Raw genomic sequence first — 62,878 nt, 5'->3', positions numbered from 1 at the left:
AACACCCTCGAGTTTCATCAATGAAAAGTAAATTTCAAGTGCAAGATTTTAATATTGGGTTGTGAGAATACATATTAAGCATGGTGTGTTGCATGGATTATTATCTGATCACGTCTTGAACCGACATAGTTAGCCTTCATTCTGCCAAGGAGTCCAGGGCATACCGTATTTTTCGCTCTATAACACGCAGATTTTTTCTCCTAAAAAGGAAGGGGAAATGTCTGTGCGTGTTATGCAGCGAATGTGTGGTCCCTGGAGCCGAAAAATGAGGCAAAAATCAAACCGCGCTTCAGGGAGAAGGGAGCTCCGTGAGAGAGGAAGTGGCAGCTTTCCTGCATTCTGCCTCAGGGTCTTCCTGCCCACCCTCTCTGTTTCGTTACTGTGTTTGCTCAAACGGAACAAAGAGCAGGGAAAGCCCCTCCCCTCCAGGCAAGAAGAGAGGAAAGGAAAGGAGCGTCCTTCCTTCTATCCTCTCCCTGCTCCGGAGGGAACAATGTTTGTGAAGGGAAGAGAGATTACAGGTTCGGCTTAAAATTCTGATTTGACTTCCTGCTTTTTGTTTTTGGAGACACACAGCATTCAAATATGCTTTCTTCCATTTAAAAGGATGAAATCCTTAAACAGTGTTTTGCCTGTAAATTCATGCGATCTGGAAGATTACAGTGTCTGTACCTCTTAAGGGATGGCAAAGCTTAGGTTTCGCTGCTAAATAGTTCTTAATGCAGTTAAAATGCTTTCTTCTGTCATGCTGGTGGGAGGGAGAGGGAGGGAGGGAGGGAGAGAGAGAGAGAGAGAGAGAGAGAGAGAGAGAGAGAGAGAGAGCACTGGCTGGCTTGGGTGGGTGGGTGGGGGGAAACTTTTGCCTTCCTTTCCTCACGTTATAGCCCTCTCCTGCATTCTTAGCCTTCTGTGTTTTTCCTTCCCTCCCCACTTAAAATGTGGTTACAAAGCATGGATCCACATGGATCCTCAGGATCTTTGCATTGGGTCACCCCAAATTCACCATCAGAGCACACAGCATGTCCATGGCTACAGCCTGCCCCCCCAAAATCACACACCCACTGTTGCCTGGGGCTGCAATGGTGCAAAAACGTGGTTACAAAGCATGGATCCACATGGATCCTCAGGATCTTTGCATTGGGTCAGCCAAAATTCACCATCAGAGCACATAGCATGTCCATGGCTACAGCCTGTCCCCCCCCCAAAAAAAAATCACGCACCCACTGTTGCCTGGGGCTGCAATGGTGCAAAAACGTGGTTACAGAGCATGGATCCACATGGATCCTCAGGATCTTTGCATTGGGTCAGCCAAAATTCACCATCAGAGCACATAGCATGTCCATGGCTACAGCCTGCCCCCCCCCAAAAAAAATCACGCACCCACTGTTGCCTGGGGCTGCAATGGTGCAAAAACGTAGTTAAAAAGTATGGGTCCACATGGATCCTCAGGATCTTTGCATTGGGTCAGCCAAAATTCACCATCAGAGCACATAGCATGTCCATGGCTACAGCCTGCCCCCCCCAAAAAATCACGCACCCACTGTTGCCTGGGGCTGCAATGGTGCAAAAATGTGGTTACAAAGCATGGATCCACAGGGATTCTCAGGATTTTTGCATTGGGTCACCCCAAATTCACCATCAGATCACATGTCTGTGGCCACAGCATGAAGCACAAAAATGATACATCCACTGTTTCATTCAGAATATTTTTTCCCTTGTTTTCCTCCTCTAAAAATGATGTGCGTGTTATGGTCAGGTGCGTGTTATAGAGCGAAAAATACGGTATGTTTTTCTTCACGGTCAGATGTATAATCAGAGAACTCTTTGGATATGGCAAGTTTGCCAGAGACCCCTTTTTTCCTAAGCGATTGCATTAATGGACTGTAAGTGAAAGATACGTTATGGGTCACATAAAAATTTGATGGCTCTCTATACATCAACAATGCCAGGAATATTTAGACCAACTCTTTGCCCAAACTCCAGAAACCATATCATTTGATAATAATAATAATAATAATAATAATAATAATAATAATAATAATTTATTTATATCCTGCTCTCCCCAGCCAAAGCCAGGCTCAGGGTGGCTACCAACAATAAAATAATACAACATTCTAAGATCATTTAATTATAAAATTAATTCGAATCAAATTGATGGCAACCATTGGGCTAGAGTTCTGTGAAGATTGCCAAAGGAGGGAATCAGGCTGTGCCCCGGCCAAAGGCTTGATGGAACAGCTCTGTCTTGCAGGCCCTGCGGAAAGATGTCAGGTCCCGCAGGGCCGTAGTCTCTTGTGACAGAGCGTTCCACCAGATCGGAGCCACAGCTGAAAAAGCCCTGGCTCTGGCTGAGGCCAGCCTAACCTTTCTGTGGACTGGGACTTCCAATATGTTTTTGTTTGAAGATCGTAAGTTCCTCCGTGGGACATACCAGGAGAGGCAGTCCCATAGGTACGAGGGTCCTAGGCGGTATAGGGCTTTAAAGGTTAAAACCAGCACCTTAAACCTGATCCTGTACTCCACCGGGAGCCAGTGCATTACAAATTAATCATTTTAGGGGAAGGGGAAGGGGAGACATTTAAAACAAAAGTCTTAATGTAGGACATCCCTACTTAGAACTTTGGGGAGCCTTCCAAATGACAACAAACTGGTTGACTTTCAGAAATATGTTAACTATCCAGCCATATCTAATGTTCCCTGCTGTAATCTCTTGAGGGAAAGCCTCAAGAGATTACAGTCATTCACTGACAGGGTCTATCCCAAGTCACAGTGCAGCTTTAGAGCTCAGAGGTCATCAATAGTCGGCATGATTTTTTCACTGTGTCAGCTGCAGGAGAAATACTGAGAGCAGAAGACACCCTTGTACATCACTTTCATAGACCTGACAAAGTCCTTTGACCTCGTCAGTCGAAAAGGGCTCTTCAAACTGCTCAGCGAGATGGGACCTAAAGTGTAGTCTGTTATCATACCACTGGGTGTCACTCTAAAGCAAAGAAAGGTGCTCAGATCACATTTTGAATATGAGCACTATCATCTGTCCAAAGGTAGATTAAAATGTCTAAAACAAGTGCCAGAGGGATGCTCAGAAGCCTGTGCATGCATTCTTTGCCATTAGGATAGCCAACCTCCTTTTCAGGAGGCCAAGGAGTTTTATACACAGAACTCCTGACTCGTGTACCAACGTATGTTATAGATGGACACTGCAAAAAACCAAGAGGAAGGCTAGAGGTCCCCTCATCACTTTACTTTTGGAGTTGATCTGAGCAGTAGAAAGAAATCAATTTATCTTATTCATGCAAACATTTTAGGAATGAAGCCACTAGCAAAATGCAAAAAAATCTGTGGAAATGTATATAACATTGATGTGTAACTTTTACAAACGTACACATGCAGGGGATCATTTTTAAAGCATGTTGGTTGAATGCCAGTTATATATAACATCAGGCCTTTTATAAAGGTAAAACTGCTCTGGGCTCAGAAACTGTCTTCAGGGCAAGGGGGGGAGGGAAAAATGAAGGAACCTTGCCAGGACTGTTTATCTGCAGGTGTAATTAGCTGCTATCATGCCGACTTCCTTGGCTCCCTTTAATTTGATTTGCATCTTCTTTTTGTTTCTGCCAGACCTTGAAGCATATAGAAAAATGTTTCATATTGAAGAATGTGGAACAGCAGCTTGCAGTTGATCTGGAACAGAGCTTGGCATAAGGAATGAAAAGTGTTGTCTCAGCTTTTGCTTTTTCTGATGTGCAGAACAAAATCCTGTGTGTCTTCTTTTTAAAAAAATAACAAAATCAGGTTGCCACAGTTAGTCTAATGTGACATTTTCCCTCCTGTTGTAGGACTCCTCCAGATTTACTGAGCATTCATTATGCATTTATTTTATGGCAGGGAGGGTCTACTGTGTTTATGTCTTGCTGCTAATCATTTATTCACTGCACACCTTTCAGTGTATTTCCCCATCTCTTTACAAACCACAAGAATATGTATGGCATCGTTGTTTTTTCAAAAGGATTTGTTGTGCCAAGCTAACAGAGAGTTTTAAAAAAGGTGAAGGACCCCTGACAGTTGTCCAGTGGTGAACAACTCTGGGGTTGCAGCGCTCATCTCGCTTTACTGGCTGAGGGAGCTGACAGTTTTTCTGGGTCATGTGGCCAGCGTGACTAAGCTGCTTCTGGTGAAATCAGAGCAGTGCACAGAAACGCCGTTTGCCTTCCCGCCGGAGTGGTACCTATTTATCTACTTGCACTTTGAAGTGCTTTCGAACTGCTAGGTGGGCAGGAGCTGGGACTGAGCAACAGGAGCTCACACCATTGCAGGGATTCAGACCACCGACCTTCCAATCAGCAAGCCCTAGGCTCAGTGGTTTAGACCACAGCGCCACCGCGTCCCATTTAAACAGAGAGTTTTAATCCACTTTAATTGCACAAACCTGCATTTCTGATATGTACCTGAATCTCTTCCACAAAATACTGATGTCTTGGTGGTGACTAGTGATATGTTTGATTTGTAGAATCAGCTGTGTTCTGAAGGTCCACTGTTGAAACCTCACTTCAGTCTCACCTGGCCATGGGACCATCTCATGTTTTGTTATCCTTGCTGAAAAAGATTGGCCCATTAGGAGAAGTGCTAAAATAAATACTGAATCCTATTTTGTTGTGTTTAGAAAGATCATTGCATATGCCAATTAAATCAAAGTGTGATGTCTTAATGTGCCTTGACCACTGATATCACCTATGAATTCCAGCTTCCTTTTTTATTTAACCAGAGAGAGGAAACACAACCTTGTGCTCCTGGTTGGTTTAGAAGCACTATAATGTGTCTCTCATTGATGACTGGAAGCTGGCCATCTTTGAAGTTACCTTGTAATCTAATCAAGTTTATTGTTATAATATTTTAGTTTTTTAAGGAGAATGTCTGATGTGCCACAGCATGACTGAACTGGATTAGGCCTTCTGCCTGCTTATAACAAACCCTAAAGAGAGGATTATAAAGAATAAAGGCCATCAGATCCATTCTGCAATATCTGATTAGTCCCCTCCAGTCTAAGGTGGTTCCCCCCCCCCCCCGATGTTTTCTGCAACATCTCCTGGATCAATACTGAGTGGAATTCCATGACAGGAGGGCAGTATGTTCTCGGCTGCCTCAGCCCTATACAGTGGTACCTCTGGTTAAGAACTTAATTCATTCTGGAGGTCTGTTCTTAGCCTGAAACTGTTCTTAACCTGAGGTACCACTTTAGCTAATGGAGCCTCCCATTGCTGCCGCGCCGCCGCCACACGATTTCTGTTCTCATCCTGAAGCATAGTTCTTAACCCAAGGTACTATTTCTGGGTTAGCGAAGTCTGTAACCTGAAGCGTATGTAACCTGAAGCATCTGTAACCTGAGGCACCACTGTACAGCATTGAGTAAGGTGGTCGGGGAGGGGGCGGAGAGAGAGAGAGAGAGAGAGAGAGAGAGAGAGAGAGAAGTACAACATCAGAAAAAGAAAGAAAGCAGTTCTGTTTCCACTACAATATGCAGATGGATAAGATTATCCTGATTTCCAGCCAGGAAAGGCTTAAATACAAAATGCATATTATCAAGTCATCAGGGTAAACCCAGCATGTACAACTGTGGCTGAGAAAGAATTATGCAAGGTTTCCACAAGAATCTACTTGCTGACAAGAATTGCTCTGCACTTCAATTTGTTTTTGCAAAAGCTCCATTATGACAAGATCCTTCAGACATGCATATTTTTGCAAGTGTGTCCATGTCTGCTCTTAATCTTCACTTTTGATACTTAGTACAACAGCATCATTGTGTAAGAACTGAAATATCCACCTAAGCAGGTCCCACCTAAGCAGGGAGTAAGGCCAACTGAAGGAAATGGACTTACTTCTGACTCAGAGTAAACATATTTAAGTTCAAGCTCATCATTGCGGGGAGGGGAACAAAAAAAAAAAAACCCAACAACACCAAGCTGATAGTTGGGCTAGAGAAACAGAGAGATAGTGAGATAGGCAGATAGATATTAAGCCCCTGAAACACTGACCTTGGAGCAGAGTAAATTTCCATGCTATCTTTTGGATGGATTAGCAGATAATAACAAAAAAATGGACTTCTGACATCTGTGGTGTTCATCTTTTACATTTCCTGTGAGAGTAAAATAGCTAAGGGAAAGGTGTGGTCATTTGCTTGGAATGAGGAGAAAATATTTGCAGAGACATTCTCCTAGGGATGATGAAGATGAATTAATACCTGCTATGGGGGCAACAGGACAGAACTTCCTCTGACAAGTGGGTTGGCTACTCAGTTTTCAAGCTGTGTGTATCATTTGAGATTACAAATAGGCCATACTCCATAGTTCATGAATCATTTTTATTAATTTGTTCTTTTAGGGATTGATAACTTATTCTTCAATAGCATTTCCAAGGCAGCTTCACAAAAATTCAAAGCACAATAAAACAAATTTCATACATACATTATATATATATATATAGATCCAAAGGCTCCCTTGCAGTGGTCTGCACATGCACTGGGCCCATATCCTGCCCTTTGTGTCCCCTAAAATTGGCTGAGAAAGGTCAGGGAGCTTCTGGAGCAGCATTCAGTGCAGCACTAGGGCTGCAGCTGGAAGAGGAAAGTGTCTGTGTCCCAATATACATGCGGAAGGAGTGGGAGCAGGTGGCACTATGGTCTAAACCAATGAGTCTCTTGGGCTTGATGATCAAAAGTTTGGCGGTTTGAATCCGTGTGATGGGGTGAGCTCCCATTGCTGTTTCCCAGCTCCTGCCAACCTAGTCATTCGAAAGCACACCAGTGCAAGTAGATAAATAGACACCACTGTGATGGGAAAGTAAACGGCATTTCCATGTGCTCTGGTACTTGTTATGGTGTCACGTTGAGCCAGAAGCGGTTTAGTCATGCTGGCCACATGACCCAGAAAGCTGTCTGCGGACAAACGCCAGCTCCCTGGGCCTGAAGCGAGATGAACACCGCAACCCCATAGTCAAGTTTGACTTTACTTAACCGTCCACGGGTCCTTTACTTACTTTCGTGTGCTGAAGTGCTTTGTGTTATTTGCACAAACCTCTTTGGATCCCAGCAGTGACCCTCTTCAGATGTTACTTGTGCAAAGGGGGGAAAGCATGGGCAAAAGTGGCAGCAGGGTGATGAGCTTATCCCTGCTTGACAAAACCATGCAGCTTGTTTTGCACCTGCTATTGCCATGTTAGGGCATAGCCTTTGAAGCAAGGACCCTGAATTACATGAAAAGAATTCCCAGGCTGCCCAGGGATCTATATTGCACATGGAGCCGTCACACATGGAGCCGTTCCACCCACATTCAGAATTTATGCATGATTGGTGCAGAGAGAATCACAAGATATTGGGGCTGTGGCTAAATGTGCATCCCCACTGCCCCTTTCACCATACTCATCCTCTTCCCTTAACACCTGAAAAGGGCTTACTTTTTTAAAAAACAAAAAGGGAAAGGAAAATAGCACCCCCCCCTTTTTTTTTTGCGCCAACAAGTTGTTTGAACATTTTGCAAGCTCCCAAAGGATTAGGTTCCTCCTCGGGCATAAATGTTCAAAGAAAACATTAAATAATTAGCTAAATGAATTAATATCTTATAATCTCACTTTAAACATTATCCCAGTGATGTGGGAAGTCATTTATCTATGGGCAAGTTCCTGTGTGGCTGGGAGGGGAGTACTTTTAAATGGCACACAGAGAACATGGGTCTTTCCCAGCAGTGTCTTTGTGAAAGACCCACTTGATCTGGGCCTGCCCATTGAGTTCAGTTATTTAACTGTTCTCCCAACCACTGAGAAGCTGCTGATGGATGTGGCTCCCGCTCAGATGGTGAATTCTTTTAATGTAATTATAAAAAGTGTGCCATAATCTCCAGATGACAGCACACGTCAGACAGTAAGCAAAACAACCAAGTCAATAGCTCAGATGATGTTCAAATTAACATGTAATGGTACTTTACAAAAAGCTGTTGATAGACTTTATTTCCTTCAGATGTCTTCCCTCCTGCCTTCTAAGCACCTTTAAGCAAAAATGATTTACAATTCCTCTGTCTGTCAGTAATCAGGGCTTCTCATCTGCAAAGTAAAATGCCTTCATCTTTAATCTGATTGAGATGATGCCACAACTGAGGTGAGGAAATCCAAAGTCATTAACCTAAGGCACTCAACATGCTTCACCTTCTGTTTAATTTGTGTTTTGTTCTGCCACATATCCTGGGGGCAAAAAGGATGAAATCAATGACTTTTCTGGGGAAATGGGCATTACAGAATCATAGAATTATAGAGTTGGAAGGTATCCCAAGGGTTATCTATTGCAACCCTCTGCAATGCAGGAATCTCAACTAAATCATATATGACATGTGGCCATCCAACCTCTACTTAAAAACCGCCAAGGAAGGAAAGTCCACCACCTCCCAAGGGAGTCCGTTCCACTGTCCAACAGTTCTTACCATCAGAAAGTTCTTCCTAATGTTTAGTCAGAATCTCCTTGCTTCTGACTTTTCTCCAGAGCAGAAGAAAACAAGCTTGCTCCATCTTCCAGCTGACAGCTCTTTAGACATTTGAAGATGGTCATCATATCTCCTCTCAGACTCCTCTTCCCCTCAACTCCCTCAACCATTCCTCATATTTCAATGTCTAAAAGCATTGATTCATCTAAACCAGCCTTTCTCAACCTGTGGGTCCCCAGACGTTGTTGGACTACAACTCCCATCACCCCTAGCTAGCAAGACCAGAACTCAAGGATGATGGGAGTTGTAATCCAACAACATCTGTGGACCCACAGGTTGAGAGCCGCTGAAACATTGCAAGCCACTCAAATCGCTTTGCAATCATTGTAATGGAGTTTGTGTGGGGCAGCCATTGGAAATGGTCCAGAAATTTCCATTAGCTCAAAATTTCTCCACTCAACTGTGTTTTGGCAGGCTGGCTGGAGCATATTCCTCCAGTTCTATTTCATCTTTACTGGTCAGCCATTCATTTCCAGGATCAATCCAAGGTACTGGTTTTTACCTTTAAAGGCCTAACCAGTTTGGAGCTTTAATGGGGACCCTTTGTCTATATACTTCCTCTTGTTTGTTGTGGTCCAATAGCATCAAAGTCCTGCTCTGGACTCTCCTGCCAACTGATGTAGTGGGTAAGAGGCAGTAATAATGCAACAATAATACATTAAATAACAAGCCATTTGATGCCCTTTCACAAAGCCCCAGGTCAACTGCCTGAGGCAGCCACCTCACTCTACCTAATAGTAGGGCCAGCTCTGTGCCAGAGACCATGAGAGGAGAAAGCAGGTGCATTCTCACATTGTGCCAGAACTTGCTGAAATCAAGAGTGTGCCTCACCGCAAAGAGAGTGTCGTTCTCTCTGGCCTCTGAGTTGCACGGCAAATGTCTGTCTTTACCAACCGCTAGTACTGACCATGTTTATATCAATTATGCTTCTGCTGTTTGGGGAGTGTGGAGTGGTGGGCTGTAGAGGTGTTAGATTATTTATTTCATCAGCAACCATAAACAAACTTTCCTGGGAATGAACCCCATTGGACCCTGTGAGGTTTACTTCTGAGTGAGTGTGTGCAGGCTTAAGAACATAAGGAGAGCCTGTTGGATCTGGCTAATGGTCAATCTAGTCTAGCCACCTGCTCTCACAGTGGTCAACCAGATGGCTGTGGGAAACCTGAAAGCAGGGCTTGCACCCAACAATACTCTTCCCACTTGTGATTCCCAGCATTGAGAGGCATCCTGCTTCTGACTGTCATGGGCCACAATTCAGCGTCACCTGCTGAACAGCAGCCTGAAGGGGGAGAAGGCGGAGTGACTCAACCTGCAGCTGTTCAGCCTTCAAGGACACAGAGGAGAAGGCACTGATGAGAACCAGTTGGCTTCAGTCTTCTTAAGCTCAGCTCTTAGCAGCAGTCAGATGCTGGAAACAATGCCTGTGGTTCCTGGCCCTACCTTGCTGCTTCCTGCTCTCCATCTTTTGGCTCTCTGATCATCTAGATTCCCTAACCTCTGGACTGTCTGACTTCATATGGGGATTCTGCTCTCAGGCAAGAGTTCCTTGGAGACTCCTAGCCCCTGCTCGCTTGGCAACAGGACTCGGATGGGGCTACAACACCAATGAAGGTACTGTTTATATCCCTTCCATCTCTGTGGTTTGGTTATTCTTTTGACCCAGCAAAGGTGGCAATGTTTTCAGTGCAGGATGGAAGCGAAGTCAATTCCTAGGGGAAAGTACATTATTAAAGTCAGATTGAACACTTCAGCAAATAAAAGCCTCTCTGCATATTTCAAGGACATTTGGAGCAGGTACTAGTGAGCAACAAGCTGTGCGACATCATAGAGCACATTGTGTTACTAATAGCTCTTCACTTGGTTAAATAATATTCAACATGTCTAACAATGCATAAATGCACCTCATTCTTACACTCTAATGGTGTTACAAAGAGAGAGATTGAGATATTAAGGCGGGTCTAAATTGAGCAGTTAATATGCATAACATTTTGCCTCATGGAGAATGTGTACACCCATCCATGAAAAGGGAAGTGTGCACATTTCCTGGTCAATATAAATAATGTGCTTATCTCAACAGAATTTTGTACCTTCTCTGGGCAATATGCACATTTTCCAGACAGTATGCAGTCTCCAATAAAGAAGTCTCTCTTCCCCCCCCCCATCTCTAGTTCAGAAGTGTGTAGCCTACACACAGCCACATCCAGGCTGCTTCAGGTCCACAGTTTAATCTTACATGGCCCACAATATGTCCTCCCACTGATAAACCAAGCAGCAGGAATAAGGGCTGGAGAGCCAGGAAAACCTTTTCTGCAGCCCACGCACCCTGAGTCACCTGAGCAGCACAAGGGGAATTGCCGGGAGAGGAAAGTTTTAAGGTTCAAATCTTCATTCGGCCAGTCACTGCCTCTCAGCCTATCCTACCTCATAGGGTTCTTGTGGGAATTAAATGAGGGGAACCGTGTGTGCCACATTGAGCTCCTTAAATGAAAAAGTGGGATGTAATAAATAAAAAACCTTACATTTTCATTCTGCACACCCTTACAATATATTCACCAAACTCTGTGGTCAGGTTCCCCCCCCCACACACACACACACACATTAACCACTCGGCTTACATTTCCCTTCATATATATATTTGTTTCTCAGCTTGAAAGCCTCTGTTGGTAATAGACACACTGTGCTGCACTGGCCACCATGGTTTTTATTGATTCACTGGTTCAATAAGAGCAGAAAATCCATGCTAAGTAGCACATGAATATCTTTCTGCATTAAGATAGCAATAGCTCAAACACTCTCTAATGAATGTTTTCAGATCTTTAGGAGGAATGCCAAAAACAACCCCTTCTGACCTCCCAGCCACCCACATCTCATCAAGCCAAGCAATATAATGTGCCATGATATTGATCACAAAATGTAAATGAAAAAAAGGAGATGCCATTAAGCAAACAAGCATACTTTCAAACATAAGTAATAAGAAAATCAACATTTAAATCTACAAGGGCAACATTTATTTAAAAGCTCAGTTCTTTAGCTGGCTAAACCTACTGCATTTCTATCTTCAGTAGGCAAAGGAAAATATTCAGATATATCTACACTTGCAATGGGCCGTATTATAAACAAATGTGCAATGCTTTGTTCCCCATGTGTGCACAGCACTGTTGTCTGCTGTTTGCACACTTGCTGTTTTTCTACTGGGAATAGGGGGGGGCATTCCACATTTTTCTGGCTCCTTCATTCTTCTTGGATTTTACCAGGTCTTTCCTTTCTGCATGTTCTATTCCCAAATCCACCAAATGGATTTAATGTGGTTCATATTTGCCTTTATATCACTTGATTACTTAGCACTTGATAACTTATGGGTTAAAATGTGAACTAGATGTATTGAAAAGTGCGTCATTTGAGGGCGTTCAAGGTGATATGTAAGTTTTCTTTCTGATGTTTGATCTGTGGTTGTTCAGCCATGAGTTATTATTTATTTGACTTAGGAATTGCTTCCCCTGGGGCATCCTGAAGCAATCATGAATATAATGCAATTACAACAGTTTAAACAATTGCATATAAATAACAGCAATTTTAAAAATATTATAGATATAAAAACAGATGAAGACAACAGCATGTACATGAAACCAATTAAAATCCAAGACAGATACCAGTTGGAATTAAGGTATTCAAAGGCTTGTTGAAAGAGGAACATGCAAGTTTTTATTCTATCCAGCAGTCACTGAGGCTGTGTTCAGATTCCTGTTTACTGTGTCCTCACTGCACTTCCAGGGCTAGGTTTTTAATCCATGTTCACACACAACGTTATGCAAAATGTATGGGCTTCCAGGGCTTTATTATAAAATACAGCTTTTTGAGGTGTTCACACCCATTGGCTTCCAGAAACCATTCATAATTCATCTTTAACCAAGGTGTAAACACCTTTTAAAGACATCCTGGGTTGACAGAAAAAAACGCTCCCTTATTGATGGATAGGCAAGTAGGAACCAGCACTTCCATTATTATTTGTATTGATTTATTTTTGGATTGTTGAAATCCTGCCCTCCCTGCAGAAACTCAGGGCAGGTAACAGAACTATTAAAAACAATATAGTCAAACTATAAAACACTAATAAACAAACCCCAATAACACATTAGAGCAGTGCATTTTTCTGGGGGTACGCCGGGGTACACATACCCCTAAACATTTTGTGAATCTTTGTACTTTCGTCCATTTACTGTACATTGGTACCTCAGGTTACAGATGCTCCAGGTTACAGACGCTTCAGGTTACAGACTCCGCTAACCCAGAAATAGTACCTCAGGTTAAGAACTTTGCTTCAGGATGAGAACAGAAATCATGCGACAGCAGCAGGAGGAGGCCCCATTAGCTAAAGTGGTACCTCAGGTTATGAACGGACCTCCAGAACGAATTAAGTTCTTAACCCGAGGTACCACTGTATTTATTTTTCCCTGATTTGAACTATCCCATGGTGATTCTCTTGAGTCAAAATGAGAGTACCCCTAAACATTTTTTAAGGGGAAAAACAAAAGCACTCCATTAGAGTATAAAAGCAGAAATCAGGAGCTAGCAGACCTGGGTAGGTGCATTCCTTAAACCATCTTGAGTAAATAGAAAAGAATGCAGTTGACATTTGAAAGCTATCGGGATGGTTTAATGATAATAATACACATTAAACAGGAAACGTGTTAGATCCAAGTTAGACCCGGGTTTTGTTAAATGCTTCTATTTAATGTTGTTATACAACCAAAAACCAGTAAAATCTTTCAACTCCTCCTTTACTATGATATTTTAAAAAAACCCACCAGGTCTTGTTTTGAAGTAATGTTTCTGATTACTGCTACTGCTTCTCAGATGCATGTTTACATTGCAGTGGTGGAGGGGAAAGGTTAAAAGGAATACTGTCAGGCTAACTAAATCACAGCTGCATTGGAAACCTCTCCCATATGTTTGTTCTGCAAGAAAATGATCAAACTGTAGCCCTGTGAAAAATAAACTGAAAATGTCAGAAAAGCAGATGGGCATCCTTCTAATCCCCACCAGTCAAGGGGAGGATTTTGCTCATGTTTTTAGAAGAGTCTTCTGTCCAAATACTCTTATCGAGTAAAATATGTTTTCCTAACAGAAGCTAGAGCTGTGTCAACTATTTGCGGATTTCCTTATTTCTTGTCCATGATTATACCATATAAGCTTTGCTCAAAACATCCCCTTTGCAGCTTCAGGGGACATTCAGAATGAGAGTGCATGTTATTCCCTTATCTCTAGCTGGGAGGAAGTATGCGAGGCCCCAGACTTTCAAAGGAAGGGCTTTAAAATGCTTTCATTGCATCACAAAGTGATTTGCATGCAAGAGGTACATCACTTTTGCACATAGTCAGGCATTTCCCCTTGTGGCGGAACATTTGCTTCAGTGATCTATTTGTATATTACTGAAGCCGTGACATTCAGTCATCGGGAGAAACATGACCCACCCGCCTCCAAGCTGCAGCTTGTGGCAGTTGTTCTTTGGCAGGTGGTCAGGATCTGCTTAACAGACTGGATGACCCAGGGCTCTTTCAGAGAGCGATAAGGCAGAAGAGAAAGTGTTATCAGGGCAGCTAATTCAGCATCCTGAGGAGTGTGAAACCTCCTAGGCAAATTTCCAAGGGTCACATGTCAGTTGTGGTTGGAGCAACAGAGGCAATTGTGTCAGGAGCTCAGCCTACGCTCGAGTAGGACCCTGGTAGAGACACATGCCCGACTGGCATGTTCCCTCCCTCCTGGTCGATCATTCAGGAGCTTCAAAACCTTTCTTCAGCCCGAATATCACAGCGACCAGTGCCAACAGACACCGGCACACTTAGGGATCTGCAGAGTTTACGCATCTTGCGTGACAGACCTCAGCAACTCAGCATTTTGGCTAATCTGCTTTATTTACATATAAACACACACGGAGCACTGCAACATGGCTCCCTCTCTCTCTAGCATCAGGCAGCAAAGAGAAAAAGAACAAAGGACAATAGTCCCACTTCACGGAACAAGGTAACATAAACATCCTGTCTCTGTCACATCCCACTCTGTGGAGTGAAAACATATACTGTCATGTGACAGACAACAATCCCATGACTGCAATCACAGAGCAGGAATTGCTATTTCATACATTTCTTTTTTTCTTTTTCTTTTGTGTAACTTTTTTTCAAGTTTTTCTAGACTCAAAAGAATTAAAAATTAATTAAGGGCCACGATGTCTCAAGACAGGTTGTCCGCACTGAGCATTCTGTACATTGACAGTGACAAACATAGACAAACAAATTTAGTTGAAGTTTTCTGATGTCCTTTAGAGGAGAAATTGCAGCATTTTAAATACCCGTCATCATCCTTGGCTTCACTCAATTTTGTTTATTACACTCTTCCATTTTCTTCTAGGAGATTGGGAGGGGCCTCACAAGTGGAGTAGCCTAGGGCCTCTCTTCATCTAAATCCAGCCCTGCATAAATCCCTGCATATTTTATATAAACTAAACTATTCAGTATTCCATTATCACATCCATCAAAACTTATTTACACTGTTGAATTTATCTTAATTCTGCCAACATTTTCAAATATACACAATTGTCCTCCATATTTTCAACAAGCGTTTTCCAATCTTCTCTAAATGTACGTTCTTCTTGTTCTCTTATTCTAAATGTGCAAAGCTGCACATATTCCATCAGTTTTAGTTGCCATTCTTCTTTAGTTGGGACTTAGCTCGTTTTCCATTTTGGGGCTAACAAAACATGAGCCGCAGTAGTGACATACATAACCACATTTTAACCAATTTCTATGCACACCCACATATCCCCCTGTGTGCGCCATCCAGGCAAACAAGAAATGTTAATCAGAGTTTGAGGACAAATTCTAGCCAGGCAGAAATACCTGGGAGTGGTAAGCAGGACCACCAAGGGGTGTGGCTTGTGAATAGGGGTGTGGCCTGTGGAGAGGGGTGTGGCTTGTGAAAAGTTCCAAGGGCCAGAAAGAGGCTTAAAGAGCATTTGCCCCCCTCAAGGGGGCTAGGGCTCTCCATCCATGGTGTAAGCAAGTGACTTAAGGGCAAACAGCATCACCTATCATGGTCATAGCTGATGACACCTATGGCCCATACCAGATGCTGCTGTCTACCCAACATCACAGCACTGAAATAACAGCCCCAGCGCCTCCACCACTGCCAGAATGGGCACTGGGTTCCATTCAGAGGCACTCAGAAGTGGAAGTTGGAAACTGACCAGCCAACCACAGCATGCGCCACCACTAACATGAGGCATACGCACATATCTAGCATGTCCGCTGCTATTGTGCTGTGTGCAGCACCAGGATTGCAAAACTCTTTCTGAATAGTGGCTATTCAGAAAGCAGCACTTTTATTCTTGGGAATAGGATGCTATTCTGACATCTCAGGACAAACGAGAAGAATTTTCAAGCTATTTCCATTGCACAATGCAGGCGCAAAGCCATGGAACCGAAACTGCAATTGAGTGCTCAAAAGAAACGATGTCTATCCACATTTATTCAAATTGGCATTTTTTTCATAAGCTGCTTAAGTCTGCAAGCTCTGTTGTGAACCCAGCAGTATTCAAGCATTTGCAGAATCTGGAACACATGCATGAACGTACAGATCAGCTTGACAACAACTTGAAACTTGCTTTTTCGTTTGGTCCTATGCTTGTTTCAAGGTCATTTTTATTTTTGCACCGGACACAGTACATTTAACAGCGGTGTATAGATGGACGCTTGTCATCTTTGCATCAGTGACTTTTTCTAATAGCCCATTCCTTTATATTTATTACCTAAAGAAGCACCATCTACATTTTTCTCCTTGGAATTCCTTTCTACAGCTTAAAATCATCCCAGTTGACCTAATAACTATATAAAGCCCTGTATTTGAAAATGCACAGGCTGATAAAACTACAGTGGTACCTCGGGTTACATACGCTTCAGGTTACATACGCTTCAGGTTACAGACTCCGCTAACCCAGAAATAGTACCTCAGGTTAAGAACTTTGCTTCAGGATGAGAACAGAAATCGTGCTCCGGCAGCACAGCAGCAGCAGGAGGCCCCATTAGCTAAAGTGGTACTTCAGGTTAAGAACAGTTTAAGGTTACAGTGGTACCTCACAAGACGAATGCCTCGCAAGACGGAAAACTCACTAGACGAAAGGGTTTTTGGTTTTTTTAGTTGCTTCGCAAAACGATTTTCCCTATGGGCTTGCTTCGCAAGACGGAAACGTCTTGCAAGTTTGTTTCCTTTTTCTTAAAACCGTTAATACAGTTGCGACTTGACTTCGAGGAGCAACTCATAGCACGCGGTGTGGTAGCCTTTTTTGAGGTTTTTGAAGACTTTGGTGATTTTTGAAGCTTTTCCAAAACTTTTCCGACACCATGCTTTGCAAGACGAAAAAAATTGCAAGACGACAAAACTCGCAGAACGAATTAATTTCGTCTTGCGAGGCACCACTGTATGAACGGACCTCCGGAACGAATTAAGTACTTAACCCGAAGTACCACTGGAGAGATCTGATAAACGCCATCACATCCAGTCCCTTACTGGAAAATATTCTATACCCAAACAGTCAAAGGAAAGAAAATTATATGCAATATATAATTATGTTTACGGTATATAGCAAAGAAAATGTAGCAAAACCTGCCCAGAAGCCTCTGGCATATCCCTGTGGAAGGAAACTTATCATCCAACACCAATTTTGGCAACCAGTAGATCATGAGCCTGTTTTACTAACTAAAGTAAACACTAGGGAAATATACTACATGCCTGCTTGGGGTTGGAGACAATGGTTAAGCTACACTGCAGGGCAGAGATGATGGACATGTGTACAGTAATGTAGACAGGTCTATGAGATGTATTAACATAATGTACAGTATTTTTGTTGTTGCTATACGCAAACCTTAGAGCTTATTATACATCTGTTTCATTAAGTCTTGCTCACTTTCTAAACAGCATCTGTGCTGGTTGTTGCTCACATCCATAGTCCTCATTAATTCATTCACCTGCTGCTGTTTCCAGGTCTGTTAATTGAAATAGTATTTGACACCTTTATTAGTAAGAGGTATTTTGGTTGAGAAGCATGCAGATAGGTCTGAGGTGGGAGTAGGGATTGGAAGAAGGGTTGCTGATGTCACAAAGAAACTAGTAACTCCCTAGATGAGTGGTTCCCAAATGGTTCGTGGACCCCAGGGGATCCACAGAACCCACCCGGGGGGGGGGTGTCTGTCTGTGGCACCATTCACGTAACAAAAACTATTATAGATATCAATATTTTCAAAAGTAGGGAGTCCATGGCTTGGCTTCTGAAAAACAAGGGTTCCACAGTACTTAAATAATTGGGAACCACTGTCCTAAATGATGGGAGATTAGTACTATTGGGGGATTCTTTCAAAGATGAAAATTTGAAGACTCTCCAAACTTTGTCCATTACCTCCCTACTGGTGCCTGCATTAGCAGAACAGAGAGTCATGGGAAGGTCCACAGAGACACGTTTAAAACACATTCAGTGCACAATTAAGGCACATGATTTCCTGCAAAGAATCCTGGGAATTGTTTATGGGTATTGATAATTGTTAGAAGACCCCTGTACCCACCATCCTCAGAGTGGTTAAACAATCAATCCCTCTTCCCAGAGGATTCTGGGAGTTATAATTCTGTGAGGGGAATAGAGGTCTCCTAACAACTCCCAGCAACCAAACTACAAATTACAGTTCACAGGGTTCTTTGGCGGAAGCCATGCCTGTTTAAAGTGGTATGACGCTGCTTTAAAGGTATAGTGTAGAAGAGGCCATATTATGCTTTTATTTAAATTACAGCAATCATTTCTCAGTATGCCACGAGCCCTGTGGAGATGTCCTGGATGAGGTGGCCAGATCAGGAGCAAGGGTGGGAAAAGATTGAAAAGCTAGAGCAGGGGTCAGCAAACTTTTTCAGCAGGGGGCCGGTCCACTGTCCCTCAGACCTTGGGGGGGGGCAGGACTATATTTTTTGGGGGGGAGAGAATGAATGAATTCCTATGCCCCACAAATAACCCAGAGATGCATTTTAAATAAAAGGATGCATTCTACTCATGTAAAAGCATGCTGATTCCAGGACCATCCGCAGGTCGGATTTAGAAGGTGATTGCGCTGGATCTGGCCCCTGGGCCTTAGTTTGCCTATCCATGAGCTAGAGTCTCATGATTCCAAGGGGAGTCCCAGCAGGTTGGAACAGACCTTAGCCAGTCCCCAGGAGGTCTGGAAGTTAGCGGAGGAAACTATAGGCACAGAGTCAGATATGGAGAGGGACCAAGCATGTTTTCTGGGGAAGAAACCTATCCTCATGTGACTTCCTAACTTGTTTCAATCACCAGCTCTCAGCCTAACCTACCACACATGGCTATTGTGAAGATATAGAAGAAGGCATAAAATAGGACTTGGTGTTTGTATCATTAGCATCCAGTTTTGGTTCCCAACTCCTAAGCACGGGGTAAGAGAGAAGGTTAATTTACATGCATGTTTGATGTCTAGCCCTGTATTGTGATGAGGCTGTTTCAGCAGTTCACTCCAAAATTATATTCTTTAACCCAGCTTGAGCAAAACCATAGTCTCCCTTGGACTTGATTTTTTTTTTCTTGGATTATAACTGTTGTTAAATAAAAATGACTCACTGATTCTACTGCTGTGCTTTATGTTAGTGTTTCATTTTAAGCTGCTCTCCAGATTCTCATCCCAGAAAATATTGGCTTATCTAAAAAGCTGCAACCATCAAATTGAAAACATATGAAGCTCATAGATCACTGGCTCTCCCTCCCTGATTTCCCCCACTGCTTCCGTACTGCAGGCTTTTACTGTATTTTAAATGAAAACTCCCTGAGATTAAAGCTGCTGTGAAGCCTCCTGTAATCACTTTTTCTGCTGGATTTATTCAGCCTAGACATGTTCCTTTTGTGGAAAAGCAATAAACTTTCTCCCTCCCCCCCCTCCCCTCCAGGAGATGGGGAAAGAAAAGGAGATTGGTTAAGGCTGCCAGATCAACATTTCAGAAGGAAGAGACACTGGAGTGCTCATCTTCTGGAGAGCTGTGTAAGGTTGGCTGCAATGCTTTCAGCATAGCTTTGGGGTTTGGAGGTGGGTGAAACAAATCAGTGGCAGAAGCCTGTAAACTCTTTTATTAGGAAGAATCCTTACTTAGAGGCTGCAGTATCAAGGCTTCATTTGCTTGTGCAAAAGAGCAGTCCATCACCTTAGACCAGGGATGAGGAATCTATGACCCTCCAGATATTATTGAACTCCAACTCCTATCAGTCCAAACCTACATGGCCAATGGACCAGCAATATCTAGAGGAAGTGTGGAGAACCTTGGGTCCTCCAGATGTTGCTGAACTACAATTCCCATCATCCCCAGCTATCGGCCATGCTTGCTTTGGCTGACAGAAGTTGTAGTTCAGCAACATCAAGAGGACCAAAGGTTCCCCAGCACTCATCTAGAGGGACATAGGTTCCTCATCCTTGCCCAGACTGAGCCAGAGCCATCTTTCCTATTGGGCTTACTGGCACATTGTGCCAGGGCGCTGGCCTCTCAGGGGCACCCCAGTGAGTGGGGGAGCTGTGTGGCTCTGCCGGTGGCCTCCCCTTTCCCTGCACGCCCACCAGCTGTGCCCCATCAACCATATGGCTGGCGGTCCTGCAGCTTCCTTCCCAAGACTCTGGGGGGATCACTGGGAAACGGGGGGGGGCGCGCTGGAGGGATCTTGATACGCCTGATATGCTTAATATGGCCCTGGACTGAGCTTTCCTATTACTGCAGCTTAAACATATATTTTTCAATGGAATCAATTCACACATTCCATTGCAAGTCTTCAGTTGATAAATCAAGTGATTCCTATTTACGTGTGAATCCTTCCTCAGCCTAAGAGCCACCTCATGTAAAATACTTCCTTTATTAAAGTTGTTTCAGTGTGGGAAATTACTCGAATTATGCTTGTACATAAGGGAAAACAGAATCATACATTCAACACATATGGAAGAGATTTCATTGGTGTAGGAAATGTCTTGTGCGAGCTCAAGTTCTCATCTTGACATATGTGGCATTCAGAAGACCTATTTAGTTGGTTAAATTCTAATCCCTTGTTCAAAAGTTGACTTTCAGTGATTTCACCAAAATCCAAAATGCCTTGATTCTTGCTGTCTTTCTGCTGGGTGAGGGAGATCAAGACATTGGGATTTACTTCTGAGCCAGTTGTATGGTGACAACCTTACACATTTTTTAACTTTCAGAAATCCCGTTTTTCAGCTACAGCTTCCCACCCACCCCTGTCTCTGAGACAGATCTAGATTAGAGATTGAAAAATGCCACACTGTCTCACCCCTGCAAATTTCATCCTTGCTCAGTAATGTCTGTGTGTGAGAGGGAGGGATTAAGGCCACACTATTACTCAACTACCCTAATTTGTTTGTTTATTTTTTAAAAAGTCTGCTCTTTAAAAAAAGAGCACAATTTTAAAGGAGAGCACTGTGCCATATTTCAAAAAGTAAAATTTCTAACACCCACAAAGTTGTTGAGCATTTTTTAAAGAAAATTATTGACATTTGGGGGGAGACCTCCCCTAAAAATAGTGGTTTTAAGCTTTTGGAACTGTTTCCACTGCTTTTTCCATCGCGTTGCCATACACCTGGGTTTTCCCTGACATTTTGCCAATTCGGCAAAGGTAAAAAAGGTAAGGTAAAGGACCCCTGGACAGTAAAGTCCAATCAAAGATGATTATGGGGCTGTGGCGCTCATCTTGCTTTCAGGCCGAGGGAGCTGGCATTTGTCCACAGACAGCTTTCCTGGTCCTGTGCCCAGCATGACGAAACCGCTTCTGGCACAACAGGACACCGCGATGGAAACCAGAGTGCATGGAAACACCGTTTACCGTCCTGCCACAGCAGTACCTATTTATCTACTTGCATTGGCATGCTTTCGGACTGCTAGGTTGGCAGGAGCTGGGACAGAACAACGGGAGCTCACTCTGTCATGGGGATTCGAACCGCCAACCTTCCGATTGGCAAGCCCAAGAGGCTCAGTGGTTTAGACCACAGTGCCACTTGCAATTATCACCCCGATGCCATTTTTACACTCGAAAACCAGGACAGGTCAGGAATTTTCCTGACCTATGGCAAGCCTGAGCATGCCTACACGGAAGGAAGCCCCCACGGAGTCCAGCAACGCATCCTTCCTAGCAGGTGTCATTGACTCAGGATCGCACCACGGCCACGTGGTGGTGGTGGGGCGGGAGGAAAAATTGCGCGTGCATGCCCATGCTTGGGGAAAGCGGCGATCCACATTCTAGACCCCAGGTTGAACCTTCCCAGGCTGGGGGGCGGGGCTTGCGGGAGGGAATGAATGAGCTCGAGCCGCGATTGGCTGCTCCGTCGGCTCGGCTCGCTCGGCGTTGGCTCTGCGTCTGCCCCGCGCCGGGGAGGGCGCTGAACTGCAGCTTGGCCGCGCGCGCCCCCCTCGGCCGCCGCAGCGCCTGCTCGGCTGCATTCGCTTGGCTGGCGGCGGAGGGAGAGGTTAGCGCCTGCCTGGGCTCCGCCTCGCTCGATCCGGCGTGGCCTGTGGCTCGGACGGCGTCGGAAGATGCTCCTAGGGAGGCCAGCGCAGCAGCAGCAGCGGCCGGGCGGCTGGGACCGCTGCCGGGTAGGCGAGAGGCTGCAAGCCGCCCTGGCCGGCCTCCAGGAGCTGCAGGTGCTGCGGGAGAAGCAGCGGGCGCTGGTGAGCGGGGCGCTGGCCGAGCAGCCGACCGCCGACGGCAGGCAGGCGCGCAGCAAGGAGCGGCGCCTCGAAGCCACCCTGAGCGCCCTGAAGGAGCAACTGGTAAGGGGTCTCCCGCCGGCGAGGGGGCTGGCCGCTGCGCCACAACTGCGGCGGGGGGCCAGGGGAGAGCGGGGATTCCTTGATGGATCCAGGCGCCGGGGATCCTCCAGGGGTCCCTCCTTTGCATGCAGAAGCGCCCCGCTCCTCCTCTTTCCAGGTAGGACCGGGACAGAATCCTGCCTGGAACTGCGGAGAGCTTCTGCCAGTCAGAGTAAGCCGTGCTAGGTTAGAATCCTAAAAGCTGGAAGGGACCTCGAGGATCATCTAATGCCGTGGTTCCCAACGAGGGGCGATTTGATTTTTAAGGGGGGCAATTCGGGAATGAGTTATGAACAGTGACTGGCCATTTAGGCATCCTCCATGTGAATCGGAGTTCACTTTTTGAATAATAAGAATTATACGTCGTGGGAGGGGGGCATCAGCATTTTAGAGATGCTATGGGGCATGGCCAAAAAAAAAAAAGGGGGTTGGATCCACTGATCCAGTCCAGCCGCCTGCAATGCAGCTGGCTCATGTAGGGAATCGAACCTGCGACCTTGGCATTATCAGCATCATGCTCTAACCAACTGAACTATGAACCACGTTAATTGGACCGGTGCTCTGGCCAGGCCCCCACTCAGGTTACCAGACTCAGATTTATTCTATTTAAATCCTTGGTGAGTGAATTTATTCTCACTAAATGGTTCCATTGCAGTTATAGAGCCATCAACAAGTCTATTATTTGCTGGCTGCATGATAGCAGAATTATTTCATTCACGCTTAGGCAAACTGTGCTTTAGGGGCTTTTTAGGGACAGCCTACATTGGCAAAGTAAATCTGTCCTGGAGCAGAGCCTCATTATGATCTGCCTTCCCCCAACTATACACACACCCTAGTTGCACAATTTTAGAGCTGATCCCATAATTTAGGTTTTATCTATTTAATCTTTCGTTTCCACTAGAGAATCTATGGAGGATGGTGGTTTGAAGGGTGATGACTGAGAGTGCACAAGTTAATTGAAAAGATCCATAAAAAAGGTTCAAAGACTGTTGGGTACATCGTAAAATAGTAATGAATAGTTTGGTTTTTTAAAATGCAACATTCAGGGCTGTGTTGTTGCAAGGTCTGAGAAAGGGTATGTAAGCGTTTCATGTAAAGAATAACCGTTCTATGAAACAGGGATGTATGATAAGGAATAATTACTTAATTAAGGAATCAATCTCTTAAAATTACGGAATTAACAACCCTGAACCAGTCCGTGTTATCTTCTGCCTTAAATCTAAGAGGTGTTTCAGATACTGCACTTTCCCCGTTACATTTGTAACATTTGTATTGACACAGTCTCCATAGGCAATTGTCACATTTGACAAACTTTCTTCCTTTTCGGATGTAACAGCTGAAGCTGCTCTAATAATACATTTCCATTAGTGGCTACATGTTTTGACTAGGCTCTTGTTGTCAGTGAGAAACTTCTTATGGGTAAGTGCACTTGGAGGCTGAATTGCCTTTGATCTGCTCCACCCCTTACCTGATGTCTTATTATTTTGTTTTTTAAGCCTCAGCCTCTCAATCCATGGAAGTAAGTCCTATTGACTTATTTTATTGGAACTTCTGAGTAAGCACACTTCAGATCATCCTACACAGTCCTAAAAAACAATATTTTGCCATATCAGTTGCAAGGTCTCAATGAATAAATTCACTGAAATGTCAGGGAATCTGTGAAGAACTTAAATTTCTGGTATAGTGCACTAAATTTCTGGAGGGTGGGAATTTTGTTTTGATGTCATTCTTTAAACAAGGCTGAAATAATAAATGTGTGTGACCCTGTGTATATAAAATACCATTGACTTGGGGACTTTGGGTTTTTGGGTTTGGCTTGGTTTTTTTAAAAAAAATAAAGCATATTCCTGAGTGTCTTAAGATTGGTATTTGAATAAATTCAAGAACTTGTTTTACTATTAACTGGAAATGTAGAGAGAAATTCACATCATACTGAAATAGCAGATCTGGAATGCCTGTGAATGGCATCTTTCATCTTACCTTTGCAAGAAAAGGGGTGCAAAAACTTTGCCACTAGAAGTATCATTTGACAGGCTGATTGGATGCTGCTCATTTAATATATTTCAGTCCACTTGGAAATATTACAAAATAATAAAAAGGCAGCCATGATTTGCAAAGAGCAGGAAGGGGATTAGTAGCGATCTGGACCAACTTCCTAGATTGTAGATGGAATAATATATGGGGAACCTTTGTCCCTCCAGATGTTGCTAAACTACAGTTCTCATCATCCGAGGGCAGGCTTATTGGAGCTCAGGAAGTTGTAACAAGTTTAGCAACATCTGGAGGAACTAAGGTTCTCCACACCTGATCTAGGGCCCATCCTTCTATACCATTGGGTATGCTGGCTGGGAATGTTAGAGTTGGAGTCCAACAACATCCAGAGGACCACACATTCTGCGTCCCAGGCACACGATGACCAACTCATTCAAAGGAAGAAGCAAAAACAACACAAAGCAATTGCTATTTACTTTTCCTTCAGTTTAAGCAATGCACATTTCAATTGTGCTGTCATAACGGGGAACAGTGCAGAGAGAGTGGATATATATGATTTTTATCTTTCAAACGTTTGTTGGCAGTAAGCTCAGGAGAGACAAGCACAAATGTACTTCTTCACTCAATGTGTAATTACTTCATGGAATTGACTGTCACAAGATGTGGTGATGGCCATTGGCTTAGAGATGACTTTCAAAACCCATCACCTGTTCTGATTACAACTAGCACAAACAACCGGTGTTGTAATAGCAAAGACTAGAACAGCTCAGGAAATTTCTTCAGCATGATGATTCAGTGAAATATAGTGGCTAGAGCAGACTTTGGCAGTCAGGTGCCCTCAGCTGTTTTGAACCATAACTCCCATCCAAAATACCCTACGGATGCCAGATTGGTGGAGGCTGGGGCAGAGTGTTGAGTTTAGATGCAGGCAACCCAACTTTTCTCTCTGGTCTGCATCACACATTGTTTTGATACAGGTTTATGCCTAGGTACAGCAAAAGTGTACACCAAAAATTGTAAATGGTGGATATGGCAAAATCTGTTGCAAACTAGGCACCACACAAGTACATTTGTTGAAGAGTTGTAATCGACTGCAGTCAAGTAAACACCCAGTGGTAAATCTAGGTCTGTGTTTGCAGCCATTTGAGAATTTTGATCAAAGTATCTTATTTCTCAGCCTTATTCTGAGACAGAAAAAGCCTTGGAAAGGACAGAATACAAATGTAGCACAGATAAGTAAAACAATATGATACACATTATGAAGGCCCCCCCCCTGCCAAAAAAAAAGTTCCACCCATTTACAAGAGGACTTTCAAGTTTACTAGCTCATGTATGGTTCCTAGCTTTTTGCTGAAGTTTACTAGCTCATGTATGGTTCCTTAGCTTTTTGCTGAAGTCACACCTGCATAACTGGGCTTAACATGCTGCAGACCCCTTGCTGAAAAAGCTGACCCCTGCTACATTTCTGGAAGAAAAATTGTCATGCTGCAGTTTGCATGGCTGCCAACAGGTGGCCAAACCAACTACGGCCTGAAAACAGAACAGCAAGCTGCCTAGGCAAGCTGCTGAGGACAGAATACTGTTTGAAGGAGGACAGGAGGCACTTTTCTGAAGCCTCACCCCCCCCCCTTCCATTAAATATCACTGGAGCAGCGTTCAAAGGAGGCTGGCAAGTGCTTCAGAGAGTGGTTTGGCAAAGCTGCTCTCTAAAGTGCCTCCCCCATCGAGCATCACTGTTTAAAGGAGGGAGGGAGGAGCTTTAGAGAGCCTTTAGGTATATGTATTCTGTATGAAATACTTTTCTGTGTTAGAAAACTTCCAGCAGTCATGTGGGTCCTTTGGGTAAGCCACAAGTTAACACCTTGTAATTTATTTGCTAGAAACCAGTCTGAATGACTGCTGGAAGAGTCTCCATGTTTTTCACTACTCATGCAAAAAAGGTCTTATGTTGCACCAAAACATGGCCGAACCTTAATTGTCTGCAAAACACCTCCTCCATGCCACCATAAATTATTACAAAGTGCACACGTGGTTCACTGCCCCCCAGATCATCTGTTTCTCTTCCCCCACACCTTGCACTTTGTTTTGCTTTGGTTTTGCTCAATATCCAGCTTGATGCATTGTTCTTCTTAATAAGTCCAAAGCTTGCTGCCTTCTTTGTGACTTTTCAGTCAGCCCTAATAAAACTGGCATGTTGCTGTTATTCCATATAGCAATGTTTATTTTTGCATCCGTTGCCCTCCAAATTAAAACAAGCATGTGAGGGGGAAATTTTTTTGCAACTCCTACATCCAGTGTTGAAATAGATGGCATGATCAAAAGAGGAAAGTGATTGAATTTGTGTGACATCAACTTCTTTTTTTAAACCCCTGTGCATTTTTTGTGTGAGTGTATGGATTGGCAAATATATATTAGGACTGGAATTCGTTTCTGGGGTGGGGGAATAATGCAATCAAAATGTTATAGACTTTAATCTCTCCAGTACTGGCAATTACACACTTCAGTAAACTCTGAGTTAATTCTGATCTCCCCTGCCCCCTCCTCCTTATTGGTGTTAGACTTGGCCATCAGTTATCAATCAGGTGTGAAAACACAAAGGGTATTCACTAACTGTAGGCAGCTTTATCAGAAGGCATCTCAGAGTGAAAATTGGCTTTAACCTTCAGGGGCTGCTTAAGCCCCACTTGTGAAACATTGCAGCAAGCATATCTTGATTAGAGTCAAAATGGCAGCACAAGTCTACTGCCAACCACTTGATTACCTGTCATTGATAATGTTAACTAATGACTCCACTTTATTTTATGGAAGCCCAAAGAGAATATGATTTAAAACATTTATGGCTTGCTGAAGGCCAGCAGGTTAATAGGAACACCCAGTGACCTCTGACCAAAGCAATCCATTCCTATTTGACACCCGTGCTTTGTGCTGTAAGAGCTCATTTGTATGTGTGTTTTGTTCCCAGTAAGACTTGAAAATGGAGGATTAGCTTATCAAGATATGGCAGACACTTGACCGGGGTTTAAAACAGGGTAAAAAAGAGAGTTCATGGTGTTCCCCTTTTATTAGGAGAGACAGAGCTTTCTCTCCATTGGTCATAAGGAATGGGTTGAGTCATTTTATCATAGGAATGGTAGCATGTGGTGTTTGGGGAGGAAACTGCTGCATTCTTGGCTATCCAAACCAATTTTGACATAGCTAGCAACATCTGGAACTCTGGATGTATAAATGGTATCTTTTCACTAATGTGCATTCAGCCCATCCAGAGTGTTTGTTTACTCAGAAGTAAGTTCTACTAAGCTCAGAGGCACTTGCTTCAACAGGATCTAGAGCAGGCATCCAAAAACTTGGCCCTCCAGCTGTTTTGGGACTACAATTCCCATCATCCCTGACTACTGGTCCTAGGGATGATGGGAGTGGTAGTTCCAAAACAGCTGGCCGCCCGAGTTTGGGTACTCTAGATCAGGCATCCCCAATCTCCATATCACTTATCACTTCCTGTTCTGCCCTAGCCTGGATATCTCTGTTGGTTATAGCCTAGTGCTGATAATGCCAAGGCTGTACATGACAGAAGCAAATAGGCAACCAGCACATTTATCTCAGAAATAGGTGCTACATTATTCTTCCCAGTTGTGCCTCTCAGCAATTTTGCAGCTGCATTCTGCATTAGTTGAAGCTTCTGAACAACCTTTGAGGGAAGCCCCACATACGGCATGTTACCCCATGATGGAAGGTTACCAGAATGTAGATCGTGGTGACCAAGTCTTCTCTTTCCAGGAAGGGCTGTAGGTAGCAAACCAGCTGCAGCTGGAAAGAGGCACTCCTTGCCACTGAGGCCACCTAGGCTGGACCAAGCTGGATCAAGGAGCCTGAGTTGAGGGCCTGCCCTTTCAAAGGGAGTGTGACCTTGTCCAAGTCAGGCCATCTCCTCACCTCCCAGACTTGAAAACTTAATGCATGCAATGCCTCCCATCTTTTTATGGGTTCTGTTTCGGTTTATTGGCCCTCGTCCGATTCCAGCCCACTGCTGCCTCCAAGTATTTGTCAAGATCCTGAGCAGCCTCTGCTGATTCAGATGGAAAGCAGAGCTAAAGCTGGGGTCATCAGTGTACTGATGACACCCCACTTCAAATCCCCTGATGACAGCTCCCAACTGCACACAGGGTCTCACTACAGATCACCAGGAACTCATCTGCTTCCTCAATGGCATAATGGAGATAGTCTTCATCTTTTTTTCTCTTTGCTGCCCTGCAAAGCATTCTAGGACCAATCCACTTCATCCTCCGCCCCAAGCTGCAAAACATAGTCATGCCATAAGATTTTATCTATGGTATCATCAGTATACTGATTACACCCCACTCCAAATGCCCAGGTGACAACTCCCAGCAGGTTAATATAGATGTTCAATAACAGGGGTGACAAAATGGAGTCCCATGGGCTGCTGTGTTTCCACTCCTACTGCAGGGCAGATCCCAGCAGGTGACAATGGAAGGCTACTGTTAAGCACCATGGGAACTGACCTTGCAGTGTCACACAGGAATCCATCCCCAATGCATGCTTGACCCATGGAGCTGATGCAGAAGGATAACATGACTAATAGTATCAAAAGCTGTTGCTGTGTGGTAGAGGTGAATCAACAGAGTCACACTTCTCCTGCCTATCTTTTGGCAGAGGTCATCATGTGTCTGAGGTCAGGGAAACCAAGTCATTTTCACTTCCATATCCAGGTATGATGCTGGAGCGAAATGACAACCCCAGTGTTAGAAACTGAGATATGAAAGCTAGGAGCTTAAATGGCACCATAAACCTAGGTTATGGATGCAACAACAGAATGTCTAGGTGAGCTTTTTCATGACAAGAATTGTTGTTATTTAGTCATGTCCGACTCTTCATGACCCCATGGAATTCCTCCCATTGATCTGTGGTGATTCCCTTATGGCAGGCATGTCCAACTCCCAAGAGACTGTGATCTACTCCCACTATAAAAAAACTGGCAGTGGTCTACTCTTCGGATTGACCAAAGTTGTTGTACTTTTGGGGGGAGCCTTCATCAAAGTTGAGTTTTTTGGGGGAAGCCAAAGTTGTTGAGCCATTATTATCATCATCATCATCATCACCATCATCATTATTGGGCGATCAATCTGGATCATAGGATCGAGCAGGGATGCCCCACGATTGACCAGTAGATCTCAATCAATCGGTTGAACATGCCCACCTTATGGGATTTCCAAAATATTTGATCAGTTCCTCTGATATTGGCCTACATGTTGCGTAAGAGTCCCACAGATTTCGCACTTTGACTGTTTAAGTGTACCAGCTAATGCGATTTGCACAAATTTCTCCTTAGCAAAATTCCACTGGGGGCTAGCAGACTCCAGGATCATCGTAAAGAATATCAAAGACCCAGATGAGTGATTGTAAGCAAACTTTAGTCTTTAGCAGTTGGGAGTTAATGGGAAGTGTTGAGTCTCCCAGCAACATGAGACCCACCTCACTCCCCATAGTAGGAGACAATGGGAAAAGAGGAAAGGGTTAACCAGGCAAATATAAATCATTTTCTGTTGGTTAAAGTGCTGTAAAATTACAAACAGATCCTGGAGGTGCAATAAATTATCTTTGAATACCTGAGAGCCTTGTTGAACGCTTTGTGGCCTCTCTGCCATTAATCAGAAACCACAAAGGGAGGGATTGGCTGGCAAAACATTAATCATTAAGCAATTAATTCCAGCCATGAAAACAAAACTCTCTGACTTCCTGAACGGGTGAGGCTAAGGGAAGCATAAAGTGTTTCCTCCACCACCCTCCATGCAGGAAATTCAGAAAGGTAATGCGCAAGTATTAAATTGGCATCTTTCTATTTCAAATGTGAATGATAACTGTCCCGTGTTTGAAATTTAATGAATCCGAACATTTTTGGAACAAGTTTTGTAGTGGACACAATACCTTGTAGTAAGGACACTTTGGGAAGCTGTGCCTTGTGTACAACTGTCTGTGGGTGCTGAGAGAAGTATAGCATAACTTCATATTATATTGGTAAAACTAAGATTGAAGTCCACCAGATGTGTGGCAAAGTCCTCTTTGCTTCTTGTGGTTTGGGACAGATGACCAAACCAATGGGGCCTCTCCCTGAGGGATGGGATCTCAAGCTCTGTACAGATGCTACCACCATGTGAAGTTGGGCTGCTTTCACTGGACTCTCCTCCAAGATCCCCGTCCATGCTGACTCCCCTATCAGGCCTTCTGGTGTGGGCTCACACCAACCAGCACAATGATGGGGCTTCACATCACTCCTTCTCCTTTTCATCAGCTGGTTTGTATGGGGAGGGGGAGATGTGCATCCATTGCACTGGTGGATGGTCTAGGGCAGGCATGGCCAAACTTGGCCCTCCAGATGTTTTGGGACTACAACTCCCATCATCCCTAGCTAACAGGACCAGTGGTCAGGGATGATGGGAATTGTATCCCAAAACATCTGGAGGGCCAAGTTTGGACATGCCTGGTCTAGGACGTAGGAAGAGAGATTGCAGCCTTTCTTATCAGCACCACCTCAGTAATTTGTTATTTTTTAATTGCTGCTACAACAGCCAAATTGCTGGGGTTCACCAGAAAACACTTGAGGGAGGATGGGGCCCATAGCCTTTAAGTTAGCTGTCTCCACCAACACACGCACACTAGGTCTTAGTCATAAGAATGGAAACATAAGGGCCAGTGACCCATCTAGTCCAGTATCCTGTTCTCACAGTGGCCAACTAGATGCCTGTGGAAGGCTCACAAGCGGGATCTGAGCACAGCAGGCTCTATGGGATAGCAGCGTACTACTGAAATGGCAACGCTTTTAACAGTTCTATTCTGGAACTGTAAATCAAGAATGTGTCCATGTTTGAATGTACTTTGGGTGTCAAGAGATGCTTGAAAACATATTTGTTTTTCGAGAAGTCAATACGTGGACAGTGTCATTTTGTGTTGCGAAGTCTTTTATCTAGAAATTTATTAAGTCAGTGCAACTGGACGTAATGCCATTTTGGCCCATTGGCTTTATGAGCCTGCTCTATACCTCTTTTGAAGTCACTGAAATTCACCCCGTTGCATTTTGCTGGGAATTAAAAGGGCTCCAAGGTGTTCAGATGAGGAAAAGACAAGTTAATCCATGGGTCTGAAATTAACAGAATGTTTAGTGAGGCAAATAATAGGTTGCTGGTTTTTGCACATACTGTGCTTTAGGCTCACTCTCTCTGGCCTAAGCTGAGATCCAAAATACTTGTTAGTAATGCAGCCAGGACTTTGCTCTTCCCCTTTCAAACCCCCAGCCTTTTATGCTGCCCCAGACGTTGTTGCCTGAGTTTCTGGAGTGGCTAGATAGGGGGCCCTCCAGATGTAACATGGGATGGGATGCTTCACAGGAACATAGGAAGCTGCCATATACTGTCAGAGTCAGACCAATGGTCCCTCTAGCTCAGTATTGTCTGCACTGACTGACAGCAGCTCTCCTGGGTTTCAGCCAGGGAGTCTTTCCCATCCCTACTAGGGATTAAACTGGATGCTTCCTGTAGGCATCTGTGGAGTTTGCATGATAGTTTCTCCCCAGGCACCTGGCACCTTCCACACTGCGTATCTGTAGGCACCAGGCTTCTCTATAACCAGACCTTTGGCTAGTTCAACAATATATGAACTTTTAGGTGTTTGTAGGAAGGGAGTTTATTGGTTTGTTATTTTTTGGTATATATTTTGTGCTCTCATTTTGTATTTTTATATTGCGAACTGCCCTGGGTTCTTCAGATGAAGGAAAGTGTGCACAGTTAATGACTAAATAAAACAAATAAGTAGTTTGACTTATAACATGATGTCATAGGGTGGAGAGCAGGAGTGGTGGGACTGATCCATTTTTGGTGGAAGTCACATAAAATCTAATTTGGAATTCAGAAGCCCCCTGTGCACATGTAGAAGCTGCTCTTAGAGTGTTCTGGGAGCTCACACCAGACCAGTGTTTTCAAAGTGATCTTTTAGAGGAAATTTGGGACATGCATTCAATGGCCAGAATTTAAACAAATAACAGTGCAATCACTGTGTTTAAAAGTAAGTTTCTTCGAGTTCCGTGAGACTTATTCTCAGGAAAGTGCATGTAGAATTGAAGCCTAATGTTTTAATGGATGGTTGTATTTTTTAAAATAATGCTTTTGTTTCTACCAGTTTTAAAATATCACTTACCCCAAAATCTTTGCAATATGATGGAATACGACTTTAAATAGTATACATTTACATAAATATATAAAATACAATTTGCTTCCATATCTGCAAAGATTATGCAGTTCTTTCAACCAAGTTGGTTTCTCGCTCCATTCACACGTGTTCTAATCCTTTCATTCTAGTATGATTACCTTTGCATTGCTTACTCTAGTGCAGGTGTAGCCAATGTTCTGCTCTCCAGATGTTGATGAACTGCAGCTCTCACCATCCCTGATCATTAGCCTGGGTTGTTGGGAGTTGCTGTCCAACAGCATGTGGAAAGCAGCACATTGGCTTTCCTTACTCTAGTGTAGTGCTTCCAAAACTTGGGTCCCCAGCTGTTTCTGGACTACAGTTCCCTTAATCCATGACCACTGGTCCTGCTAGCTAGGGATGATGGGAGTTGTAGTCCAAAAACAGTGGGAGACCCAAGTTTCAGAAACACTGCTCTAGCGTGTCTAGTTTGTTTGGGGTATGAGATCTTCCATGTGGCCATTCTGTGTGTATTGTTCCTCTGAAGGAGGGCTTAACCCTGAAAGATGACACAATTTGGTCTGGTCCCTTAGAACTTGTCTGAAAGTGTTCTTTTTCACTCTCCCATTGCTAACAGTCACGTCTGAGGAGACAAGATGTTGGGTTGAAAGGCCACCTGGATCAGCTGGACCAACAAATTAGTGAACTGAAGTTGGATGTTGGCAAGACCTCCATTGAGTATCTTGACAGTGACAGCAGACCCAGCTCAGGTAATGTGAGAATTGACAGCTCAGGTAATGTGAGAATTGAAGGACATCTATGTAGTTATTATTTAAACAACACTCTAGATTTTCCACAGAAGACTGACCCTTCTGTAAAAAGAAAACATGGGAGTGCTTCATTTGGGTTCAGGGTCATGCTGTACATGTGTTCTCTGTAATCCAGAAAATGTCCTCTTTATCTCCTCACAGGTTTTTATGATCTGAGTGATGGTGGCTCCTGCTCCCTGTCCAATTCCTGTACATCAGTCTTCAGTGAATCCGTCTCTTCTTCTCATGCCAGCCTCTTGCCAAGTTCCCAGCACCCCAAGACCCGTCTCAGCATCTTTGATTACCGCCCCAAATCTGCAGATGAAACCACAGTACACAACCAGTTCCAACAGCAGGGAGCCTACATCAGTGATGAATGCCGAATCAAAGCTTGCCCTGATGTTTCAGGAACTCCTACCAGGTCCAGGCCAAGGCCTGTTTCCACAGGTAACTACACACACATCCCATTAAAGCTTTCATATCACCTTGCATCTCCTCAGGCTTGATGGTGCTTTCCAGTTCAGTTGCATCACACATTTATATGGGAGGCATCAAGAGTTAATAGGACAAGTAATGTAAAGCATGAGTGAAACCATCCCTTAGCTGGTCTAAATTATTTTAACCCATCTTAATCATTCCTGTAGAATAATGAAAGCTCATTTTCCAGTGTGTGTGTGTGTACATGTGTACACACACACACATAGAGGAAGAGAGAGAGATGGAAGTCTAATATTGTGTTTCATTTTTTTCTGAAAGAACTTATTTGTGAGGACCATAATGGTGGGTGTAAGATGTAATGAGCTCTTGGGCATGTGTATCTTTCTACCAGTGGGGTGCCTGAGGCCCTATTTAGATGTTTTATTAAGGACTCAGGAATCAGCTTTATAGCAAAGGAAGTGTTCAAGAAGCGAAATAAAGTTCAGCACTGCCAAGTTTGGGTGCAATAAGATTTTGAGAGCTCCTCTCATTGCCCAGTAAAAATACTCAAGAAAAAAATGAGAAGAGGTTTTAGTCTTTGGTGTCTTGAGACAGACTTTCATTCTTACGTTGTTGACTACCTTTTTATAATTCTGTCCTCTTACCAGGTGACCTTGAAAGACTCACCTTGGCAGATGCAGGATATCCTAAAGTAACTGACCCCAAATCCTTTCCTCTGCTTTCCCCCGGAGGGGAAATCCAGTTCTTCTGTGTGGACCCCAAATACCAGAGTGACTTGGTCTCCAAAAGCGGGAATGAAGTGTATCCTTACCCTAGCCCTCTTCACGCTGTGGCTTTACAAAGTCCACTTTTTTCCCTGGCTGGGCCCCCGTCAGAAAAAGAGGCTCACCCCTTGCCGAACAAAGTTGCCCCTCACGCTGTTGGGCCCAGTTTGATTAGGACACTGCCCGTTGCGGAGTCCAGGCCAGGAGGTTACATCAACAAACTGCTCCAGCTGACACGCTTGAGAGGAAACAATCAGGCGGACGCCGGTGAGAGGTGTCCAACAAAGAGCCAGCCATTCACAATGCTCCAGAGGCTCATTATAATCCCCAGCCCTGGCGGAGTGAAAATTAACAGCAGTGGCAGCCAGATGGAAAAACAAGGGAGCTCTCTGCATGGTAACAAAGTGGAGGGGAAGCTGCGGAGGGGAATGCCTGAAGGGGAATGTGCCAAACAGCAGGGGACTCAGCACAGTGCAAATGTTGAGCAGGCAGCTGCCCCGGCCCATGCAGAGTCTCCGCTGGCTGCGAATGGCTGCTACTCTGCCAGTTCGTCAGCAAGGGATTCTCCTCTGACCGAAGCCGGAGAAAGCAGCCTGGAACGCAGCTCTTCCAGCTCCCAGCTCGGAACAGAGGATTCTAGCCTGAGCCCCGCAAACACCAATGTCGCCCCAACCAAGAAATCTCACAAGAAACCTGTCAAGGCAGGAGGCCATGACCTGGTGCCTCAGGGTGGCTTTGTTCATGCCAAGTTTGTCCCCGCAGAATCCCACCAAGTCAGGGTCAGGTTTGCCAACTCTAAAACGAAGCCTGTGAAGGTGAAGAGGAGAAGCAGCGAGAAGGTGCCGAGGCCTGGGAAGCAGGCTTTCTTTGTGGAGAAGCCAAGGGGACTCCACCATGTTGCTGCCAGGCTGCCCGTTGAGTGGAGTTTGCCTCAGAGGCAGCTGAGAGGAAGGAACCTCATGAGGAGGCCTACTTTTGCTGGGGAAGCTACAGGGAGGTCTTGCTCGGAGTCCAGCCTGTACCCTGTGCCATTCAGACTCCCTCAAGTACCCTCTGGCCCTGAACTCTACCAGGCCAATGCCTTGTATTCTCTTGAAGCGGCCTACATAGACACCAACAAGAAAAAGCAGCGTAAGTGGCAGTCTACGGTGGAAATCTCGACGAAAACCCAAGTGGCCAGCCTTTCGAGCGGCTTTGCCTTGGGGCCACCAAGGCAGGCAGCGCGGAGAGCGGGGATTACACGCTCTGTCACAATGAGGGCCCGGTCCAAGAACCGCCACCCCTTTCGCCCTGGTGCATATGCCAGAAGTGAGTCCGATCACTCTGAATACTCTGCAGAGTGTGCCTCCCTTTTCCACTCCACCATTGCGGAGACCAGTGAAGGGGAAGTCAGTGACTATACAGCCAACCGCTTTGGGGACAGCGAGTCCAGCGAAAGTGATTCAGAGGGCAGCAGCAACGGCAGCAGCCTGACTCTTGACTACGACGATGAGCATGAACTGGTCTGGCCAGATTCTTCTCCCAGGCAGCCAGCAGCTGTTCCGACTTCGTCCAAGTCTCTTCCGCCAATGCCCAAACTCTGTCGCATCAAAGCTTCAAAGGCCCTCAAGAAGAAGATTAGGAGATTCCAACCGGCCTCTCTGAAAGTGATGACCATGGTTTGAAGTGAGAGGGAGCATCTGTTTTGGCAGCTGCCTCTGTTTGCAAAACAAAGGAGGGGATTGAGACTTAAAAGGATTCTGTTAAATGAAATGTGATGAAATCCCTAGATCGCTGGGCAAAGGACCTTTTCTTATGTGCTAATGCCTTTATGGATGACACTGCTACTCTTTACCTCTTTCTGGTTTTTTTCTTTTGTGTGCGTGCGTATGTGACTTGATAGCCCGCCCCATTCTGATAGAGATGAAGGGTTTAGATGAGATGCCCCCCTCAAACGAATCCTGTCTGATAGATATTTTGGGAACTAGATGTGCCACCTGCAACACATGGAAGATTTCCCAAAGTTGCCAGCGGAGAAGGGGAGAGAGCATTACAGTGGTACCTCTAGTTATGAACTTAATTTGTTCCGGAGGTCTGTTCTTAACTAGAGGCGTGCTTTTGCTAATGGGGCTTCTTGCTGCTGCTGTGCCACCAGCACACAATTTCAGTTCTCATCCTGAGGTAAAGTTCTCAACTTGAGGTAACTCTTACAGGTTAGCGGAGTTTGTAACCTGAAGCGTTTGTAACCTGAGCCGTTTGTAACTTGAGGTACCACTGTATTAGTAAAGATGGCACAGCAGCTTCCTCTTCTTTTTGCTGAAGATAACTTTTATTTTCAAGGGGATCTCCTAACAGTTCAGAAGCACTCACTATACTGGCCTTCCCCAGCCTTGGATGCCCACCAGATGTTTCAAACTTCAACTCCCAGCATCCCTTATCATTGGCCATGCTTACTTCGGCTTGATGGGAGTTGTAGTCCAAAACATCAGGAGGGCAACAGGTTGGGGAAGTCTGCATTACATGGTCACAGCTCTTTCCCCATAGCCATCCATTGCTAATATTGCTTACCCAGTACCTCATCCATTTTTCTTTAAGATATGCCTGTGGTAGCCAATCTGGTGCCCTTGGACTACAAATCCCATCATCCCTGACCATTGCCTAGGCAGATGTGAGTTGTAATCCAGCATGTAAGACACCATGTTGGCTATCACTTAAACATGGGGGTTAGGGTCAGAAAAAAAGTATGTTGGTCAGAGGAATGTGCCAGTATTGTTATTTCCCATTTACAAATTCAACAGATTCAGCAAAATATATAACCCTGACCATAACAGCTGTAATCTTTTTCTATTAAGATGTTTGTGTGAGTGTTTTTAAAAAGTATATCTATGTGGGTCAACTGCATTCCAAACACTGTGTCACACACAGCACGTTAATCGCTGCTGTGGCTGAGAGCATAGCATCTCTCCTCTGATTTATTGCAGGCTCAATAAATGCTATGATGATCCACTACTCTAAACAGCTGTCTGGTTTCCTTGTGTTTAAAAGGTAGGGGTGTCATTTAACTATTTTAAAAAAAACATATTCTGAAAGGAAAAGCATACTTGAGAGTTATTTTTCTTCTTCACGCACAGAACTCCTGACTATGGCTGCGATTGTGAACACACTTGCCTGGGGGTATGTCTCACTGAACTCAGTGGGACTTACTTCCGAGTAGACATGTCTAGGATCGCATTGTAAGTGACCGGAGGAAAACTACCCCATGTTGATTACAACTTCATTCACCTATTGCACAGCTGAAGCAGTGTGGCCAAGGTATTAAATGAGTTGGGGGCTGTATGGCAGGGCACACCTCTTGGTCCATAACTAGCTGGTGCCATTAGTGCCCCTGCTGCCCCTACCAGCTGGCTTGTATGAAGGAAGCGGAAGGGCCATAGCTCAGTGGTAGAGCATCTGCTTTGCATGTCAAAGATCCCGGGTTCAATCCCAGGCATCTCCCAAGTAGGGCTGGGGTAGAATCCTGTGTGAAATCCTGGAGAGCCACTATTGTGTAGAGTAGACAATAGTGAGGTAGATGAACCAATCGTCTTAAGTATAAGGCAGTTTCCAATGCCCCCAGAAGCAGCTTGGACAGAAGACAAAATTCCTTCTGCATGCAGAACTCCCTGCGACAGGAGGCTGTCATGGCAATCAAGCTAGGTTGACCTTAAATGAGGATTAGGTAAATTCATGGAGGTTATGGATGACCACTAGCTAGGATGGCTGTGCTGTCTGGGAACCATAGGAGGGGAGAGTCCTCCGGTGCTCAAATCCTGCTTGCTGGTTTCCCACAGGCGTCTGGTGGGCCACTGTGATAAGTCTAGGGCAGCAGCTGGCCTGCTGTCCCCCACTGACATGTGCTCCTGGTCCTCAGTACCCTGCCCCATAGCCCTCCATCTGGGGACAATGGAGGGTGACCCCTTCCTCCTCTGGTTTCTGGGGTGGCTGGATTAGTTGCCCCAGTTTACATCTGTCATACAGAAAAAGACCAGCACAGAGCTGGGGTGCTGAAGTGTTCTAATACGTAGCCAGTGTGGTGCAGCGGTTAAGAGTCTCAGACTGGGACCTGGGAGAGACCAAGGTTTGAATCCCCACTCAGCTAGGAACTCACTGGGCAACCTTGGGCCTGGGCTAGTCATTCAATCTCTGCCTAACCTACCACGCTGTAGCCATGATTATTTGAAAATTTAAACCATCGGTGGAAAACCTTTTTCACCCGACAGGCAATATCTCTTGAGAAACATTTCAGGAGCCACGTACCCAAAGTGGTATGGCTGAGCAGAAGTGGCCAAGGCAATAAATTATTATTTTTTCCTGCTTACAGTAGGCTAGTTTCCACACACACCTCACTGTCCTCCATCTAGTCAACAAAGAAGCATGATCAGAGTTCAAGGACACACACAAAAAGAAAGAATTGCAACATTTAATAATATAAAATACCTTTTTGATATTTCATAAAATGGACAGTAGGAATGGCTAAGTTTGCCATAGGTGACTGTGGAATATGCTGTTGTAGCAGCAGAAGAAGAGTTGATGTGGTGAAATGAAAGGCCTTCTTTGCACAGAAATACACCCGGCTCTTACCAGAAGCAGAGAAGAAAGGTCTTTGGACCCTTCTGAGAGAAGGTCTGTGGTCATTCTGGGCAAAGGTCAAAAAACTGGAATGGTTATGGTTCTTTGGTTCTGCATCAAGGCAAAACTACATGTTACACAGTAGATTTGTGCTGGGGCAAGGGATCACTTTCTTCCCATCCTAATTTCCAAATCAAACTTGGCTCACTCTGGGCTAGGCTGCAACTATTTGGTTAGGGAAACTATGAGAGGAGGAAAGGCTACACAAACATGATTCCCAATGCAGCCCTGCTCCTATAGATTAGTTAACATTTGCTCCATGTAAATTGATGGAAAGCATTATTAAAGGGAGAATGTGTATGTATAAACAAGAATGTCTTCCAGATGTTGTTGTATCCTGAACACTTTTCTGGGAACCGAATCTCCTAGATCAGTGGGTCCACACAACCCACCCAGGGGGTCCATGGCACCAACCACATAACAAAAGCTACCATAGAAATATCAAAAATTTCAAAAGTAGGGGGTCCATGGCTTGGGCTTTTGAAAAACGGGGGGTCCACAGTACTAAGCAATTTGGGAATCAGTCCTAGATTTCAGATGGGTAGTTATGTTCGTTTGCTACAGTCAAAAGATTGAAAGGACTTCTACACGTTAAAGACTGACACATTTCTTGGCTTAAGATTTTGTAGACTACTATCCACTTCATCATATGCATGAAACGTTATTCTGAGTTACAGGTATATATAATAGACGCAGACATAGGCTGCATTCACAGGGCAGTTTATTACATTTTCACCACTTCCCCAACTGTTTAAATCCTGCATTATATCTGAGGAGCCATGTGATGTAAAAGCCATTTTTGGAACTACAGTGGGATATAGTGCACATTTAGTGATCTTTTCCACATTATTTCCTTCCAGGGGGAAAAAGCTACTTTCAGATAACATGGAAATGAGCAAGAAACTTGTGCTATATTCCACTATAGTTCTGGAAGTGGTGTTTGCATCATGTGGAAGCTCAAATATAATGTGGAAATCAATTAGGGAAATGTGAAAATGGAATAAACTGTAATGTGAATGCAGCCAGATTTTGATGAAGGGGAATTTAAACAGTGAGGTCAGAATGAAATGTTTACAATCTCTTCCCTGCCCTGTGTATTTATGTACACACACACAGAGAGAGAGAGGCAGACAGACAGACTTACAACTTGAACTAACACTTTATTCATCTGATGGTGTTATGTGTATTCCATGAAAGCTAATTTTTTAGCCTTTAAGGTGCCACAAGACTTACTGTTTTTTCTCTTATATTTCAGCATAGCATACATAAAACTAATTTCGCTCAGGAAGTTCTGAAACTGACCTAGGGTTAAATTTCCACTCTGCCCTGGACTCATTAGATGATCTTATAAGTAAAGTAATTTATTTTAATGAAATGATCTCCGTGGGCATAAATGCACTCACAAACAGCTTTTAATTAGACAGAATGGAAAGGCAGTTTAATTGCCAGCCAATCCTCCATAGACTTCCAAGAGGACCTAGCTTCTATCCATTTGAATATTTTAAAAGGATGTTTAGAAAATGCAGCCAGTAATTAGCAATTCACTTATCTGTCTCACACCTAGCCAGCTACATGTTAGAGGTGAGAAATGTGCCACTTCTCTAGCCATTTCATTAACAAGTATATAGTTCAAATGCCCATGGAAGGCGTAGCTGTTATCTTGCAGTTTCATTGCAAAGGATAACATCTATTGATCTAGCAGACAGCACTGAAGGTCATCTATCAGTTCAGTGTATCAGGTAGTTAACTGCCTCCTTTGCCTGGCGAGGCTTGTGAAATATATACACAAATACACAAACCCAAGTATATTGGGTTAATGGGATAAATAAGGCCACAACTTTATTGGTTACGGATGTGAGCGGTTTGGCTTAGGCAATTGGGTGAAGCAAGACTATATCCTGACTCCTGCCGGACTGCACTTTGCCAGGAGAGCAAACAAGCTCCTAACCATCGAGAAGGAAAGGAGAAGTAAAAGCGAATTAAGGAGGAATCTACCAAGTGGCATGCACTGTGACAACTGACAGCTTTGGCAATATATTTAGGGCCACAATCATGGAAGTGGATAATAAAAGGCACTCTTGAAATAAAAGGTTAGACAAAATCCTGTTTCTTGCCAACATAAATCTGTGCACTAATGGAAGAAGTATATTGGATACCCCACCTTATTTGTATCTATTACTAGCAGAGAGTGCCTGGTGCTGCCCTGGAATTTTTAGAAACCCAAACCTATTCCTGTTTTTTTTAGACATCGTTATTTGTGAGTTCAGACCTGTCACATGCAAAAAGGGGTGAAGTCACACCAAAGTCATGCTTTGGTCTGCCATCTTGATTCAAAATGGCACCCGGCATTCAAATGTCAATGAAGACCACCCCCAACCTTGGAAGCCCTCATGCCACGTTTGGTGGCAAGATCTTGAGTTCGTCATCTTGTCAGTAGAGCACGAGACTCTTAATCTTGGGGTCATGTGTTCGAGCCCCAACTTGAGCAAAAAAGCCTGCGTTGTGGGGGTGGACTAGATGGCCCTCAGGGTCCCTTCCAAATCTACAATTCTATGTTTCTATGGAAACAGCATCTGGCATCTAAACATAACAACCCAAAGTGCTGCCCTCCCATGAGGAACCCTTGCTCTAAGTTTGGTGATGGTATTTCGAGAGACAGCTATGCCCATAGAGAACAAACACACAAATGGACAAGCCACTTTCCAAAATATATAGTAGATACAATTATATGAGACACTGGTCATAATCTGAATAAAATACAATTTCATTTTTATATTTAAAAAGAACCTTTTTCTTTTCTTTGTCTTTCTTTTTTCCCTTTAAAACCATTGCTCTTGTATTTGGTTTGCTGTTACAGTATTTTATTTAGTAGACCAAATGTCGGAGGATCTTGAAGAACTTATTTATATGTTTGCCAGCAGAACTCAATACCCCCTCAAGTCTGAACTTGATACAATTTGTTTCATATGTCACATATCTTCTACTTTTTTCTGTTGATTGCTACTTGCTCAGCATTTGTCTACAAGGATACAATCACCCTGGGCATAAATCTATTGAAGTCTGATGGTGCTGAAGTTGCTTACTAGTTGCTAGCTCCCTATTTGCACGAAAGTTTGAAACAATCAGATAACTTGGCAAATAAAGGGTGGTAGTCAACTAAGTATAACCCAGAGTAGACTTACTGAAATTCATTGGCCTAAGTTAGTCACGTTCATTAATTTCAATGGGTCTGCTCTGGATAAAACTTAGTTGAATATCACTCAAAGTTTAAGTGTCCCTGAAGCTCAATATAAGCTTTGATACAGTCCATTCAGGGGTCAGCAAACTTTTTCAGCAGGGGGCCGATCCACCGTCCCTCAGACCTTGTGGGGGGGCAGACTATATTTGGGGGGGTGAATGAATTCCTATGCCCCACAAATAACCCAGAGATGCATTTTAAATAAAAGGACACAGTCTGCTCATGTAAAAACACCAGGCAGGCCGCACAAATAACCCAGAGATGCATTTTAAATAAAAGGACACATTCTACTCATGTAAAAACACGCTGATTCCCGGACCATCCACGGGCCGGATTTAGAAGGTGACTGGGCCGGATCCGGGCCCTGGGCCTTAGTTTGCCTACCCATGGTCCATATCATATATGTTCATGAGCAGGGGCTCTCTCTTTTGAGATCCATAATAGTTTTGTCCAGTCAAAACAGTTGTGTGTGAGGACTTCAAATAACAAAATAAAATGAATAACTTGGGGCATATACCCCATAGAAAGCTTTGAGCCACCCCAAAACATAGAGTCACATTTTCAGTATTGTGTCCTCTACAAAAAATGGCATCTGCCCCAACACTTTACTTGAGCAAAAGCCAGTGTTATATGTGGCACCTTCGTGCACAATCATAGTCAAAACAGGTAGAAATTATTAAGGAACGGGGGATGTAAGTTTTGAACCATCACAAATCATACACACACACACCCCAGAGTCGTCTACAAGATGGCGTTGAATTGTGTCCAGTCCAGAACTTTCATTAGACTTGAACACACTGCCAGATGTGATGACTCAAGCCATTTTGGCTCGTCAAGAAATGCTATGTATGAACTTCTCATTGCCACATCATCCTTGAAGAGCAACCAAGGCATAGCAGTGTCACTTTCATTATGCAAAGCTCAGCATGATATGCTTAGCCTTGAGCTCTCAGTGAATTACTTACTTCCTTTTCTCAAGCTAAATAATGTGAAGTTTTGCTGGAACTTAAACAAGGAGGGTCACCTTGTTTCTTGACCCTGTGTTGATGTACATGAATACTGACTCTGATTCCTAACATTTGAGTCCAAACTTAGGATCCTTTTTTTAAAAAATAAAATAAAAAACTGCCCTCACCATGAAGAAAGGAACAAAGTTTAATTGCTCAGGCCTAAGTCTTCCCTACCGAGTACACTAGAATTAAAGGGATCCGTGCTCTTACTTTGGCCATAAACATGTTTTACTGCAGCAGACTAACTAAATGGAATTTGGAGGTGAAATTCCTTTTATACTACAAAAGAGCAATTTCTTGATATGCGTGTTTAGTTAACCCCTTGCCTATCTTGGGTCTGTGTGACTGATTGCTCTTCTAAAAGCAGGCTCCCCATTGTTAAAACTTTAATAAGACAGACGGTTGCTATCTGGACAGGTTCAAAAACAGCACAATCAATACTGAAACCAGCACTTCTTTTTTTAAGATACATTGCTAGTCAATGAACAGTTTTAAATGGATATGCATTAGGATTTTTGAACCACCATATACTCAGGAGGCTCTGTGCATTGATTGTCTTTTTTTGTCTTTTTCTTTCTTTCTTTTGAGATGTGGTTATCCTGATAACTCTACACCATATCTGATGTGTTGTGTTCTCTAGGCCAGAAAGGCAAGACTTGATTTTTATTTTTTATTACATTTCTATACCGCCCTTCATCTGAGGAGCACATGGCAATTTACAATATCTAAACACAAAAATATATAACATAGTAAGGAAGCTTTTAATGTTTGATGTATTACAGTATTTTAATATTTTTTTTGGAAGTCGCCCAGAGTGGCTGGGGAAGCCTAGCCAGATGGGCAAGGTATAAATAATAAATTATTATTATTATAAACAAAAACAATAATCCACCCCCACCATTTAAAAGGACATATGTTGTTGCTGTTTAGTCGTTTAGTCGTGTCCGACTCTTCGTGACCCCATGGACCAGAGCACGCCAGGCACTCCTGTCTTCCACTGCCTCCCGCAGCTTGGTCAGACTCATGTTTGTTGCTTCGAGAACACTGTCCAACCATCTCGTCCTCTGTCGTCCCCTTCTCCTTGTGCCCTCCATCTTTCCCAACATCAGGGTCTTTTCCAGGGAGTCTTCTCTTCTCAAAAAAGGACATATAGATTTTTTAATTAGCCAAAGGCCTGGGGGATATGGATTGTTTTCACCTTGTGCCTAAATATATGTAAGGAAGGCACCAGGCAAGCCTCCCCGGGCAGAGCATTCCACAAGCAGGGAGCCACCACAGAAAAGGCTGTTGAATTCTGCACAAGCTGAAGTTTCCACTCTTCAGAGGTAGTCCCACATATGATGCATCACAGTAATCTAGCCTAGAGGTCACCAGAGCATAGATGACATAAATTAGGCAATCCCTCTCCAGATAGGTTGCAGCTAGCCCACTGGCCAAAGCTGATGGAAGGCACTCTGCGCCCCTCTGAGCCTCAAGCAATAGCAATCGTTGCATGTTCAGACCCAGATAAACACATAATAAACACACATTTGACTCAAATATTAGTTTTGGTTTTCGGCAGGATTTAGGCTACAGCTTTATTGATTACAGAAAGTGAGTGGTTGCATAGGCTCTGGTTTGACTAGCTCCCTGCACCCTTGCAGGTAGCACTGATCATCCTCCCTATGTTTGGGCCTGGTTCATGAAAAACACTCCAAGAGCCCATTTTCAGATGACTGTAGTGGTTCCTACCAGGCACAGGTAAGAAAGTAGGTGAAGAAATATGCAGGACCCAAACAGCTTAGGACTTCATTAGTTACAGCCTGCACTTGGAATAATAGGGTAAAGAGGCTAATGGTGCAATCCTTTACCCAATTTACTTGAGAGTAATTGCCATTGACCTCTGTGGGACTTACTGTTGATTATTTGTGTATATGATTGCAGTGTAAGACGATGAAGAAAGTATGACTCTCCCTAATCTGTCACATGAGTCAACACATCTTCAAAACGTAGCTGGGGAATGATGACTGTCCATTGAAAGATGTCATAACTAAGGTGGCAATAATTTGAGTGTGATAGTGCTAATTAGGGTACCAGGTGGAAAGTATCTAGGCAGGTATGCAGAGAAGATTAAAGAAAAGTCTTCTTTTGTCTTGCTTTAAGGGGTTAATCATTCTCGGCCAGCAGGTCCCTGTGTAAACACCGACAGCCTCCCAAATGAAGTGCCATCAGTGTTGCTGTCAGGCAGGCATGTGTGTAGCATAAACACAAAGGGATTTCGAGTGAAGTATTTGGAGTTACTGCATGACAGATGTGTTTGCATCTTCAGCAGTCAAGGGATTCTTTCCCTGCTCTACCTATGGTGACAGCTGCTCAAGGGATTAGGCCTTTTCCATCCCTGGCGTCCCCCCACCTTAACACTCTTCCTGGGTACACATTCAATCACTTCTCAGCCGGAGTTTCTTTGCAGCTGAAATGTTTTCATGATTGGCAAAGAGATCATCTCAGGAGGAATTTCGCTTCTTCTCCGGAGACTCGGACAAACCGTAAAGATTAACCTTGGTGTGTGCACAAAATGGTAATAACTGAATGTTTGTGCACCTTTCTGCCCTGGCTGACCTTTCGCAATGCAGCTGTTGATGTCACTGCAATAAAGGAGGGTTAAAATCCCAAGCATAGGAGCATAGGTGTCAACCTCTCCCAATTCCAGAGCGGGCCAGAAAGAGGGAAGCTATTACTGAATTAAATAAACATTTGTGGTGCTCTCACAGGAGACACAGAGAGATAAGAGTAAAGATATCTGCTTTTTTTTTGTGAATCACTACGGTTAATTGCATAATTATCGCTGTCTGTACTTTCATTTCCTTCCGATCTTGCTGTTTACAATTCCCACCCCACCCTGGGGGGGGGGGACTCCAAATGTTTAAATAAACTACCATATAACTCAGGATATTTCAGGATAACTGTAATTTGTTTTAATGTGTTAGCCTTTTAGGTGCCACATGACACTTTGTGTTTCTGCTTTCTTTTATGTCAGAATATGCCAAGAGTATTTTACTTGAGTCAGTACTTTTTTTATATAAAAGAAATGAGGTGCTGATACTCATATCTTGATAACAGTGTCATGGGCGCTATGAGCAGCAAAAGAAAGAAAGAAGTTGACCTTACACAATTTCCGCCTTCCCTTCCCCACAGGTGGGCGGGGTTTGCGGCACCGAGCGGGGGCACACCTGCTTACGTTGGCCTTTAACCCGCCCTCGGCCAGGGAGGACAATGGACGGCTGGCCGGGGGTGGGGCTAAGTCCAAAGAAAATAGGTTGAGCCTTTCTGCCAGGCCTCACTTGGTTTCTTCTTGCCAGGATCACCCACGCAACCCTCCCTCAATAATTAATAATTCTTGCCTCCAAATAATTTCATCCTAAGTCAGCAGACATCAAGTTAACGTTAAAAATTATTTTTTACAAACTAATATTTTGCGTTCCAGGTCAGTGGGCCCTGCTGCGGTCATAAGATGGTTGCTGTATTCAGAATCGGGAAGGAATATTCCCTGCATTGGCAGGTTTCACCTTCCCCATAACATTTTGTCACTACTTTGGCAGTTTTAGGCCTTGGCAAGGTATCCTTTAGTCCGTCATCAAGTTGGAGGGGATGCATTCATGCTCCTATCCCATGCGGTGGCGCTTGCAGGGCCTGTTAAGGGCAAAACCGGGAGTCCCTGTCTCTAGAGTGGCGGCATGTAGGTCAAACTCCTGGGACGAGGTTAATGGAAGGACATGCTGTGTAAGTTTGTGCTTTACAGTCCCCTCCCACTGGACCTCATCAGCCTGCATATCCTCAGCCAGATGGGCTGGGAGGGCTACCTGCCAAGGCCCATGCCAAGTTTCTCACTTCTGAGGCTTAATAAAGTTGTGGCCAATTTGAACCCATGCTCTGGTCTCTTGTCTCATTCTTTGGGGGAAAGGGTAGGCACCACAGACAGGGTTTAGCGTGTGTGCCCGCAATAAAAGATGACCAACATCACAAAAAGGGCTACAAGTTGCAGTCTTTAGAAACAGAAATAGTACACCCAAGCCAATTAAATAAATAGCAGATAACAAAGCAAAAATTAAAATTACACCATACAACCTAGCAGGGGAATAATATCCCAGTACTTGGGCAGAGATAATCCAGGTTTCAACTTGATGCTAGAATGTAAAAAAAATGTCAACACGGAGCTATTTCCAAGGGCAGGATGCAATGATGGACTTCCAGGTTTACTCACTACTGAAGGATATTAAAATAGGTGCTTGTTTTTACCAGCTGTGGCAAAACATGCATATTGTTTGCAAACCTCTGGCGTGCTGAATCATTGTAGAAACCATATACTATATTGTAGCCCTTTTTGTGATGTTGGTCATCTCTTATTCTAAAGACTGCAACGCACCCAGAGATCTTTGGGTGTAGGACAGGCTAAAAATATTATCAAATACATAAATAAAAATAATAAAATTAGGCTGCAATCCTAAGTGAGTGTTGAGAGTAAGCCCCATGCAACAGGACTTACTTGGGAGCAAAACAGTCATAGGAATCTGGTGTTCATCTCTTAGGCTTCAAGTTATTGTAATATCAACAAATGCCGTTTGTTGATGTTTTTCCATGGAGTTCAACCGGTGAGAGAGGTCAAAGGACTTTAGCCTGCACTGTCAACTCTCACTAGCAACAAATCAAGCAACCAGCAAATCTCAAAGGACAGCAGGCAGAGAGATAGTAGCCACGTCTGAAACTTGAGATCCTTGGCGGAAAAAACTAGGGATAGAATCTGGTGCCTCATATCTGCCAAATCTTCACTTTACAAGGAATGCGATTTGCTAGGGACTCTGCAAGCCCCATACAACCTTCACAAGCACTTTTTGATAGAAAATGAATAATGATCCTATGACTACAAATGGGATGAAAATGTCCTTTAAAGCAAATAACAGATTTTTAACATGGAAAGGCATGTGTTGAATTTCATCCTGCAAAAAAAAATATGTTTTCTTATCTCAGTTTTGCCTCTCATAGGCCCCATCTGCTCTATATAATTAAAAGCAGTATCACACCACTTAAAACTGTTGTGGTTTCCCCTCAAAAAATCCTGGGATCTGTAGTTTGTTCAGGATGCAGAGAGTTCTTACAGAGCTACAATTTCCAGAGCTTTCTGGAAGAGAAGAGTGATTGTTCAACCCCCCACTCTGAGAATTGTGGGGATGGTTTGAGCTGAGAGTAAATCCCCAATAAACCTTCGTTTTTATTGGCTGGAGGGATGAGGACTTATTAGCAACTGAGAGGAAAGCAGAAATGTGCAAACTTGCAAATATGCAGTAAGCACATTAACTTTGGGAAGCTTTGCAACTTATGTGTAAGAATGAGGAAACTGTGGTCCTCCAATTATTGGACTGCAACTCCCTTGGTAGTTGGCATCCAAACAACATTGGGAAAGTCACCAATTCCCCATACCTGGTGTGAAGTTTTATGTTTTGGTGAATTTCTTGCCTCTTCTCTGCATGTAATCTACTGCTATGCCAAGTAATCCCCAACATCTCAAGGCTCTGTAATGCAGAAGAAACTAAGTGAATTTGTCTCTCAAAGCTATGAACCCCTTTCTAACTGTATTGAATTTCTTTCTGATGTAAGTTCAGGGCGTGTCATTGTCATTATCATACAATGTGATTGCAATGCAGGCCCTGTTTATGGAATTTGCAAAGATGCATGACTTCCACATAAAATCACCCCAAAGGCATAGTACAGGCTGTACCTATCAATTATATGTATCAGGAAATGCTACATGAAAGAATACTCCACATTGTTTGTTTATTCCCAAAAGAACACTTTCTGGTTCAACAAATAAACATAACTATAAAATGTGCCAAACATTTTACATAAGGAGAAATTGCTTTTTCATCATCCTTAGATTGAATTCTTCTCCTCATTTTGCCAGTCTTTCGATAAGTGAAAACATGCATATATTACGACTTTTTGATATTTATGATATTTTTTGCAATTGTATGTTGCCCTTTTTTCGAGGACCTCTTAGCACCAAAAACTTTACAACAATCCTGTGCGGTAGGTTAGGTTGGAAGGTAGTGACTATAAAATAAATCACTGGTTATCAATTAATTAATTAATTAATTAATTAATTAAGCAAGCAGCTCTTTTTCATGATTTGGAAAGAGTTGGTCTTCAAGTCCTTTTCATAACAACCAGGTTGTGTATTAGGCAACTGTAGAAGACACTCAAATCTCCAGCTATAACAATGTGGTTAAGGAACAGTCTGAGAAGTTGCTCTACTGACTAAACTTACATGTTACTTTAGGGACTCACAGAATATGCAACAAAGAGAGAGAGAAAGAGAGGGGGAGATGGTCTTTCTTAATCAGCTACTGGAGTAACAAGGAACAAGACAACATGCAACCACATAATGTCTTTTCCACGATATAATTTGTTCTCTATAATCTTTTTTTAGGGACGCGGGTGGCGCTGTGGGTAAAACCTCAGCGTCTAGGGCTTGCCAATCACATGGTCGGCGGTTCGAATCCCCACGGCGGGGTGAGCTCCCGTCTTTCGGTCCCAGCTCCTGCCCACCTAGCAGTTCGAAAGCACCCCTAAGTGCAAGTAGATAAATAGGTACCGCTTTATAGTGGGAAGGTAAACGGCGTTTCCGTGTGCTGCGCTGGTGCTGGCTCGCCAGAGCAGCTTCATCACGCTGGCCACGTGACCCGGAAGTGTCTCCGGACAGCGCTGGCCCCCGGCTTCTTAAGCGAGATGGGCGCACAACCCTAGAGTTGGACACGACTGGCCCATACGGGCAGGGGTACCTTTACCTTTACTATAATCTTTTTATTTTCATTCCTCACTTAGTCAAAAAAGAGCGATTAGATTAGAACTTCTTGGTCTGCCACTAGTCATTATATCTCTTGTATTAATAACCCCTTTCCATGTATATAATGATTATGACTCCTAAGTCATTCAAACTGCTTGGCATTTTCACATCTAAGTTATGACCATTTTGTTACCTTACCTTGTTTGTAGAATGTGTGTGTGGTTCAGATGTGTCAGCCAGCTATTCAAGTTACAAGAATGGGGTTTATTACTATTGTTGTTGTTGTTGCTGTTGTTGTTGTTATTGTTATTAAAAGGTGGCAACTCTTATCCCTTCAGCATCACCATTTCCCATGTAGGAACTGGCCCATCTAGCGTGTTCTCTTCCTGGGCTAAGGAGGACTAATACACATTCTTTAACCACTAGTGAATCTGTAGCAGATAGCTGAAAAAGCTGTGAAACACATCTGTAGCTAAGACTGCTGTTACATTCCAGCTCCCAGAATTACTTTCCCCGTCAAGTCCACAGTAGGTTCCTTTTGCTCTTACTGTACATACGAATGGGGAGATCTGACAGATCCTAATCCTCCTACATGACAATAGATGGGGATGCCTTTTGATGGGAGGTCATTCAGCTGCAGGGGGCCACAGGACAAAACTGTACCTTAGTGAATAGAAAACTTCCTCTGTGTCTTAATGAAAGCTTCCCATCAGGAGGCCCAGAAAGTATTCTCTCCAGTCTTCCCATTTTGTTTAGCAGACTGTATTTGGATGGCCAGTTCAAATGCACCTGTTTCCACTGAAGTGGGGGAAGGAAAGTTCTCTTTGTTCAACACAGATTCCAGGAAGACATTAGAAACTTCCACTTCTCCTGGTCAAAAGGTCACTTAAAGCAGGCAAGTATCTGATCAATGTTGCTTGCAGTCACTTTCCCCCTGGGGTGCAGTATTTATCTGATATGTGATAGACGGTAAAATATGATTGTATCCACTGATACTTCCATATCAAGGAAAACAATTGTGTATTGGGCAACCTTTCCCATGCCTACCCGAGTCTGCATTCCGCAACTGATTTTCAAAGGAGGCTAGTTTCACTCCCATGTTGTTTGTTGCTCAAATTCCTTCCTCTCCCCATATTACCTAGTAATTCTGATTACATATCCTGGGTTTCCAGCATCCACTGGATGAAGGCTTGACTGAATTCGCGTTGACTCTTCCATTCAGTTGGTTCAAGCACTTTACTTTGTTTTATTTAGTCTGCAGACCACAAACATCAGATACAATATATAGAGTTATCAAGACATCCACGGCAGAGAGAAAAATGCAAATATATATGCTCATGGGTTTTGCCTACAGGTAGGTAGCTGTGTTGGTCTGTCGTAGTCGAAACAAAATTTAAAAAAATCCTTCCCGTAGCACCTTAGAGACCAAAGCTCATACCAATAACAAACTACCCGGAAGCTGTACGCAGGTTCCCTCGGCCAATAAAGCGAGATGAGTGCCACAACCCCAAAGTCGTTCATGACTGGACCTAACGGTCAGGGGTCCCTTTACCTTTAAGGTGCTACTGGAAGGAATTTTTTTATTATGGGTTTTGCCATTTAAAATAAAGACTATAGTAAAATTGACAATCAAAAATAGTTTTTTAAAACCTTTTCTTTTAACTCAGAACTTGTCTTCCTTTAAGCAACTGTGTCCTAATTTTGATGACTACATTTCCTGTTCTCTTTTTTATATACAGTGGCACCTCAGGTTACATACGCTTCAGCTTACAGACTCCGCTAACCCAGAAATAGTGCTTCAGGTTAAGAACTTTGCTTCAGGATGAGAACAGAAATCGTGCTCTGGCAGCGCAGCAGCAGTGGGAGGCCCCATTAGCTAAAGTGGTGCTTCAGGTTAAGAACAGTTTCAGGTTAAGTACGGACCTCTGGAACGACTTAAGTACTTAACCTGATGTACCACTGTATATAATAATTTTTATTAGTTTTTACATATAATCACATAGCATAACATCATACCTTCTTCGTATATCTCTTTGGCTCTACTGAGCCTGGTGACTTCCCGCCCACCTACCTAATGGTTTACAAAATTAAATTTTGCATCTTTGCATTTCACTTCCTTTCCTATTCTTGTTACATCATTACCTAAAATAAAAAATTAAATCAGCTTGAATAGGTAGGAATTTCATCTTACAAATCTTCAGATAACTCTGAAGATAGAGCCTGCTAGTGATGTTAATTGCTTACAGTTGTCTTTCAAATATAATATGAATTTATTCCAGTCTTTTTGGAATGCTTGGTCTCGCTGATTCTGGATCCTTCCCATCAGTTTCGCCAGTTCTGTTCTCTTAATTTGCCATTATGATTTACTCATAACATTCATCTGAGTTCCCCAAGTGTAAAGAAAGCACAGGGGAAATATATCAGGGTATTATATTCCTATTAAAAAACACCATATAGAAGAACATGGCCTGACATTTCAACTGAGCCACTTTCACAAGGACAAACTCTCAGACACAAAGGCTGCATGGCGAATCGATTTTCCACAGCTGCCAGTGGCAAAGCATTTAACCTAACCGTTGAAAATGGTCTCCTGTATCTAGGAATAGTTAACATTGCTAAATACCTGGTGGGTTGATAATCACTACTAGGTTGCCTGAGCTGGGAGTGAATGATATGTAGTGGTCCAAACTAGGCATAATTTGGAATATTTGAAGATTTTCTGTGTTGTTGTTCTTTCCACAGGGGAACTGAGACAGTGGGTTACCTTTTTGGACATCCCTTTAGCTATTGACTTGGAAGGGTACAGGGCAAGCCTGATTTGGCAAGAACTAGGAGATGTCATGAGTCAAGCTTGCCAATTTTATTAAGAGTCCCCTAATTTGAGCTCTGTTTTGTTATGAAATCTCACAACATCAGTCTTAAATTTTACTTGATTTGATTACTTAAATGGCTTACTTAAGAAATGGTTACTTAAATGAGTGTTTGTGTCTGTGTCTCTCTGTGTGTGTCTGTGCGTGTAAAAACATTGGCTTTCCTCCCAGTAGATATTGTTTTTAAATATTGAGTATAAAGTGTGATATTAACTAACAGATGGTGTCTTCTGCGTCTGCACATTAAAAAATCTCTGGAGTAAGTAAGATACATCTTTCAGGTGGAAATGAAACACCCTAACATGTAGATAATGGGAATAAACACAGTGGAATGAATTAAAGTATATTATATGACTGTACAATGTGGTTCTTCCCTTTAAAAACCACCACTGTGCAGCCACTTTGTTTTTAGATCTTCCTTTAACACAGAAAACATCTCTCTCCCCCCCCCCCGCACAAACTGTGGGTTTAGGTTTCAGCCAGAACATCATTGTACAGTGACAAAAGCCTTCCACTGCTAATTGTAAAAACAGGGCAGTCTCCAGCAGAGAGCTGCTTGGCTGATGACTGATGCCTTGACAGATAACAGACAATCAATACGACCCTCCAAAGTCCTGAGCTGAAGACCCTCCCCCACCCCCACAAAAGGATTTAATTGGAAAACAATAGCCAAACACCAATTTAGGGTTAGCCGTTATTGCACTGAAAGTTACCCTGTGAAACTGCAGGATAAGTCAAGGAAAATAAAAAATGTATTTCTTGAACATGTGACTGAACACCAAGGAAAGCGCTATTTTTATGGCACAGATTTTCAATACAACTTTGGACTCTGTCTTAATGAAGGTGGAAGTGTTTGAACACAACATGAGCAGAGAAGGCACACAAAGAGAGCCAGTGTGGCATAATGGTTAGAGTGCTGGACTGAAAAACCAGGGTTCAAATCCCTACTCAGCTGTGAAGCTCATTGGGGGACCTTGGACAAATCACTGCCTCTCAGCTTAAACTGCCTCACAAGGCTGTTGTGAGGATAAAATGGGGAAGAACCATGAACGCCACATCCAGCTGCTTGGATAAACATAATAATGAAAAACAAATTGTGTTAAGCAATAGCCAGGCAAAAGTGCAGAGCTAAGGCCTAAATGTATGGCACGTATCCCAAGGATAGACTTGTGGTGCAGATTCGGAGAGCTTCCCTTGTCCCTTGAAAAGCTCTGAAGCAGTAAGAGAAGGCTTGGCCTCACTCTGTTCTGCTCCCCTGAGGTGAACACAAGACAATTGTCTCTTATCTGTCAAGGCATCAGTCAGCAGCCCAACAGGTTTAATGTACAGCGTATATGAAATGTGACAAATACCAGTTTGTGGGGTGTGACTCATAGAGTGAAAATGGGGCTAGACATTCTGCCTCCACCTCCTGTCCTCAGAGCCTCCCTGAAGAGAGCAGGGGCACAGCAATATCTAATCTGGCATCTTTTTCTCACAGTGGCTAACCAGATTCCTGTGGGAAGCCAGCCCACAAGGAAGACCTGGTTACAAGAGCCCTCTCCCCTCCTGTGGCTTCCAGCAACTAGCGATCGGAAGCATTACTGCCTCTGACCAGGGAGGAAGAGCACAGCTATCTTGGCTAGTAGCTGCTGATAGCGTTATCCTTCATGAATTGGTCCAATCCTCTTTTAAAGCCATCCATGTTGATGCCCATCACTGCTTCCTTAATTCCTGAGGTCCATAATTGAACTACGGGCTGCATGGAAAAAGTGGCTTCTTTTATCTGTCCTGAATTATCCAACGTTCACTTTCAACGTCCACATGTTCTAGGGTTATGGGAGAGGGTGAAAAACTTTTCTCTATCCACTTTGTGAAGTGTAGGTGGGTTCCCACGAGGCAAAACACAGTGATAACGGCAATAACTTTTATTGAACTAACATAACTGGACAACAGGGGCAAAAGAACTGCTTATATACATTTCTGAAGGCCTGCTTGGCAACCTTGGAAGTCTAAACTTCCAAACTGCGAATCGTGACTCAGAATTTAAGGGCCAATGGCAGAGGCCCACACCCTGAAATGTTCTGTGATTGAATATCATGTATCAAATCAGGACACAGGGGCTCAGAACCCTTAGTCCAGACTCAAGCTCAGGCAAACACAGACCACTGAATACATAACACTTTCTTCATGCCATTCATAGTTCTCTAAACTTCTATCATGTCATCTTTTACTTGGCTTTTCTCAAAAAAGTTGCTAGTTTTGCAACCTTGCTTCACAGGGAATTATAGCATAGGCATGAGGGACCCTGCTTTTTGACCCCCAGTTTTGCAATTTTATTTTATTTTTTATTAAAGATTTTCTTGTTTTACAGAAGTATGTGTAATGTCTCTCGTATTTTTTCCATGTAACATTTTTACAAATCCGTTTCATTTGTTGAGACATTAGGGGGAGGGGGAAAAAGGGTTGGAGGGGGGAAGATGGGTGGGGGTGGGGTCGGGTGGCGATGTTTCTATTATGGTTAATGTATGTAGGGTTTGGTGTCAGCGTTGCTTATGCTGTTCATTTGTGTTCCTTTGGTGGTGAGATGTTGGGGTTGGCCTAGGGCGTGGTTATTTGTTTGTGGTTGGCTGTGGTGGTCTTTGTTTTCGTGTGAGAGTGGGGTGGGTGGGTGTTTTGGATCAGCCATATTGATTTGTATGCTGTTGGTGGATTATTGTCATTGTCTTGTTGGGCTGTGTATGTGATAAAGGGGAGCCTTACCGGGGTAAAGGCGTCTTCTTCTGTTTGTCCCCGTGTCAGTTTCAGTTTATTGGTTAATTTTTCTAGTAGGGCTGTTTCCCATACTATTTGGTACCATTGGTCCATGCTTACTCCTGACAGGTCTCTCCAGTGTCTGTTTATGGTGTTTCTGGCTGCTGAAAGTAGGTGGGTTATGAGTTCTTTGTGGTGTAAATGGGCTTGCCCCCCCCCCCCAGTTTTCTTCCCTGCAATCCTCCCCGCTACATTTCCCCCCAAATGCAGGATCCAGATCTATAGATTTACTTTCGAAATACAGATCTGAAATTCTTCGCTGGAGTGGGGAGCATGGTTAGAGAGAGAGGAAGTGCTGAGCCAGAAAAGGAGAAAGTGCTCTGCTACCACCTGACACTTCTCCATAGGAAATGGAGTGTACCAAGCTCCACCTTGCAAAGGAAAAGTCAAGGTTTGAGAACAGGAGGCAGAGAGGCCAAAAGTGTTGTTATCCTTGTGCAGCTCCACGGATTAGAGAACTTGGATTGGCTGTGGCCCCACAGTTCCTGTACCCTTGGCAGCAAACCTGGGACAGCTGAATACAGAGTGGTACCTCAGGTTAAGTACTTAATTCGCTCCGGAGGTCCGTTCTTAACCTGAAACTGTTCTTAACCTGAGGTACCACTTTAGCTAATGGGGCCTCCTGCTGCTTCTGTGCCGCCGGAGCCCGATTTCTCTTCTCATCCTGAAGCAAAGTTCTTAACCTGAAGCACTATTTTTGGGTTAGCAGAGTCTGTAACCTGAAGCATATGTAACCCGAGGTACCACTGTATATAAAGAGGCCCTCAGGATAGGGAACTTACAGGCCTCTTGAAAATCCCAATCGAAACAAACAAGGTGTTTTGCTTTGGGAGACAAAAATCTCACTTGCTTTTTGTTTTCCATTTCTTCTGAGCCGATGGACAGGAAGTGTTCCTACTGGCATTAAATTCTGCGAGGCTAGCCTTCACGCTAAGTATTTCAGGACAGGAAAGGGTACATTTGCATATCTTCATTTAACACTGACTGCTTTTAAAAAGAAAAAATTAAAAATCTTCAGATAAGGAGAATGGTTGTATCTGTAGCCTCCTTTTGCTACTGATTGCAAATGGTGAATGCAAGATTTGTTTGTTTTCCCTTTCTCTCTCCCCGCCTTTACAAGCATAATTTCAGCTAACATCTATGCAATCCAGACTGATCTCCTGCAGCTTCTATTTTTTTTAAAAAAATCTATGTATGCAAGAGTAAAGATGAAATTTTGTTCTCTTAATTGGTATCTTTAGTCCTGAGAAGATAATGTTTTTAAAATATAATTAAATAGTGCATTAATTGCCATTATCAATTCTGTAGAGATTCCATAGTTTCTTGACCCTGTCTAGATCCTTTTGGGAATCTTTGCTGGATGGGAGCTTGGTCTCTCTAAGATGCCCATAATCCATTCCAAGATTACTTTGACCTCTGCTATTTTGATTGATAGGAGCCACATTTATGATGCATGTATTGCTATGTACAAATGGAGGGGAAATGTCCTCACAACTCCAGATATGGCAGCCAATTTAAACTTGATGGTCAAAACCATCATATGTCCAAGCTTCTTCAAAATATATTTTTTTAGATTTCTTGAAGTGCCTAGCTTCAGCATCATTTCAGATGTCACAACTCAGGATTTGTACCTCTCTCAGAAAAAATGAAAGCAGAACAAATAGTTGATTCTACCCCCCTTATTTAAGCTTAGGGTGCCTCCAGAATACCTGTTTATTGAGTATCCATCCTGATAGTCTAATCTGGCTTTAAGCATATCTTGGCTATTTAATAAGCATTCATACTGATTTGTTTCTGGATAGGCGAATGTGTTACAATGTGTTCTCCCACACTTTCCAGTGCATTTCCTCATCATTTTTCTTATTGCAAAAAGTACAATATTTGAGGGGATGCGAGTTTCCACAAGGCCACCCTATCAGCTGTCATTGTACAACCTGCATTTGCCAGAATGTGACTGAAACTCGCCAGAAGAAAAGTGATCACCTGGAAATGCCCTTAAGCTCACTCTGCAATTCTCATTCCCCATAAAGCTTTCTACAAGTGATCCATATTAATTATTCAGCCTGCTGTTTTGGTCATTGCATTTGTATATGCAATAGACCAAGGTACTGTTTGATTCTGCAATAATCCATATTGTATTGTCCCAGTCTGCAGATGTTAGGTGCCCAGGTGGAGCAATGGTGCTGCGTGTATCTGGTCTTTCCGATCTAGTTTATTTTTCCAAAGCTGGCCCTTGAGTCCGTCAGCCTTGGAGACGAATGTGCTGAATAATAAGAGAGGCGAGCCTCCTCAAGACTTAATCACCCCCAAGTGTAAAGCACAGTATAGTTGGGAAGCAAGGTCAGCGAAGGTCAAGAGGATCCATGGAGAAAAGTGCCTTTCATGAGGAATGGCAAATGTTTACTTTCAAATAAGTCTTTAGAAAGTCACCATCTTGAAAGAAGCCATATGCTTCGATTCTGAGACCAATTAGTCTGCCTCATCCACAATTTATTCCGTGGACTTTTGGCCTCTTTGCTTTTGTTATAGGCAAGGAGTCAAGCACTAATGCTCCACCATGAACTTAATAGAGCGGAAATATCCAGGGCAAGGGAATGAAAGGACTTGGGCAGGTGATCTCTGAAAGACTTGCTGCAAAATTGCCTCAATGGAGAATAAACAACAAGGTGACTTGCATTGAGTGGTTAGAATATCTTACCACTCTGTATACACAGCAGGGTAGCACACAGTTCTTGCTAGCCTGTTTGTATGGCTTTTCAAAAAGCATAACTTAGTAGCCAGCCATTCCACCGGGTTTTGTTCCGAACTCCTTGTCTTCTCAATGATCGCTTGAAACAAGTGAGCTACCTTTAAAGAAAGCATGAGCTGGATTCCATGGATCAACACTAAAATCCCAATTCCTTGAAAGCTGGACAAAGGCAACATGAATCTTACATGCTTGGCAGAAAATCCTTACACCGTCTTTTTCTTTATTTGAGGCTGGGGATACAAGAGAGAAGGAAGCCGTGTGTGGAGGGCAGCTACTTGCCAGTTAGATGATCAAAGGAGAACCCAAAGTTCTCATGTTTCTTTTGCATATATTCATCCTCTAGGCCAGGGATGAGAAACCTGTGGCCCTGCAGATGTTGTTGGATTACAACTCCCATCCCCTCTAAATATTGGCCATCCTGGCTGAGGCTGATGGGAGCTTGAATTCAACAATACCTGGAGGGCTACAGGGTCCCTGTTCCTGCTTGAGTCTGTTTTTGGATATTGTTGCCCTCTCAAAAGAAAAATCATGGTGATGGTCCTGCCTGCAATCTTTCAACAGGATCATGATTAAAGGTGCAACTAGAATATTTTCATGTTAGATGTTTGTTTATTCTTACACCTACCAACTGCCAACCACAAATCAAATTATTTCAAGTAGAAATCTGCCTAAATATAAAAAAGGATATCATCTCTAGAATAAAGAAGTGACTTTCCAACTTCCTGGCTGTCTTGATTTCACTGTAGAAAACAAATGTCTACGAGCCGGTGTGTCCCTGTGTGAAAAAGCACTTAGAACGTAACATGAGCAGTATATCCCTATTGCTTTGTAAGAGGTTATATATTGACCAATTTCACATTGCACATTTGCACTTCAGTATAGTGATACTCCCTTGTCTGTGGGTGGAATAGTTTGGGGGGATGCATCCCCTAAAGGATCCCCTTTGAGTGCAGACTTCCAGCTGAAAATTAATTGAAGTATGCCATAAAAATGAGGGAGGACCACAGATCAACAGAGAGGGCTACAGATCGTTTTCAACATGCTTAAAGTGTTGTTCATGCAGAAGAGGACAATGTAGCAAAGCCTATGCTGTCCCTAAGAAGTTACGGTATCTGACTTGATACAGATATGATACAGCACCTTTCTATAAATGTTTGGCTCTGGACTGAGCCCTAGGTTTGCAACTCCTCACACAGTTACAAGGCTTCTTTGGGGAAGCTGTGAACACTGGATTGCAGCCTAGTTTTAGGTTGCCGGCACCAGAGTTACGTACCTCTGGGAACCCTTTTAAAGGGTTGGCTGTAGGGATGATTCTAAGACTATGTGCTAGCAATTTAGTGCTTTCGATGAAAATGGATCTACGCCTCCAAATGAAACAAGCAAACATAATTGCTGGTGTTTGAGGAATGCTGCACTATTTTAAAAATGTTTAGGATAAGGCATAAATTGTGGCTAGACATTTTGCTTCATTTTTGAATGTAAATAATGTCATGGAAACCAGCCGTTGGTTCTTTGCTTATTCTAGTATACCCTGAGGCAGAAATTTGTCAGCTATTATAGAGGCAGCTTAGAAATCAATACACCTTTGAATGAATGAGAACGGACTCCCATTCTTAGTGTCTCATGGGCAGGCTGTGAATGTAAATAAGTCTCTGTATCACAGAAATGTGAAATAATCATCCTGCAAATAAGCTCTGCAGCAGCAGGAAGAAGAATGAGCCTGGTCCATTCATAGCTTGCCTATGGATAAAGGGATAGTTCAAAGCCAGTCTCAAGAGCCCACTTATGTTGGGGTGACGGCAGGTTTTAAGTATGTGTTTGCTCTTTTCTTTTCTTTTTTAAAAAAAACATATTCCCCTCTTCCCAAGACCAAAGCATGTCTGAGTATTGAGAAGCGCTTGCTTGTTCTTTCTGAGCAAAATAAATTCCAAATACAGAAGGTCTAAGGAAATACTGTTGACAGATGTCTTTCCTTCCTCCCTGGCTCACCGCAATTTGTTTCACTGAGCTGGAATCATTTCTGAATCAGCCACATTTGACTAAACCTGGCTACATTTTAAAGACACACAACAAATGGTTCTTCTAAAACTAAAAGCAATATGTTGACCTTGTTCACATGCCACAGTTACACCAGCCTTTGCCAACCTAGTGTCATAACAACAACAAACAACAACAACAATTTTATTATTTATACCCTGCCCATCTGGCTGGGTTGCCCCAGCTACTCTGTATTTTGATGTTTTGGATTACAATTCCCACCAGTGCAGTTTCATTATGAAGCATTGGGAGAGCACTAGCTTTGCACCATGGTTTACGAAGAACAAGCAGTGTAAGCTGCCCAGTCCCTCCCCTAGCGTGAGCAGACCAACAAGCCACAAACTTGGGTTTACTGCATTGTCCAAAGCAGGAATGTGGCTTGTTCCAACAAACCATAATCAGAAGCTGGGCTTTGTTCATGCCTTGGTGGCCGTGGCTTGTTTAGGGAGAAAGAAACCATGGCTAGGATGCTGCTTGTTCATGGGACTGCTTGTGATGTATCTGTTTCCAATTTATTTAAACCAAGCCTTTCTGCAAAAGAGGTCAACTGTCAAAATGGCTGCTTCTGCAAACGAGGGGAGGATGCAGTCACAAACCTGCTTGGAACGAACCGATTGGCCTCATTCAGGACTCAGTGGTTTTCAACTGCAGCTGCAAGCAGAGGAGATAGCTAAGCCCCTTCCACCTGCCAGCTTCTGACCAGCCCCAGCAACCTCTACTTTTTATTTGATTCCCTTCCTGCTGAACAGTCTATAGAACCTCCAGGAGCCGTAAAAGACAAGATGTGTGTGGGGGGGGAATGCATGCATACATTTGTGGCTGTTCAAAGGCAGAAAATGTGGGACCCTGAGAAAATGCAGCCCAGACCAACAGGCTGCATTAGAATCTGACTAGGATAAGCAATACCCTAATGTATCTGTCTTAAAAGCCTGACCTGCCAAACACTAAAAGCATATATTGATGTCTGTGACATTAATATAGCATAGCACACTCTCTTTCCAGTAAGCCACATGTTCTGGCTCATTGCCAGGCTTAGACAGAATAATGTTTGTATTTTGTCTAAAGCCAGGAGATGGCAAATGTAATCCCCAAGGCTTGTTATCAAGCATAGCTTTTGCTCTGCCTTTGCCACCCTCCTGGGTTAGGGCTTTTGGACTACAGCTCCCATCAGCCCCAGTCAACACAGAGGCCTGAAAAAGCTAAAAGAGGGCTTATATACACAATATAACACAGCTCCAGGCTTTGAATGAATAAATACTGGGGGAAACACTGGTAGAATTCTTCAGCTCGGACACCAAGGTCCACCTCCAAAGGCCTTCTGGTGGTTCCCTCACTGTGAGAAGTGAAGTGACAGGGAACCAGGCAGAGGGCCTTCTCAGCAGTGGTGCCCTCCCTGTGGAACACCCTCCCATCAGATGTCAAGGAGATAAAGAACCACCCAACTTTTACAAGACATCTGAAGGCAGCCCTGTATTGGGAAGTTTTTAAGGTTTGATGTCTTATTATGTTTTTATAGGTGTTGGAAGCCACCCAGAGAGGCTCGGGCAACCAAGCCAGATGGATGGGGTATATTATTATTATTATTATTATTATTATTATTATTATTATTATTAGGCATTGTGGTAGAATGGTGAAGAGCCAAAGCAGGTAGAGAAGCAAGGTGTTTGTGCATGGAGGAGTGTGTATTTATGTATGGATATGAGCATTGAAGATCATGAGAAGAAGTGTTAGAGTGATAAAGAGTTGAGACAGGGCATGTGACCACATCACTCGTCAGGGTCAGGCAACATGGTGCCCCCCAGATGTTGTTGGACTACAACTTCCACCATTTCTGATCTCTGGCCATGCTGGCTGGGGTTGATTGGGCTTGAAGTCCAACAGCTTTCAGAGGGCACCAGATCAGCTAGCCCTGCTTTAAGCCCTGTGGTGTACCAGCTGTGACTTTCTGGATGGACTTTTGTGAGTTTTCCCTCTCTTTGAAAAAGAAAATTGTCTTGCTAATATTCTATTTGCAGGTAACTTCAAGCATAAAATTATTTGGCTTGGCTGCTGCTGCGGCTGCCTTTTGAGAGCTATGACTTGTTTTTGCTGTAGTGTAGTAGG

At 43.5% G+C, this 62,878-nt stretch overlaps 1 protein-coding gene across 1 annotated transcript; it reads left to right on the top strand.

Annotated features, from left to right (window-relative positions):
- The first annotated feature begins 22,049 nt into the window (after positions 1 to 22,049).
- Positions 22,050 to 37,609, top strand: DACT2 (dishevelled binding antagonist of beta catenin 2). The gene is made up of 4 exons (XM_081188217.1): positions 22,050 to 22,379; positions 33,241 to 33,373; positions 33,575 to 33,859; positions 34,498 to 37,609. The coding sequence occupies exons 1-4, from the start codon at positions 22,143 to 22,145 to the stop codon at positions 36,276 to 36,278; spliced, it is 2,436 nt and encodes an 811-aa protein (XP_081044343.1). The 5' UTR covers positions 22,050 to 22,142; the 3' UTR covers positions 36,279 to 37,609.
- The last annotated feature ends 25,269 nt before the right edge of the window (positions 37,610 to 62,878 follow it).

Source organism: Podarcis bocagei (genome assembly GCF_964188305.1).
Source record: "Podarcis bocagei genome assembly, chromosome: 3".
NCBI classification, from domain to species: Eukaryota; Metazoa; Chordata; class Lepidosauria; order Squamata; family Lacertidae; genus Podarcis; species Podarcis bocagei.
Note: the sequence above shows the minus strand (reverse complement) of the source record. Positions and strands in the feature narration are given on the sequence as shown.

What these genes read in the sequence shown, in the direction of transcription:
- DACT2 (XM_081188217.1), top strand. Translation starts at nt 22,143, where the DNA reads ATGCTCCTAGGGAGGCCAGCGCAGCAGCAGCAGCGGCCGGGCGGCTGG. An exon ending in GCGCCCTGAAGGAGCAACTG is followed by an intron (nt 22,380 to 33,240) that starts GTAAGGGGTCTC and finishes CATTGCTAACAG; the next exon opens with TCACGTCTGAGGAGACAAGA. An exon ending in GCCAAGGCCTGTTTCCACAG is followed by an intron (nt 33,860 to 34,497) that starts GTAACTACACAC and finishes TCCTCTTACCAG; the next exon opens with GTGACCTTGAAAGACTCACC.